We start from the raw sequence: 72,089 nt of genomic DNA, 5'->3' as shown, positions 1-72,089 counted from the left end.
CCTTTACAAAATACTAAAGATAAACATTAAAGCACTACCAGGTTTTACAAGGACCTGAAACCTAAAGTTTAAAAAACATCCAAACCAAGTTTTATAGGGACCTAAAACCAAAATTTTAAACCATACAAAATGACCAGGTTTTACAAGCACCTAGAACCTAGAGTTTTAAACAAACTAGAAAGAAAAAGAAAAAACTAGCAAAACCACCTAGACTAGAAACTAGCACACCCAATCCACAACCAGCACCTATAGCAGCTACTTGATAATGTTCACCACCTCTTTACCTACTTTTGCAATACTCTAGATGATGTCAGCTAGTAAAAGAATAGGAGCCTCAAGAGCCTCAACAATATTTTTCCTTGTGCTCTTCCTAGTTCTCTTACTAGGCCCACCAGAACTCCTGACACGACCATTACTAAGAGACATGATCTCTTCATTACTTTTTTTCTCAAACTAGCCTCCACTACACAAAGATTGGAAGTGACCTGTTTCATTTTTAGCATACTTTCCTTTATAAGGTGATGAATATCCTATTCATACTCTTTAAGCTTATCAAGTATGTTACCAATTTGTACTTCTAGCTAGATTCTCTTAGCATGTTTAGCATGCAAATCTCTCTACATTATCCCCATTGTCTTCCTGAGAACCATTAATTCATTATACATCCATGAATCACCATGAAGAGAAGTCTCTTCCTTAAGCTTAGTAGTGTGAAGAAAGAAGATCTTAGCATCATGGGATGTATCCCTCCTATCAACCACATTCCTAGGCTCAGAGGAAGTCACAGTATTGATTTAGGTATCAGTATTAGTATCCATATTCTCCATCCTTTCCTCATTCAAACCTTTACTCTAGCTATTATCCTTACCAATAGGGTCTTTGTCTTCATTCTTCTTTCCTATTTCCTCCTCCATTTTCTCCTCACTAGCATTATCTGAGGGTTGATCACTATGTTTATCATCCTCCTCCCTGAGGGCTTCTGACCCTACATTCATGTTTATATTTCTATCATGACTTCCCTCCACATTTTATTTACTAGTAGACACCCATTTACTCCCAGAGTACCCATCCAATTAGAACTAAAATCTCCCATTTTTGTTTTATCGTCATTGTCTATTTCCATCTTCTCATTATTGTCTAAGTTCTCAGACTCCATAATTTCCTCAGCATGTTTCTTAGTCCTTCCTATTTTAAAACCTTCTTGTTAATGCTAGCCCCTTCTTCCACCTTAATTCTCTTAGGGTGGGTCTCACTTCCAGTCCCTTTCCTTTGCACATGAATCGAGAAGGGCTTTATAGCCTTACTTTTACAATAATTTTCAATAAGTAAAATTAAACCTTCATGAAACACAAGATAAGACTCTTTCTTTCTATGTGCATAAAGGCTAAGAAGCAAAGAGTATTTCAAAAAAAATAGGAAGGAAATCCTATCTTTGTGCCTAAAATGATTTAGGAAAACAAAGTGAAATTTATGGACCCTTTTAGCCCTACCATCAAGAATAAAATTCACTTTAATTTGATTCATTTTTCTCCAAATTCTTCTCTTCGGCTTCTAGCTTTGGAAATTTATCGAAGGCTGCATTAGAGATGCTAATATCCTTACTAAATTTTATCCCTTTTTTTGGAAGCCAAGTAACCTTAGCAATAAAATCTTTAGTCAAATTCACCATGATCCCATGCAAAGTTACCCTATCTTCAAACCAATTTTTGAAGAACACTTTTGTAATGTGAGTTTTATACCCATGGAGATGCTCCAAATAGGTCATCATATTACCTTTTTGCAAGATTTTCCACATAGAGGCCTTAGCCTTCCATGCCCTGCAATTTCTCAACTCTTGCTTTCTAGGTTCCCTGCTCATCTCAAAAACCTGAAAATCTCTATAGAAAACCAGAGTAGCACAACTTAGAAAATGTAATAAAGTATTGAAGATTATCGAGGAGCTAATAACTATAGTTATGTGCCAAATGAAAATCATAATAGCACAAAGGTACTTCCTAGGGAATCTCAAACCATCCTCCATAAACCCACCACTCCTCTTCATAAATTTTCCAATCTTAGGAAATCTTTCCTTCTCTAGCAAGTGTCCTATCATTATTAACAATTGTAGTCATCTCCACATTCTTGCATAGGTCAGCATGTCACCTCAACTTGCTTTCCCGATAGATAGCTTGGTTGGCAATCCAATTAGCAACATAATTATCCTCTCAAAAAATATGGGAGAATATTAAATTATCAAATTTATAACAAGGTTTTTGATTTCCATTAAATTGGTTTCAATAGTCCATGTGACCAGGTTCTTGTTATTGAGCATATTAATAATGTTAAGCAAATATCCTTCCATCCAAAGATTCTAATAACCAGTTTCCACAGCCAGCCTCATAGTATATAGCACTGCCAAGGAGTATTATATGTTTTGATATGCATTTGTAAGTATTTGAAGGCATTTAGAGTGAGAATCAATAAAAGTTGCAAAATTGACAAAAAAAATTTGTTATGCAACAATTTTTGTTGCTAACCAACTTTTGTAATTTTTTGGGAAGGAAAAAGTTGCTCAGCAACAAAAATTGTGGCATGACAACTTTTTTTTTCAATTTTGGAACTTTTATTAATTCTCACTTTAAATTCCTTCAAATGGAAATATTGACCAATGCTCATCAAAAAATAAAAGTTGTAAAATTGACAAAAAAAAGTTGTATGCAACAATTTTTGTTGCTAAGGAACTTTTGTAATTTTTTGGGAAAACAAAAGTTGCTTAGCAACAAAAATTGTTGCATCACAACTTTTTTGGTCAATTTTGTAAATTTTATTGATTCTTACTCTAAATGCCTTCAAATCAAAATATCAACCAACACTCATTGAAAAATAAAAGCTACAAAATTGACAAAAAAAGTTGTCATGCAACATTTTTGTTGCTAAGTGACTTTTGCAATTTTTTTGGAAGGCAAAAGTTGCTCAACAAAAAAAAAATTTGTTGCATGACAACTATTTTTGTCAATTTTGTAACTGTTATTGACTCTCACTCTAAATGCCTTCAAATGCCTACAAATGCATGTCAAAACATAGAAGACTCCTAATAAACATCAAAATGTATGAATTTGGTCAAAAATACCTTTCTGTTTACTTTTTGAAAAAAAAATCAATGGCAAATTAGACTCAAGCACTTGATTAGACTCAATTACCAATCATATTTATTTGAATTAAATGCTACTTGAGAAGAATTGGGATGAATAAACATCTTGAAATAACTTCTTTTGGCAACTTCTTCCAACTTGGCCTTTGTTAATAAGCAAGTATCTATTCACCCTATGATTTTTTAAAAATCATGCACATATTGCAAGCTAATTTCTTTTCACCGAAAAAAACAAAGATTGCTATGAAAGAGTAAGTGAAATAAACATTCTAAGAAGCAACACATGACTCACCAATCATGCACATGTTGCAAGCTAATTTCTTTTCACCAAAGAAAACAAAGATTGCTATGAAAGAGTAAGTGAAATAAACATTCTAAGAAGAAACACATGACTCACCACACATTATTCAATATATCAATTAAAGATAGGATTATGTGTAATGATGGTGCTTTCAACATTTTTATGGGGAGAGTGATCGATCCCTATAATTTTACAAAAAGTGATCTAAGGAGACTTCAAAGTTTGAGCTTCCCCATCAAAAATAAAGACAATAATGCATGTGAGAGGCAATAATAACATGATACAAAAAAAGTTATAAGTAAAATACTTTTAACAGGAAATTAAAACCACTAATATTTTAACCAGGTCATAAATTGATAAAAGGGATTGTAAATTTAGTAACAAACCTCAAGTATCAATATTGTCAAACTCAAGCACTCTAGCTTAAGTTTATCAATTTTGTTGCTTAGTACCCAACAACCAAATACAACAAAATCATGATCAATTGGCATTATAACAACTTTAAGAAGACTAAGATCATTATGTTACCAATATGGTTGCAATTAGCATAGATCAATTTAGTGAATGAAGGCATGACACATTTCAACAAAGGAAACAAAACACTACTTTTAACAACATCAAAATGTAGAATGTATTAATAGTCAAAAAAAAAAACTCAGTGATAGAATGTAAATAGTGAAGAATCATTATAAGTAGCCACTTAAAAGCATCCATATGTCTTTGGTTTCTCTCCCTCCCTTGTAAAATAGGTAGAGCTAGAAAAATGCAACACATTTACATTAATGACGTATATCAAAAATACAAACATGTTGTGTTTTCTAGCTCCACCTGATGTCCTATGCCTATCAATTAAGATTGCACATTAAACTAGGGCCTCCTTCTATATTGCTTCAAACCAAGATATATGATAAAAATTAATCAAAAATATAGATTTAATCCAAAGTATAGATTTAGGGAACAAGTGATATGTTATAATGATCTAAATTGTAAACTATTTGCCTAAGTTGCATATATAATCCATCATGTTCAAATTGTTCAAGGGACTAAGGTTAGAATTTGGTTTTATTAGGTGTTGGGAACATTTTCAAGTCATATTGCACCTATTGTATCAGGTATGAAATGGTTGGGTTTAATTCTTTGCAAAATGCAAAAAAAATTTAATGTTTCTTAACAAAATTGTCAACATCTAAATGCAATCTCCTTAAAAATGCAATTGGGTTTGAGAAGCAACACATGACTCACCACACATTCTTTGATATATCAATTAAAGATATGATTACATTTAATAATGGTACTTTCAACATTTTTATGGGGAAAGTGATCGATCCCTATCATTTTACAAAAGTGATCCAAAGTAACCATAGCCGTTAGAGCCATTTGAATGAAATTTGAATAAAAAACATGTCAAAATGTTCAAGGTTACCAATATGGAAAAATAGGCCTAACAAGGGCTAATATATGGGTTCAAGGATAGCTTTAGATTTTAGCTTGTTCAAGTCTAAAGGGGTAATAAGAGGTCATTTGATGTAATGGAATAAGAAATACATGTTAAAGCTGCAAAAATATTGTAAGTTGTCAAAGTCACAACATAAGGGATTAAGAAACAAAATTAGTTGATTATGTTTATAGGGTAGTTACAAAGGTGGAGGTTGATTTTAGTAGATTGTGTTGGTCTATAAAAAAATGTCAAAGCTTGATGATAAGTGTAATATCAGTCAAAATGAGAAGATAAGTGTAATTTCAAATTATAAAATTACACTTATGTCTCTATTCATAAAATTCAAATCTAATTCCATAACTTATTTAGTGGACTTCATAAGGAAGCACAATCCAAATGATTTATCTTATAAAAATCATTTCCAAATCTTAGAAGAATACTTCCATTATTGTAAGCTAAAATATATGAATGGAACCATTCTTGGAAAAAACCTACAAATAAATAATTCCTCATGCAAGAGGACCCTCCATAAATCATATATTTCATTCCTAATTTTTTTTGTTTAAGTCACTAAGGAATCCTATTCTAGAGGAAATTACACTTATCATCAGCATTTAAAGAAAATTTATATGTTTTGATTGATATAACAATGCATTGAAGGGATCATTGAGTAATGTAAAGAAGAAAAGAGAGCAAGATGAGAAGAGGAAACAATTGAATGAGGAAAGGAGGTAGAGCTATACTACTTAGAAAGGGATAGATAATGAGGATTGATGCTATGAAGAGGAAGATGAGGTTGAAGTAGCAAAAGGATGAACAACTTGAAAATGAGTTGGTTCAAGATGTTTAAGTAGTAATGGAATGTGAAGAAGATAAAGAACCTACTACTGAAGAGGTTCAAGGTGTTGAAGTAGATGTGGAAAACAAATGTGCTAGTGAAGACAACAAGGAAGCAAGTCCTACAAGGCTTGAGTATGATGAGTTAGTGGTGTTTGGGATAATAATGAGTCCTTTGAGTGAGGAGATGGGTATGAAAGCCAATGATTTAACCTTGATGGTGAATGAAGACTTATAATGCCAAAAGGAATGACATAAGGTAAGTGAGAATTTAGTAGAAGAAATGATCTCAGTGAAAAGGATGCATTAATGGTGTTGGTGATGGGTCATGAGAAGATCATGGAGGTTGTTTATGCTCCAAGAATGGAGATTGGATAAGTTTTTGTTACCAAGATAGAAGAGTGTCTTTGGGTGGCATAATTGGTGAGTATATAGATGTATACACCTAGGATGATGAAAATGAAGATATCTAACCAAATGAAGAGAAGTGAGTAGGATGGAGTTTTCCCAATGCCAAGAGAGAATCATAAACACATCTATATTAGCATGGAAGAAATGACAATAAATTAAACACATCTAAATCAACTTGGATGAAATGGTAGTCTCCTAGTGTTGCATGAAGTTTAATGAGATGAACCCTCACATTGGATGGAAATGGACATTAAGTTATTTTGAGTCCTTATGTAGAAAAGATATTATCATATTGTCTTGACCATGATAGTGATAGCCATAGTAATATATTGATTCATTAAAGGTTAGATCTGTATGGTTGGGAACAAAACACTATGATTGACCTTGAAGTGCATTGAGGTTATTTATTTGGTTTGAAGTGTGTGTTGGGAAGGTTTGGATCCTTTCATGTGTCATTGTTATTCCATAGTCATAGTATGGCATTCAAATAAGATTTTGATGGAAATGGTGAAGCTTCCATTAGGAGTTTGTTCATAAAGCATTCGTAATTAGCAAATGAGTTTGATTCATCTAATCCTATTTAGAAGGTGTTATGATGATTTAGTGAAGGTTTATTTGAGTGTCAAGTTGGTAATTCATTTGGGAAGAATTGATGGGACCCTATATTTCTATTTAGTTTTGATAGGTTTAGTTTGAGCTTCACTTGCTTTTGAGAATCCTTTCATATTCTCTACTTAACAAGGCCAATCACGTAAAGGTGGAAGCTCATTTGGCCTCTCCCCCCTTCTCCCCACCATAATCATTCTAAATTTCTCATTAACAACTAAGTAAATATTTCACTTACTCATTTTATATTTATATCATTGAATCATTATAATCACATAACATGCATTAACATGACATGCAATTAATTAATATGTATAAACATTCATCAATAATTTGTGAGCACATCAATCATTATATCCACATAACATTCATTAAAACAACATATAATTCATTAATAAGTATAAATATTCATCAATAATTTTTGAATACACTAATCATTATAATCAAATAACAATATTCAATAAAATGACATAAAATTCATTCATAAGTAACATTCAAAAAAATTCATCAACACATTCATCATCAAACAAGGTTTTTAACATTCATTTCTTCTTTTGTTAAAGATAAAGTCTAATAGGCACATCATGACTATCTTTGGCATTCTCTTGTGGTTCTTGTGGTTCTAATCTTATGACATGAGGCTTCCCCTTCTTTTTTCTAGGACAATGTTGATGCACCCCTACAATAAGAAATAAATGGGTTTAGTTCTAAACATTTTTTAAATGTTATAAGTATTTAATTAATCTAAATAAAATAATAGGGATTTTTCTTTACCTAGTAGTGACACATCATCTACTATCTCATTTTTTAGCCCCAGTCTCAACATGCTCAACACTAACATCATGCTCTGCATACTCAAAAATTATCATGTAAAGGTTACACCAATTGCAATTTAAGATGTTAAATTTTATTAATAATCATATAATTAGTTTTCAATAGAAATTGAATATGTACACGTATCATTGTGATGCACAATAAGGCCTTTGTCATGTGTAGAATTTGTGCCTTTGTCATCATGAGTAAGATCTCTGCTGGGAGTAGAAGGCTATAGTGAAATATCATGTGTGCATTGTTACCATTGTTCAAAATTAACATTAAATAGATTATTTCTCAGGAATTTATCAATTTATGTTATTATTCATTAGGCCTATTTACCTATGTGTGAACTGGTGCACCAAAATCTTCTACATCTCTTTGGCCACTAGAATCTGTACAATGGCAGGCAACCACTACTTTATAGCCTTCCTTGAAGCCAATTTGTTTGTCCTCTTTTGTGGGAACTAGATTAAATTCAATTCCCTACATTTTTTTGCATAATATCATCAATATTGAATGTATTGCTTATTTGTAATTTTATATATATATATGATATGAAATTTTATTTACTGCTACTTACAAGGTGTGAGTGAATTTTCATATATCCACCAGAGCCAAGATGGTGTTGACCAACCTTCTATTTCTTAGCTTTTGTAGCCTTTGATGTGTATTGCAGCCTGTATATGTAAACTTTGAAATATGTTAGAAATATTTTAGATTATATAAATATAATGATCACTAATTTGTGCATAATTACATTAATGCTACCATATGCCTATTTTTTGTTAGGTGGTGGGTTAATTCCTTTATTTCTTAGTCTTATCTCTTTTGCATCTTCAATGGTTTCATTCCACTCCAGCTTTGGAACCATAAGAGGATCTCATACTTTACTTTGAGCTTTAGAGCCCTTATGTATTGGTCTCTCATATTCTTTAGATGTTTGTAAGCTTTTTTTAATAATTTGGTCTATGTTCAAAATATTTTGAACTAAGAGCTCCTCCATAGTTTTTATGAGATGATCTTTTAATTTAGGGTCTTTCTCATTCCACCTTTTAACAAAAAACAAAATTGTTAGATAAAATAATTAGTTCAAGCTATGTACCTTGAATATATTACCAAAAATGGATGAACAGAAAAATGTGGCAACCAATAATATCAAGCTACGTATCTTTTACGTAATATGGGCCCAAATATCTTCAATGTTAAATCAAAAAAAGGTTTCATTTAAAAAGATCATTTCGTACAAAATTATCATAGGATTATTAGTTAAAAATGAGTTATGAATAAGTAAACTAAAATTACACTCTAAATAATTACAATTTTAAAGTACCCAAAAGCTTGGGAAATTTTAAGGGACTCATATCTTTCTCAGCCATCAATAATGATGCATCCAATGATCTAGTAGAAGTAATGCAAGTTGCTCTAGGAAAAGCTAGTAAATTATCACCAATACTAGTATCTATTCTATCATTATGAGAAGGTGTACATGCCCCAGCACAAAGTTAGTCAATGTCACACTATACTCAAATGATGAAAAAAGTACAAATCAAATCATATTTAACACATAACAAGATGTAGAAAAACAAGGATTTACCAGCTCTAGTTGTAGTAGGTGTGGATGTTTGCATGCTCCTTGTTGTCGATCCTATAGTCAACAATCTTGGAGTATTGGTTAGCCTCATGGAAGGAGGTTTGTGCACATCATTAGCACCTAAAAAATAATCATATATATATATATATATAGACACACACACACAATGTATTGTCTTTTTAAAATATAGATTGCAAAAACATGACAACAGTAATATAAAACTATTAATAATAATCATGAAGAAAATAATGTCCCTTCTGATGATTGAAAATTGAAATCACATATGTGTAGGAGCTACACTAGTATCCTCATTGGGTGGAACAACTCATAAGGTGTCAAAGATTGTTGTAACAAAACATACATATTGTGGTTCATGATCCATAAATTAGTATAAAACATAAAGCTTTATTGAACTATTATCATAGAAAAAGATTTTCATTGTTTTTTACTTCCAAATAGTATGCTTTATGACACAATTCATTTCTTGTGAAATTTTTCTCTTCTATTTAATTTGGATCCATCACAAACCCAAGAATTTATAGATTGATGTTCTTGAGGCTCTTTTTACACATGCTTATAGGGTCACTAGTATATGTGATATCATCATCACATAGTATTATGGATGCCATATCAGCAAGTAGTTTTTGAATAAGAAAATAGGTTTTACAGGGATCCTGAAACCCAAAGTTTTATAGCATAAAACATCTTAAAGAAGAAAAGATAGAAAAAACAAAAGCTGCCTCAAAAGGCCAGAAACAAAAAGGCCCGAAGCCTGAGAAGCAAAGGCCAGGAACAAAGCCTAGCAGGCAGACTAGTGTCCCTTCTTTTCCATTGCCTGCAAGGTTTCTGCAGCATCACTTTCCTTCTAGTTGGCCTCTTCCTCCTGGATCATGGGGAGGAAATGCATGTGGTCCCCCTGACTTTCCTGGATTCCAGTCTCTTTCTGAGGATCTTCTCGGCTAGTTCTATGCTCTGTACTCTGCTCCATGTTCCCCATATCAACAAGTAGTTTCTCTTCTATAATATGTTCTTTTTCCTTTCCCTAAACATCAAATTGTGAGAAGAACATCAGTAAAACAATCAAAACAAGTCCAAAAGCTTAACAAAAATAACATAATAATATGACATTTTGTAAAATTACAATTGTACAATTTTTTATACAAAAGGTTTACATGCATTAAAAAAGGGGTGGGAGAAACATCCGTACATCTGTCATCTAATGGATTGGCCATGTCGCCCTGTGACAAAGAATATAATAAAAAAATCAACATACTAAAAGGAATAGTTGACTTAGAAGCAAAACTTATTAATAAAATTGTATATTGTATATTGGACTTCTAATTGGAAGTAATCAGTTTAAATATTACATATATAGTACTTACAAGTCCCATGATAGTAGCTTTCTTTGTATCTATGTGATTCAAATTGTAATCTATTAGTAGGTCTTCCTCTAAACTTATTGACTTTATCACACATACAAAAATATGATTTCCCTCACACGCCTCAAAAATGTATTTAGCTCACTTATTAGTTGACCCAAGACATGTACTATTTATAAAACCTACAATGTTCCCTATTGCTTTTGGCCTTCCATCAATGTACATAGCAAGTCTTTTAATTTGATCATTTTCTTTCCATTGTAGATAATTTTCTAATGGTGCATACCTACACATACTTTTTTTTATTGAACTAAATGCATCCAATTATTGTAATTTTAACAAGGTCCTATATACTCCATCAATTCAACAACTTTTTATAACTAACCTTTATGTCATCCATGGAAAATAGGCCCAAACCATGTAATTATGATGGAGCTATGTGATATATCCTCTCATTAACACAAAAATTAGTGTTGATTAGAGGTAATTCCTTGGGTACCCATTCTTTCTCAAGATGTGTGTACCTCAAGGGAACCTTGATGTCACCCTTTGTCTCATCATCATAATAACATGACCCCCCTTGAGCAAGGAAAAATTTCATGTGTTTATTGAATTTTCTTCTAATATTTTAACCTCTAGTTTGTCTCTCTTTCATAAAACTACTACATGTCTCACTATCCTCTTCTATTCCCATATTTCCCTCACTCAAGGAAGAAAATTCTGACATATACCTATTTGTTGGTACCTATAGCCCATTAAATGAGAGATATAGTTGAAGGAGCAAAATATTTTACTATAAAATGAGGCAAATATTAATGAAGTTTTCCTAAAGTTAATGTTGAAGGTCAAGAGAAAGAAAGAATGTAATAAACTTATACCTCCCGATCCATGTCATTGTGTATGATCCTCGTCAAAGGGGTATAGTTTGTTGCATATGTAAATCATTTTTCTTAAGTTAAAAATTACATGATACTTATGCTACAAATTACATAGAACATTATATGAACAATATGCATACATCATAATCATTGTACTTTTTAATTTGTTACCTCTACAAAAAACATATTATAGGTAATCAACACCAAGAATTGAGCATATTAACAAATATTTCAACCTAATTAGCATCAAATGCATTTCCATTGATCATCTTCTTCATCCATCTCATCATCATGAACATCATCATTATCACCATCATCATCCAAATCATCAAAATAACCATTGTCATCATCATGACCATAAATATGACCAACATCATCATCATTTTCATCATCATCACCATCACCCTCACCACGATCATCATCATCATTTCCACCACCACCATCATCATCATCAACATTATTAATTCCATCACCATCATCATGAAAATCTTCACCATCATCATCATCATCATCTCCTTCTTCAACTTCATAGTCATCATCTACTTCATTTTCCACTTCTTTGATATCTTCTTTTTCAAACACATTATACTTTACTAGTCTTCCTCTTGGATCGTGTCTAATGACAAGTGACCAACCCAATTTATGTGAAATGCAAAAGTAAAACACTTTCTCACATTTCCTTAGAAGAACATAGGGCTCATTTCCAACTGGCTCAAATGACCTTGTCTTAATCATTATAAATCCATTATCATGTTCAATAACAATTCTATTAGGATAATTTTGATTTAATTGTAGCCTATACCATTTGATAATGAATAGAACTAGTTTGAAGAAATTAAATTTGCACTCAATTATATCGTCCAAAATGACATAGTATATATTTTTAGATTGTTGAGGATGTATTTCATTTCTAGAAAAAATATTGGTGACCTCAAAGACTATAGTTATCCAAGAATCACAAATTTTCTTAGTGCCATCCACCTTTTTTATGCAAAATTTATGGTCATTGTAGTTCATAGCTTTATGGTGCTTGACCTATTATTTTTCAAACATGTCAAAATTATGCATCTATCCATGAGTTGATATTAAACAAATGGGTCATGATAGATTAACTTATATGTACCTATCCACCTCTTAAACCATTTGATAGATCAATTACCATTGTCATGACATTGGGATCTCCATTAAGATGAGCTTCTTTAACCAATGATGCAAGACCTTCACATGTTAATGAGTGACCATTTTCTTGAAATTTTTTAATTCATACCATTGTCCAATCAAAAAATTTTGTAATATAAAAATGAAGTGCATCTCTCTCACGAGGAATTGTATAAAAAAAATAGACCGGTTAGAAACAACTTATATTGATGATGGATAAAAATTAATTAACTACAATATCATCTTATAATTACCTCTCACTTTTCTCAACCTACCTTTCCCCATCAAGTACTCCCCTTTGAATATATTAATGGATTGGGATCCCAAATGCGATCTACAAGGATCTTTGATGCAAACTTGCGAAGATATTCACTAATAGACACCATGATTTGGTAGACCATATATCCCTCAACCATCGAACTGTCAAGACATGCTCTCTATCAAACCAAGCCCTTCAAAAATTGTAAGTGCCTCTCAACCATCCGTATTGACCTAGTTGGTATAGGTCCACACCATTCAATCTCCTCAACTAGATGTATGAGGTAGTGTTCTTGTGCATTGAAAAAATTTGAAGTTAGACACTTTTGCATCTCACATAAAAGTTGAGGAATTTTTCTCTTTTAATGCTTTATGTTTTTTTTATCAATTTCTTTAGATTACAACCACCTAGAAGATATTCATCATGAAAAAAAATATTAATGAGAAAAATAACACTTCTATACAAAAAATCTAACAAATAACACTTCTAACCTCATATATTTCCCAAGATCATATATAACATGTTTGACACTTATGTTTTCAAAGTTGTGTGGGAGAGATAGAGGTAGAATTTACTACAGTAATAATAAAATGATATTTTTAATATATTATAAAATAGCACAATCAAAAGTACGTGCTGTTTGCAATCATGCATTTTCAACCTTGATCCAAAATCACCATTCTTTGATATGAGACTGCTTATGTTTGCTACAAATTCTATTGGAAATTTAGCTTTTTTTATGGCTTCAAATATGGAATCAATTTGATGTTTCATTAATAACCAAGAAATGACACTCATATTAATCTAGTTTCCATTGCTATTTGATTCAAGGAAAAAACTCAATACATAATTGGATTCATCAATGTCATTAAAGATTTTGACCAATTTTTATTTGTCATGCCTTCCATCAAATAGTTTCCATAGTTTCTTTGTTACATTCTTTCCAATATGCATAGCATCAAAAAAATGCATGATTGAGACGTGCTCGTAGTATGGCAACCTACTAAATTGTCTAGGATAGCTTTTAAGTCTTTTTTGAGGTTTCTCATCAATGCCTTGATAAACTTTGCAAACACCAATTACATCATTACTAAATAAAAGATAGTATCCAAATTTTTGTTTCATACAAAAACTTGCATCATATGCAATGACATTACCTCAACGATTCCTTTTATCATATTCCAACTATTGACATTAAGGTCAAAACTTGTTTATTAGTGACTCGGACTTAGTCAATTGGTTAAGCTACTACTAATACTATTTGATAGTTCATAGTGTTAACTAAGTAATCTAGTTACTATCGAGTTCTAGAGTTGCTAATAAGTTCTAGAATAACTATATAGTTCATGTCGAGCAATATCTGTTGAGTTGTTCAGTGACAGTGCTAACTGAGCTTCATAGTATTAATTGAGTTACACAATGTCAACCATGGTCTCCAGTATCTACTAAGCTTGTAGTATCAGTGATGTAAATCTAGTGTTAACTAAGCCAGGAAGTGTTAACCAAGTGATTCAATTTATATCAAGCTCATAGTGTTAGTGTTGACTGAGCCATGAAGTTCAAACAAGTGATTTATTTTATATGCCAAGTTTTACAGTACTCACTAAGTCACAAAAATGTTGATTGAGTTCAAGCTACTTGGAAGTGATTAGTATGAATTGAGCTTCTATGTCTATTGAGTACATGATGATGTTGAGTGTTGACAATGGTTTCTAAGTAGCAGAACATCACCAAGTTTGTCTTCAGAACCCAAGTACTAGTAGTTGGGTCAACTTTGTGATCTTGATGGAAACCTATGTTGTAGCTGACTTTGATGAATTGTGATTTGGATTCATATATATGTAATGTATTGTATCACATCCAAATATGAAGAAATTATTAAGTGAATATAAGAGAAAAAGTGAAGGCTACAAGTAGTATAAGGGACAGAAAAGATTTATCTATCATAGCAAGGTGACCTTTACATTTCAAAGGAATCTCAACCAACAAATCAAAGTTGTGGATTAGATATTAACCACCGGTTCATCCTAACAAGTGCATTAGTTAAATCCTTTAATAGTTGAGTGCAGAGGAAATCTCTAGCATTGCCTAAGTGTGCTCCTTCCTTTTGTTCAAATCAGCTATAGAAAAGGGTCCAACTGGATCTACATGTTCTACTCCAATTGAGGTTTTTGCATAATCACCTATTGATCCAAGGTGCAGTTACATCAGACTTTTTCATGCAACGAAGTTATCATTGTTGAACTTGGGAACTTCTCTCTTTGACATCTTGATCTTCCTGGTTCTAGTACCTTGAAACTAAATCAATAGATGGCTCTGATACCAATTGTTAGAAATGCTTTAGAATAACTAAGATGGGGAGTGAATTAGTTATTCAAGGTCCAAATGCCTAATTAAAACTTTTTCATCAAGTAAAGTGAGCCTTTGAAACTGTTCATTCATCCAAGCTTATACTTTCCTACTTAGCAAGTTACTATAAATCAACATGCAAGCATAACACATGAAAAATCAACACATAACATAGTGATTTACATGGAAACTCAATCTGGGAAAAATTTCCAATAACATGCTACTCAATTCTCACTCTTCTAAAGTGATGCCTTGTGAAAGGCATGCCCTATTAAAGGCTTCAACACACTGTTAAATGTGACTTGGTTAAAGGATTTAACCACCCTATTAGAAGTGGGCCTGATTAGAGGACTTTAGAACATTCATTTGAATGGCACCCTATTAAAGGATTTACAAATGGCTTTTAAACCAACCTAAGTCCATAGGATTTTTACCCTAACTAATACAGTTTCTAGAGAGTAACAATAAGGGGTTTTGACCTGATTAGAGTTCACAATGAATTTTGTAGATTTTATTTCTCTATTCAACTCTTCACATTACCTAGCTTTTAGTCTCTACAACTCTTGATAGCTTTCCCTCCTTTCAAGTTTTTTCTCGTTGAGTCTTCATGCTTGATGTACCAGTGCAATCTTCTTTTTGACCACTTATCAAAGTAGAGTCTCTATGCTCTATTCTTCTTTCTCCTCTTGATGTCTTCTCCTTGACACCCTTTAACCATTTTGCAATTTGGCACTCCAACAACTCTTACTTTTTAGCTTGTGACTCCTTAAATAGAAGTCTAGAATTTATTTTCCCACTTAATTCTTCCCTCCTTTACTTTCAGTTCAAATGGATTATGTAGGATTCATTGAATCTAACCCATATTTTGTTCCTTCTAGAAACATCATGAAGAATCCTCTAGAATTCACTCAAAAAAGATTTACATAAAATTTTGTGCTTCTAGCTCATCATCCTTATCCTCTTACTAGTTCATAAAATTCAAGGTAACAAACTTGTTAGCTTAGATTTGGTGAATCTTTGACTTTTCCAATAATGTAGCAGCTTGGCACTATTGAAATTCTAGTGCTCAGCACATACTGTGTTACTTAGCATCAACTATGTTTTACTAATGCTTGGCACCTACTATGGATTCACTCAGCATCTACTAGGTTTTATTGATGCTTGGAACCTAAACATGCTTGGCTTCTTCTATATCACTTGACACGCACTAGATTTTACATTTGCTTGGCACTAACTAAAAATTTTCTTAGCTCTAACTAGCTTGGTTGGCACTCACTAATGAACTTAGTTAAGCTTTGCAATCAACCTTGTTACAACTTATTCCTCCAATGTTTCTAAGTGTGGCCAACCTTTGTATCTTCAAGTATATTATCAATACATCATTTAACCATTGTCTTAACTAATCCTTGCACTTCATTACAAAATCATAACTTAACCTTTCCCTTAGGTACTCATTACATCTTGTTGATTAAATCCTCTTCATCAATCAACTAAGTGATACTACTTAGATCTTATAAGAAATTGTCATTCCAACAAGTAGCAGGTTTGACATCAATGACAAAACAATGATTGAAAACATCCTCTTTGATAGTATTCATTTTCAATCAAATTTTTAACACATTAGAAGTGATCAATTGTAAACCTTAACAAGCTAACTTTATACTATAGTACAAAATCTTGTGTGTATCATCCCCACCCCATTTTTACTTTCTATTTGGGAGGTTTCTAGGTCATATCATGTGTCAAAGTGTTATGAATGTTTTATTGTTTCCATTCTTTCATGCATGCAATTAGATAATATTATTATATGAAGGAGTGATTGGTGAATAAAGTTAAAGTTTTATTGATTCCTAATTCACCCCTTCCCTATCAATAACCTTGCCTATCTAATACTTCCAACTATTTGTATCAGAGCTTTGTAGTTCTCACAAAAGAAGTTTAATAGCTTAAGAAAAGATTAAAGACAATGGAGGTATACAAGCTAGATAAGGCTATTGACAATGAAAAAGTTGGATCTTGAACTAGCCATTGGTCAACTAAAGAAAGAAAAGGAGAAACTCTCCTAATCATTGAAAAGAAGGAAAGATCTTGCAGAACAAATGAATGACAATCTTTATACTAAAGAAAGAATTCAAGATATCTGTCCAAAAAGAACCTTAGATGAGGTTAATGAAGCAATTGAAGGCCTATTAGAAAAGAATTCCAATCTTCAAGAAGAAGTTAGAAAGCTAAAAAGAGAACAAGAAATCCAGTCAATAAGAATATGTGAAGTCATGGAAGAAAAAGACAAATTCAAAGAAGAGATAGAAGAAAAGAATAATGAAATTCAGCATCTATCCCTTCAACAAGTAGACTTTATTAATTAGCTCACTAATGCAAATGAAGAACTCATGAATCAAAGATTAGAAAATGAAATATTATAGAATGATGTAAACACTGAAATCAAACCAATGAAAGAATGTTGAAATCTCAAAAAAGCATGAATTAGTTGAATGAGCAAATTTAGTATAGATACAAAGACAAAACAGGATTAGGATATAGAGAAGAAGGTGAATCATCCAAGAAAGGAGTTCAAAGGAATCAAAGGCCTACTTGCAATCATTGTGATAAGTTGGGTCATACATCAAACAAATATTGGAGTAATGGTTAAGGAAAATTCAATGGAAACTATTGCAGCTACAATAAGCATGGTCATAGAGCAAGTGAGTGCAAGAAGAAACCTAAGTTTGAAGGTAAATATCACAATTGCAAGAAACAAGGACACAAATCCTCTAAATGCAAAACCAAGATATTGAATCTAGCAAAACAAATTGTGAAAGTTATAATTGGATGGGACTATGACACATGGTGTAGATGCCACTTCTTGGTGTTTTGAAATGTTATAGGTTTCAAATTACCCCGATGAGAACAAGAAACATCTAGGGGCAACTAACTCCCATCTTCAACATGTCTTTTCAGACACTAAGCTAACTATGAGGCTAGACCCTTCTTCTACTTTAGGCTCTGCAAAACCTAGGTAGGTGGACCTATGATTCAATTATATAGTACTAGTGCAAAAAATATTCCTGAATCTAATATGCAGATTTAACCCTTATATCTCCCAATACTTATGCAATAAAATAGATCTACAGTAGCAAATTATAATTCTATGATATTCATAAGCTAAGTGAGGGCATCCTATTATAGCTCCTCAATATGAAAGGGGCGAAAGCATTTGATTAATAATGTTGAATTCAACACAAATCCAAATATGCAGTAGTAAGAACTATTGATCCTGTAACTAATCAGTGCCTTATCTATTGGGAAATTTCATGAATTCAATACATACATCTGTGATACCAGGACATATTTCATACACCCAAACATCATATCTATCCTATCACTTTGTGAATCAGACATCAGTGTTCATCAAGACCTCATTCTCATGAACTATCCTTCTCAAACAACAAACAACCGTGTCAAACACATCAAGCATTCACTTGGCCCTTTGTTCTAACAAAAAAACATATATGTTACACAACCTTAAAGGGATGCAAATTGATCTCAACTCTTTGTTCCTATACCACATAAGACTGTAGATTACTGAGATAGAAGATAAGAATTAGAATGAAACTAATGAAATTCTTGCTCATTTGTATTCACTTCTTTGAAACAATGCATTCATGCATGAAATCAAAACATGAAAACACCTAATAGATCTGAACTTTATCTATTCTCTTCACTACTATTGTTCATACAAGAGAAAAATGTTGAAGAATGGTGTCTGAGTAGTGAGAAGTTTTTCTTAGAAAACTAGAACCAACCCCTACAATGGATGAGAGAAAGAAAGATATAAACAAGAAGTGAATTCTCAAATCTAATCTAAAGATGACATGTGTCCACTTGAAATTCCCTCCTTTGCTATTGTAAAACCTCTTTTTTCTCTCTCCCCTTCGATCTAATTTAGTTTTCATCATTTTATTGTAACAAACTTGAAAAATCTCCTATTCCATGATGAAAACCATTATGTTTGCCAAAAATTTGAAAATCTCATGAAATGCTGGTAAAAATTTGGGTTTAAACTAAATAAAGGTGATCAAAATCAACCCCAACTACATTCTTACCATGTTTAATCAAGCCTATAACTACATTTTCAATTTTCACCCATTTCACTAAGAAGGCCCCAAATTTTACATTTTTTTCTATAACTCAAACTAGTGAACTCCTATGTGAAAACAAACTCCATAATCAAAAAGTTTGTGTTCTCCCTATTCCAACAATATATAATATGCCTATATTTGCCTCTTAGAAACCCCCTAAAATTCAATTTGAAAATCTACCCCCTCTACATGGCTCTAGTTTGAACTTTAAAATTTTCAAAAATTTAAAATTTTCTAAAGTATAAACTTTAGAAAAGAACCCTTTTACATTTAAAAATCTGTATGTCCACCTTTTTTGGAAAACCATTTTTAAAATGACATTTTAAAATTATTTTCTTTTTTGCTTCACCCTTCAATTTTGAGGTCAAACTTAGTTTGACTAGCAGCCATGTATCGCTTTGTAATTGGTTGACCTTTGCCAGACTACCATGTCAGCCCTTGGATGCACCTACCACATCATCATCCTCTAAACCCACTACCATGTGGTGACCCAGTGCTACCCTGCTTGGCTTATCCTTCGTGCAACTCCATATTGCAGGAATGCACTAGTCATCCATTTGCCACGTGGTGCGATCTAATGCCTCCATCTTGATTTTGTTGTTTTGGTGCCACATCATCTATGATTGGGCCCCACTACCATGTGGCAGCTTGGCACTTTATCACATTATTTAAACCTCATGCAACTCTATTTTGTAGGAATGCACCAACCACTTGATATGTCACATGTCATCATCTTAGCATTTTGATCTCTGACATCAGCATCTTTGTCTGTGTGCTCAGGTTCAAAAATTTTTTGAAGTTGGATCTAGCTATCTGAGGTCCACCACATGACTACCTCAAGCTTTAAAAGTCATGTCTTGTTAGACACTATGTTAAAGCTTGTTTTTGTATTTAAATGCATAAGAGTCTCCCCACACTGACAATGTGGGATAAAAGTTGTTTCATGGCTTTTGCCTTTACTCATCCTTACATCCAAATTTTCATTCCATTTTCTCTATGTGACTCCTATTTTATATCACTTGTCATGGCATTGTTCCATTGATTCAATCAAATCTCCAAGAATTGTTTAAATCAAATTGTTTAGAAAAAATTCCTTCTACCGCCTATGTTCTGTGGTGTCTCCCTTTTAATGTGCTTGCCCTTGTTTATAGCTAGTTGGGTCAAGTAATCTTCCATCTCATTGCTTGGTCTTCTTATTTCCCTACATGGGCTACCTATATTGGAAATATTCAAGATATGATAGGTTACTGAGAGGGGAGGGGTGAATCAGTAACCTCAAAACTTTAATACAATTCAGCACTTTAATCATATATATATATATATATATATATATATATATATATATATATATATATATATATATATATATATATATATATATATATATATATATATATATATATATATATATATATATATATTCACCATTCATTCATCTAATCTACTGTATATATGAGAGACCAAACATTCATAACACATGAACACAGTGATTTGGTGACCCAAAAACCTTCCAAATAGAAAGTAAAATTGGGGTGGGGATGATACCCACAAAACTTCAATACTGCAGTATAAAGTTGGCCTATTAAGGCTTACATTGACCACTTCTGGCGATTTGCTCTATTAGGAGCACAAAGTACTGCTAGGTCCACCTTGTTAGAGGATTTATAAACATACAATGAAGTATGCACTCGGTTAAGAGATTTATAAAATACTATTAAGTCTACCTTGTTAAAGGATTTAGAAACCGGTTTACCTATTAGGATGAAATTGTAGATTTGACTTTCAACTTGATTGTTGACTAGATCCTTGAAGTACATATCACATTTTGTGATTGATGAATCTTTACTATTCCTTGTTGACCTTGCTAAGTATTCTACTCTGCTATTGATGCACATTTACACATCTCAAAACATTACATTTCTATTTCTTGATACTCTCATGCATGCATTGTAAATGATATAATACATTACATATATATCATTCCAATAATTATAATTGCAAGGTCGGCTAAAACACAAGTGAACAAAATATTATTGAGTCGGCCCAATATTAAATAACTTGGGTTCATTGAACTAACTCGGTGACCTTCTAATACTTGGTGTCCAGTGCATTACTCGGCATCATCATGCACTTAGTAGAAGTGAAGGCTCAATCCATACTAATCACTCCACATAGTTCTAAACTCGGTGACCACTAGTGACTCGGTAGATGTAGTGTTACTCGATTGATACTCCACACTGAGTTTACCTTGCTTTACTCAGTAAACATTATAACTTTCATGCTCAGTTTACACTAAATTCTCATGACACAGTCTGACTACTTGATAGACATTGAGATGCTCGGTGGATACTAAGATGCTTAGTGTAAACTGTTGAACACTTCTAAGCTCGGTGAGTGTAGGAAATTGAGTGTTGAGCTTAGTAGCTATACTGCTATAGATAAGTGTTTTCACTAATGCCAATACTAACTTAATGCCAACAATCTCCCCCTTTGGCATTAGTGACAAAACACTTATAAGCCAAAACATATGTACATAACCTGACTCACTAAATTTTGGTTTTTCAAAATTGATCTTTGTAGAACTCTTTGTAGGACTATTGCATATACATTTCTACATATATCTTCTTGATGATGTATATACAAAGATACTTATGTACACATGCTAATTCTATTGAGTGCTAACTCCCCCTTTCATTTATACTAATAACTCTCCTCATTTATTATGTTGAATCTCTCCCCTTTTGTAACAATAATGCCAAAGGACTACATATATAGTTTATATGGCTACACCAAAGTGAGATAGAAAATATTGATGTACCTTAAGGATGGTGGAAAAAATATTATCCCAAGTTTGCTGCAAAATTTGATAGGTGGAGAGAGCAATTTGATCTTCTACTGATAATTGGATCATGTGATCAACCACTGAGAAGTTCTAATCTTGGACCAATGTTTTGCAATGACCAATATTTTTCTACATTGTATCCATGCTAGGAAGGATCATATTCTGGATGTCTATTAGTGCAGACCAGATCCTTGCTTCCTCTCTCAATAGTTTTGCTTGCACATCTGCAAGATATCTAATTTTGGTGTGAAGGGAGGTTGTGGAGGAAGAGTCCACCTTTAGCTTGGATGCACTTGATTACATATCAATGTCAATCTTATTTAGCTTATCCTTTATTTCTTTAGTAAAACTAGACACATCACAAAGTTTGGCAAAAAATGATGCTGCATTATTAAAAGAATTTTCAAAATTACCCAAAAATGTGGACAATTCAACTTGCTTGATTACTATCTATTGAGCAATATGCTCTAGCACCTTGTCATGAAATTTTCTTTCAACCTTTTCAATTATTTTCTCTTGTCCAGAAGGATCTTCATTAAATTTTTGTACTACCTCTTCTAGCTAAATCAAAATTTGTTGAGTGGAATCTACTTCAACACCTATAGCTTCTGTAATTATATCTTTGGCATTCTCAATTATTTTGTACTCCTTATCCATTTTAGACCTTAACTGCTTCTACGTAGCTTTCATCTCTATGAGTGGACTAGCTAACCTCATCCCTTTAATGGTAGTAGTGTCAAAGTCAATCTTTGGTATCACTATCTCTATGTCTAAGTCAATGTCTTCTTTGATTTCCTTTCCAGTGATTAGAAGTTTTAATGGATGTTTTTATTTGACTTCTGTGATTACTAGTTTGACCTTTGGAATAGACACAATAGTGGAGATAGAAGGGCTAGCAGTGAAAAATGGGATAGGACTCAAGGATTGAATGCCAATAAAAGTGCTAATTGGATCAAAAACTAAAACAGTTCTCAAAAATGGTGTCACACTTGGTAGAGTACCCATAGTAGTATCTAAACTGATTGGAGTTGAAGTGGATATAGATAATGCTGACAAAAAAAAAACTATAGAACTTATTAGAATAGATGGAGACAAAATTGTAGAACTTACTATTACACTAACTGATGGTGAAGGAGCTAAGGTAGCTAACTCGATAACTGAAGAAGTGATAGATAGCTTGGTAGATAAAGTGCTTGGCACTTCTGTTTCAGATACTTGGGATGTGGCTAGTGAAGATTGAACAATTGAAGTGACTATTTTCTGCTCACAATTTCACTTATAGAAGCTATCTCCATAGTAGATATACCAGTCTTTGGTGGAGAGGGAGGAAGGGATGCAATAACTACTATTGTAATTCTTTCTAGGTCATCTTCATCTTTTTCTTCCTCAATTGCTTCTTCTTCCTTGTCTTCATCCTCTTTTTCTTTCACAAGTGCATGTAGCTCTCCTAGTGTAACTATTATAGATGGAGTGTTATCAAAATCATCATTGTCACTACTATCATCATCCTTAATTTCAACAAGATCATCTGATGGCTTCCTAAGATGATAAACATCATTCCAAATATCTATAGCATTTTTGACAACTGATTCAATGTCTTTTAATAATATAAGACAAGTATTGAATCTCTTATTCATTCTTCCTTCATGATCTTTCAATGCCTTTTTTACTTCCACATCTATCAGACTGGGTACTAATTCCTTTAGTTTTTGTTCAAATATATCTTTGACAATTTGTACCATGTTCTCCCATCTGACTTTTATTTTGTCAAGAAGTACTACTAGAATTTGAGATGCAAATTGATCAGGAGAGAATTTACAAGTTCCTAACTTTTACATTACGAAGTCTTCAATCTCCTTGTGTTCTGTAAGAGTCCGAGTTTCATAATTGAGAGCTTTAAAATTACTGATACATGCTCCAATCCTTAACTATTTTAGTCTTTCCTCAAATGTAAGTGGAGGCTTGATAAGTATAGTTTCTTGCTTGCCTTCCCTAGTTCTCCTAGTGAATACTACAGTTGGCTTCTTATGAGGTTTGGTGATAGACACCTTTCCTTTCTTCTTTGGTAGTTCCTCTTCTTTTTAAGATTCATGTTTTTTGCCATCTTCTTCTTATTCTTCTTCATCCTCTCCTTTACCTTCAGTAAGCATTACAGGGCTAGTTGTAGTTTTCAATTTTGCTATCTTCCTCTTGCCTTGGCTTATAGCCTAGGGTAGCTTGATTTCAAGCTCACTTCTAGCCTTTGCTTCATCATAAGTGCCAAAGGAAGGAAGCTTAGGATCTATAGGCTCATTCACTAGTGCTTCAATAATATCTCTAGTTTCATCAATATTGACCTCATAAGGAAGAGATTTTACCCATGCAACTCAGGGTTTGACTGCCTAAAAGTATACTCTATCATAGTCAACCATGAAGCATACATCATCTTTGTAGTCTACAACCAATTTTGGTGGAATTTGGAACCTTTTTTTATTCTTTCCTTGAAGTCTTCAATGTAATTATCCATAACCTTTTCAAAGTTTTGACCCATCTCAGTAATAAACTCATTAATCTGATATAGAATTCGGGTGTCTTTTCTCCATACAACTGACCTCTTTGATGGAAAGAATTTTTGAACGTAGAAAAATAAACAAGTTAAAAAGGAGCCAAATTTACAAGAATTGTTCTTTGAGGTCCTTATGCTGTCCATATTCTTGTTCAATTGTTTCAACAATAATTCTGACAGATCAAATTCTAGATTTTTCTTCACAATCTTGAATGCCAAATCCACGGCCTCACAGGGCACACTGTTCAAACAAATAGAGATATAAATCTTGTCAGCAATGATGTGAATGCCAAACCTTAATTCAACATCAAAGATAGTGCTAACCTTCAAACCTCTACCATCCCATTCAGCTAGGGTTTTCTCCTGAAGTTCGTCTTGACCTAGGGTTTTGGTAGTTTTGGATTTGCTAAGTATGGGGAGACTAGTAATCTTATGAATCATCTTCTTGGTGATTAATATTGGCTACTCTACCCATAGTTGACCATTGTGAACATGGTTGAGTATGTACCTGATCCACTTAATCTAGAAACTTCTTGGCACATGTGAGATATGGGTTAATCCTTTGGTCTCTAGATGCTTATGCTCAGGTTTCAAAGAGCCATCAACACTCATTTCTCCTAGGGCATTGTCCATTTCTAGGTTTCCAATCTCTTGATAGAACATTTAAAATGTGTACAAACATTTCTTATGAGGAGTACCTTTAGTGGAATTTGGGATTGAGCTCCATTAGGGTCAAGTGACTCTGCAATGGCTAGAACAATTTTGAAGTTAGGCGCTTTCCATTCTACACCCTTTACCAGCATTTTTGAACCCTTCTTTGCCTTGCTACTACTGCTACTCCCAGATGCCATCACTGCTTGGTAGGTGTAAGAAAAAAAATTGAACAAATTCTTCGCTAGAAAATCGCTTGGAATTGCTTGGAATTGGCTTGAGTGCACCTGAAAAACTCTTAGCTCTAAAATCACAGTGAAGAATGAAATCAAATTCTGCCCTTTTGATGAAAAAAATTTCATAAATGCTTGGTACAAAGGTAGCTAAGATGACATAGTGCTTGACAAGTTGTCATTCATTACTCGATAGAAGCTTGCAGTTTGGTGATCAAACAAAACTTGTGTTACTCCCAACCTAGCTCAGCAAGGTCTTCAACTGACTTTCCTCGGTAGATGCAACTCAACGAAGGATACACTTTCCTTGATCCTTGTGTATCTGGAATACTGATTTAATCATTTTTCTTTCTTTCATTTGGAACTACTTGAGATATCACTTGAAGATGTTGTTCCATATCCTTGTTTATGGATCTAACTGGAAATGGTGGAGTCACCCACTTCTTGAGTGACATTGCCATCATTTGAACTATTTTACTCGGTAGATTTAGGAATCCACTGTTGCCTCATGTACTTTCGAATGCTATCAACTTTAGCTTTCTTCTCATTTTCAATTCTTCCTATATTCATGCAATTTTTAGATATATGACCAATTTTTGTGCATGTATAACACCTTATAGTAGTGTCTTTCTTCCTTAGGTGATGTCTTGCACAGTTTATACCAATATCTCCATATTCTCCATAATAATGACATCTGTACCAGGTATTGTAGTTCCATCCAAATATTGCTTTAACAAGTTGTTCAGCTAGATTGAATTATTTGGATCTACATTAGAATGCCTTGTGACCATGCTTCTTGCATTTGTGACAATTACCTTTAAATTTTGGTTTCTCCTTGCATTCATTAGCTTTATGACCATGCTGACTGCAATTGTAGCATTTACCATTGAATTTACCTTTTCCATTACTCCAACATTTGTTTGATGTGTGATCTAACTTACCACAATGATTGCAAATAGGTCTTTGATTCCCTTGGGTACCTTGTTTGGAGGTTTCACCTTCTTCTTTATAACCAAGACTAGCTTTACCTTTTTGTCTATGAAGATTCTTCTCACTTTGTTGAATTAATTGAGTCATGTCTGCTTGAGATTTCATTATCCTTTCATTGACTTTCTTTTTAGTGATTAAGTCATTTTCCAAACTTTCATTGATTTTTCTTTCAGATCTTAAGTCACTTTGTAAGCTTTCATTGATTTTTCTTTCAGTGATTAAATCATTCCTCGGGCTTTCATTTTTAGATATCAGATTCGTAATTTCTTCATTCGCATTAGATAGTTTATCTCTAAGATCTTCATGCTGATTGGATTGATTATTTCTTGCCTCCAAGTCTTCATTTTCCTTGTTTCTCTATTCCAAAACTTCACATAGCTTGATTGATTGGATTTCTTGTTCTCTTTTAAGTTTTCTTACTTCATCATGCAGAGAGCCATTCTTTTCTAGGAGTTCCTTGATTGCCGCATTAACTTCATCTGAACTGCTTAATGATAAAAGGTCTTCAATCTTTTCATCAACTTATTGATGGTCATTCATTTGTTTTGTAAGTTCCTTCCTTCTTTTCAAGGATTGGGAAAGTTGCTCCTTTACTTCTTTGAGTTGAGCCATAGCCATTTAAAGATCTAGCTTTTCATTTTCAATAGCTTTGTCAAGTTTGAATATCTCCATTTTCTTTGATCTTTGCTCAAGCTATCAAACTTTATCCTGAGAACCATAAAGCTTTGATACCAATTGTTGGAAATATTCAAGATATGATAGGTTACTGAGAGGGGAGGGGTAAATTAGTAACCTCAAAACTTTAATACAATTCAGCGCTTTAATCATATATACTATTCACCATTAATTCATCTAATATATTGTATGTGTGAGAGATCAAACATTCATGACACATGTACACAGTGATTTGGTGACCCAAAAACCTTCTAAATACAAAGTAAAACTGGGGTGCAGATGATACCCACAAAACTTCAATACTGCAGTATAAAGTTGGCCTATTAAGGCTTACATTGACCACTTTTCATGATCTGCCCTATTAGGAGCACAAAGGACTACTAGGTCCACCTTGTTAGAGGATTTATAAACATACAATGAAGTATGTACTTGGTTAAGAGATTTATAAAATACTGTTAAGTCTACCTAGTTAAAGGATTTAGAAATTGGTTCACCTATTAGGATGAAATAGTAGATTTGACTTACAACTTGATTACTGACTAGATCCTTGAAGTACAGATCACCTTTTGTGATTGATGAATCTTTACTATTCCTTGTTGACCTTGCTGAGTATTTTTCTCTACTGCTGATTCGCATTTACACTTCTCAAAAAATTACATGTCTATTTCTTGATACTCTCATGCATGTATTGTAAATGATATAATACATTACATATATATCATTCCAATAATTATAATTGCAAAGTCGGCTAAAACACAAGTGAACAAAACATTACTGAGTTGGCCCAATAGTAAATAACTATGGTTCATTGAACTGACTCGATGATCTTCTAATACTCAATGTCCACTACATTACTCAGCATCATCATGCACCTGGTAGAAGTGAAGGCTTAGTCCATACTAATCACTCGATGTAGTTCTGAACTTGGTAACCACTAGTTACTTGGTAGATGTAGTGTTACTCGGTAGATATAGTGTTACTTGGTAGATACTCTATGCTGAGTTTACCTTGCTTTACTCAGTAAAAATTATAACTTCCATGCTTAGTTTACATTGAATTCTCATGATACAGTCTAACTACTCAATAGACATTGAGATGCTCAGTGTAAACTGTTGAACACCTCTAAGCTCGATGAGTGTAGGAAACTGAGTGCTGAGCTCGGTAGCTATACTGATATAGATAAGTGTTGTCACTAGTATAATAGTAACTTAATGCCAACAACTTACCTTTGACTGGTGCCTTTCTCCAAGCTATAAAATTTGCTTCCCCCATTTTGATGCGGTTCTATCTTTGTGCCTCCCTTTCTTGCAATGCTTAATGTGATGGGCATCTCCCTACTAGAAAGTAGTCATTTTCTAGCTTGGAGTAATTTGAAACAAGGGAATGATACTTGTGCAATTAGTCAAATACTTAGCAATCTGTTATCCTTAAAACTCTTCAAATCCATTCTTAATGCATGGTAAGGAAGAAATGTAGTTCACTAAGTCTAAGAGCAACATGAACATATTAGTTTGTCTATTTAACAATTGTGACTACCCTTTGTTGGTTACATAATAGGTGTGCCTCATTCATTTTTGGATTTTATGGATGTTGTTCAGTCTTCTTCTAATGCAGAGCTCTCTTTTTTATACATGGAAACAAATTTCATAAGCTAAGATGTTCAAGGATCAAAGCTAAGATATAAAATGCAGCACATTCTTCCTCAGTGACCTCCTTCCTACAGCTAACACTTGTGAGTGTTGCATTCTCATGGATATGCATAAATATGGCTCTACCATGAGGTTTTAAATACAAACTTCACATTTATCTACTGGAAGCTCTAGTTCCACACCATCCAAACCCAATGGTAAAAAGTGCTAGTCCACAATTTCTTTAGAAACTTTCTCAAGACAATGTGGATTCCACTTATGAGAAGAGTCTTTATCTATCAAGCATGCTCTAATACCCTCATAAAATTTGTGAGGAATTTTATTTGAAATTTTGTGGCATGCAATTCTATATTCACAAGCTAAACATTGATCTAATGATTGAAATGCCTTCACGTATAGATTTTAATGCAATTTCTAAGCTCAGTGGAGAAGCTTCTTTCAGTATCCCAATAATATTTGCATACCACACATCACTTTTACTAGCTACTTCTATTTTACAACATTCTAATTAAATAAATTCATTATAACTCATTTTAGCCCCTTTGAAAATTCCATAATGCCCTATCATTCTGACAAGATTAGTCGGCACCAAAGTAGGTCCAACTAAAAAAAAATCATTTCCAAACAAGTAAAATGAAAAACTAATCTATTGAACCCATCACACTAATTGAAATCAAATTTGATCACTAAATTGCCAATTAAAACTCATTTTATCACTTTCTTGTAGATTGTCGACTTTGTGCCAGGAGGTCCTTTAATCAACTTTAAAAACTAACCCAAACACCTGACCAGGCTCTGAAATCTAACATACTAATTCTTTGTTCCCCATACTTGCATCCTATCAAATCGTATCTCATGAAAAATTCTCAATCAAAAGATATTGATTATCAAAGTTCCCCTCTCTTAGAACTACCTACAAACAAACATGTCAAAAAACCATAAAACACATTTGGAATTGGCTTTGAAACCTAGGTAAACTTACACTCAGGAAAACAAAAATTGGGGTGTTGGTTCACTATCATAAGGAGAGTATGAATATATGATTTGGCCTCATGAAAAATAATAGGATAAAAATGGCAAGAGGTCAAGGTGGGCTACTTAGAATTTGTGGACTGGAAACACTAACAAAAAAGCATTTTTTGCAAATGGAATTGACCTAGGAAAGTGTGCAGACGAATTCGTCAAGACTTAAAAATTGGCACACTTAAAGTATTTTCAAAGTACAAGATAGTGATATAATCCATTTGATCTCACCTATTATGGATCTTGAAATATGACATCATGAACAAGGGTTCCAACAAATCTACATTTCTTGACACCAATAAAAAGTTACAGGTTGCATTTGGAATCGCGTTCGAAAACTGATCAAATAGATTTTTCATAAGTTCAAAATTGAAACCTAGCAATTCTCTAACCTCTAAAATGAAATGCAAAAGGAATTTTCTCATTTCAATCAACTAGTTCAAAATTATAACAAGGCAAATGGGGCCTTCTAGAATTTAGAACAAATTGCATCAACATAACAATAATAAATGACCAACTTTGAGGGATTCAAAACCTAGTAAAATAGATTCAAAATGACTTGAAATTTGAAACATAGGCTCTCGGGTATGGACACTAAATATTCTCTAAGAATCAAGTCATTAAACATAACTAGGTATGACATATTCAATTGCAAACAGAGCCTACTGTAGCTGTTTGACACTTAAGCAAAAATGCAAATTTGGAAATTGCTCAAAATAGGATTTCACAGAATGACTTGAAATGACAATTTAACTTCATGAAACACATAGAGACACTAAATGAAAGGATTTAGAAACATTAAACACCTCTTAGGCCTCAAATGGATAGCTTTTCACTAGCACATAAAATCAAGGCTTTGATTTTGAGTTTCAAGAGTGGCTCTATCTAGGGATGCATGTCCCTTGTAGGCATGGCAAGGGTTTAGATCTCTAGTAGAAGTAGACTGCACACTTGATAGAAAAAACCTTCTCTTGAACAACTTTATTGAAAGCTATAAAAAATTACTCCTACTGTGAACAAACGATGGCCCCAGGCCACCAAACTTCAACAAAAACTTTTACCTCTATCAAAAACCTAATTCCCATTAACATTCTCTTGAGGTAAACTAAAAATTTTATTTTCCTTTGTTTCACCCAAGACATTAGCATTTTCAATCACTTCTTTAGGCAAAACAAAATTTTCATCATTCTCATAATGCCTATAAAACTCAAAGATTATTTCATCATCATGCTCACTATGAGGAAAAAACATCATCATTCTCATGATCACACAAACTGAAATGAGAATCAAAATCCAACAATGATTCATGCATGCTAATTGGAAACACAAAAACTTCATATTCTACACCATTCACCAAGTTGCATGTACCAAAAACTTGCAACTCACCTTGTGTCTCCGACTACAAAGAGTATGTGAAATCTGATTGTTGCCTACTTGCAATCATGTCATTCACTAAATTAGATTTATCTTGCATTGAAACCTCTTCACATTCTTCAAACCATTGATTAGTTACCAAGCATGAAAACTTATTGTGAAAGTGCTAATCTAAACTATGTTGATCACAATCATTTTCTTCATCTAACCAAAGTTTAGAATAAACCTTGAACTTATCTTTATAGGACCTATCAGCATATAAAGAAAATATATAATCTAATTGACAAGATTCATTGTTTTCCTCATCATCATATGAAACATCAAAAAAAATTTAAGCAAGATCATCATGAAAAAAATCTAAAGTAGTATCAAACTTCCCTTCACTAACATCCCCCACATCCAAAAAGGTGTCATGTGCAAAGACATTTGAGGTACTATCATCTATACCTCCAAAATTTGATAAAGATTGTTCAAATTCTGCATCTCTTTCTAAATCAAACTTTGGGGAAGTAACTTGACTAAATGAAGAAATATTATGATGGAAAATATGAGCATCCTTAGAAATACTTACATGAGTTTCAAAATCACAAGCCAACAAATCTGAAATTTCATCAGGGCTCAAGAAGACTGCCTCACAAATCTTCTCTCAGCTGTGATTATCATCTGGATAACATGATGAATTTACAATAGAAAGATCATCAGTATAACAATCTAGAAAATCAGCATCATTATAACATTCATTCTTATCATGGAAATCGCTACCTCTACCACTACTATAAAATTCCTCAACTTCATATTTACTGTAACCAAGTTTATTTTCACTTTCATATCCATCTTCCTTATGTTGATTGCAATTACCCAATTCATTAACATTTGAATCCTTCTTTCCACATTTAGAAGAAAATTTATCTTTCTCTACGAATTCATTATATTCATTACTACCTTGACTTTCAGCACACTCATTATTATCATTAGGAGATATATCATGAATTCTATAATTATCATTTTCCATCTCCTCAATGAATCTTTCAATTTTCAAAATTCTTCGTAACCTTATAGGTGCTAGCCAATTGACTGAATTGGGCACTTAAACATCAAGGAAAACACTAGGCATGGAAGATTTCTTAGGTCTACAATAAAAAAGGCATCTTTTTGATTACTGATTTAAGCCTTAAATAAAAATTTTTGGCATTTAAACCTTGAGTACTTCCTATTTTAATTCTTATGACATTGACAATCCTTTTGTAGATCAGTTTATTTAACATAGCAATGTTGTTAGCCATAGTCTCTAAACTCTCAAAATTTTGAAAACTAATCTTAGATCTGAGATCTAACTCCATCATAAATTTTAACTTCTACCTCTTCCTTCTAGTCCTAAAAATCACTAAATAGAGGCAACCACTGTTGTTAACATTTGACTTCCATGAAAAGAAAACATGAAAACCAAAATACCTCTAGTGTTGATGCTAAACTTTGATCTATTGTTTTGGCATAGGTGCAAGACTAAAACTCCTTTACACTACTATTCAAACTTTTTAGAGTCATGACCTCCTTGAGAGAGAATGAAGAAATCATTGATGTGATCTACTTTTTACAATTCACTTTCTTATAATAGCAGATTGCAAACAACATTTTAAAATTTTATCAAGAATTTAAACTTCCTTTTCAAGAAACTATCAAAAGCTCTAGATCTGCCCATACAACTAAAAATCCTTCAAATTATGCAATGAAATCAACTAGGAACAAATTGGTACAGAGATTTGAGATCACCACTCACACTTTGTGAGAAATAAAACATAATTTATCACTTGACAAATCTAAACTAGATCTTCTACTATAGGAGAAAAGAAAACCATCAAACAACTTTTGTAGATTTACAAACTTGGAAAAGGGAATACAAATTTATTTTAATCTTGACTTTAATTTTACAATAGCACTTTGAAAGATAAAATTAGGCTTAATTGACTATAGATGAACATTTCTAACAACACGATTTACATTGAACCTCAAAGCTACTGCTACAAATGGATAAAACCTCACTAAGGCACATGATTTGCAGTAAGAAAACTTAAAAGAACATCTAAAAACTTACTGATGCAACTTTTTTATGCACTTCTTCTATTTTATTGAATCTCTTCTTTTAAATTCTCAAGGTTTGTCTACCATTTAGATTCAATATAGTCTCACCATTTTGTTGGTGACTAGAATGGGCAAAACCATACTGAAAATAGGACTGAAGTATTCAGTTAACACCAAAGATTCTTGTCCTTGTAACAAGATGTATTTCCAGCTTATTTCCCTAGTAGAGTCACCATGTTGTTGGTGTTTTGAAAGGCTATAGGTTTCAAATTACCCCTATTAGTATTTGAAAATGTTGGAGGGTTTTCAATTATCCCAATGAGAATATGGCATATCTAGGGGTAACTAACTCCCATTTTCAACACATCATTTTAGACATCGGGCCAACTATAAGGCTTCACCCTTCTTCTACTTCATGCTCTGCAAGACCTAGGTGGGTAGACCTCAGATTCAATCTATATCATACCAATGCAAAACATATCTCTGAATCTATTTACAGCAGATTTTGCCCTTATTTCTCCTAATGACGCATGTAATAATCATAGATCTATGGTAGCTAGGTGAAAATCTATGAAATTCATAAGTTGAATGAGGGCATCGCATTTAGGTTCTTCAACATGAAAGGGAAAGAACACTTGATAAATAATGTTGAATTCAACAAAACCCCTAATATGCAGTAGCAAGAACTAAGTGACCCTATAGCTGATCAGTGCCTTAACCATTGGGAAAATCTATGAATCAAATGCATACATATGGAAATATGATACTTATTTATATATTCAGATATACGATCTATCTATTTACCTTGTAAATAAACATATGTGCTCAATCTTAACCTCATTCTTACATGATATCCCCCTCAGTAAACTTGCAACCCTATTGAATTCTCTAAAGAATTTACATAACCTCTTGGGTTATAAGCAATAATGAAACAACATATAGCCTTAAGGGACTAAAACTATGACTTAGGCTCTTTGTTCAAAGACCATAAAATATTGGAAATTCACTAAGACATGAGACGAGAATCAGAATGAAACTAATGAAATTCTTGTTCATTTGTATTCATTTCCTTGAAACAATACAACCAAATGCACAAAATGAAAACATGAAAACACCTAATAGATCTGAACTATCTGTATTATCCTTCCTACTATTGTTCATACAAAAGAAAATATGCTGAAGAAAATGGTTTCACAATAAAACAATGGAACCCTGCAGGTATTACCCAGAGCAAACTGCCAACCCTTACAATGAAAGAAAAATAGAAAGATATAGAAGAAGATGAATTCTCGGATCTGATCTATGCCTGACATGTGTCCACTTGGAATTCAATCTCTTACAACTGAGTAACCTCTCTCTACCTTCTCCCATTTTGATCTGATTTGGTTTCATCATTTTTTTGTTACTGATTTGCAAATATCTTTGTTGAAATGATGAAAACTTGTTGAGTCATCAAAATATCTGAAACTTCATGAAATGCTTGGTAAAATTTAAGTTTTTACTAACTTAAAAGTGATTAAAATCAACCCAAACTACATTTTTACTGCCTTTTAACCACATTCAGGTCATTTCCTTGTTAAAAAATCAATTCTGAACTTCCTCACCTGAATATAGTTACAAATTGGAAACTTGGAAGAAATCCTCCTATAACTCAAACAAACTACATCTTGTGCAAAAACTGATTGCATAATCAAAAAATTTAGATTCTCCCAATTTTGGCGATATATAACATTGCTATGTTTGCCTTCTAGAAACCATTAAATCTTCATTTGAAAAATAGTCCCCCTCTTCTAAAAAAACTAAGGTCTGCAACTATGAAAGATTAAAGTTCAAAAATTTAAATTAATCTAAAGTCTGACTTTATTTTAAAAACCTATTTGATTTAAAACATAGTCATGTGCATTTCTTATGAGAAATTAATAAAATATTATTATTTTTCACTTCCAAACTTCTCCCTCTTCCTCACAGGGCCCACTAGGTGCCACTCAGGCTGCCACGTGGTAGTGCTTGATTTGCCTGCCTATGCCATGTTAGGAATAAGGTGTCTCAACCTTGTATAATTCCTATTCTTATTTATTTTTTTGTAAAATATATTTCTTGCAAATAATGTTGATGTGTCGACATCTTTAATTGTGTGTAAGGAGATCATGACTAAAATGGTTATGACGGATTCCTATGACACGTAAGAGCTATGTTAGGAAGATTCAATGACAGGTGAAGACATGTGGCAACTAAGATATTTGAGTACTGTACACTCTACCCCAATAGTGGGGTTCGGGGCCTAAATATGGTTTACCTTTGGGAGTAGCCCTAAAGTGAAGCGCATGTTATAAGCATTTTTAGGGTTGCGAAGAGATGCAATGCGAAAAAGGTGTATTGTTGGTACTGCAAGTAGCTACTGGAGTCTTCTATTGTAGATGTTGAACTTGCATTGCAAGTGTGTTGTAACCTTGTGTTGAAGATAATACATTGTGTAGGTTTTGAAGGGGTGGGGTTGTTTTACCAAAAGGTTTTTCCCCACCGACAAATCTTTGTGTTATGTGTTTCTTTCTTTGTCTATTTTCTGTATGCATGGTTGGCTGCAATATTATTGTTTACATGATATTAAATCTTTCAGTATAGAAGATTTTAATAGGATTTGCATCATAATTTCCTTATGAGATTAGTGTAGGAAGTTGTTTCCACACCTAAGTTTCCTTACAAGTGGTATCAGAGCTTGATCAACTTTTGATCCTAGTTGTTGGGTAGGATTTTTTGAGCTAATCTCAAGTTGAGTGGGAGTCTTGTGCAGAGCATCTTGAATCTTATTTGCAGATTGAGATGGCGAGTTCATCATATGGAAGAATGGAGGTGGAAAAATTTAATGGCACTAATTTCAAGTTGTGGAAACTCAAGATGGAACACATGTTGGAAGATCATGACCTATGGGAAGCAACTACAAGTGATACAAGACCAGAAACTATAGCTCAAGTAGATAGGGATATCAAAGATTGTAAAGCTAAGGGTCTCATAAGAATCTGTTTAATGGATGCAGTCCTTCTAAATGTTCTAGATGAGAAAACCACATATAGTTTGTGGGAGAGACTTGGTGCCATGTATCAGGCCAAATATTTGGTGAACAAGTTGTTCCTGAGGAAAAAGTTGTATTCTCTACGAATGGAGGAAGGTGGATCCTTAATGGATCATTTAAATGCATTTAATCTATTGGCTGCACAATTGACATCAGCTGGTGTCAAGTTAGAGGAGGAGGATTGTTGCTACACACTTTTGTGTTCTTTACCGGATTCATGGAACCATCTTGTGATGGCTCTCAAAAGCACATTAGTCACCTTCAAAATGGATGATGTGGTGTCTTCGTTGCTATCAGAGGAGATGCGGAGAAAGGCTTCTATTTCAAAAAAAGAAGCCCTTGCTGTTCGTGGGAGATCCACGGAAAGAGGGAAGAAAAATGACAATAAGGGTAGATCCAAATCCCATGGGAAGTCAAAGACTTCCAATAAGTCCAAGGTAAAATGTTGGAACTGTGATAAGATTGGGCACTTCCATAAAGACTGTAAAGAGCCTAAGAAGAAGAAGAAAGCCTCAAATTCTGGTTCTGAAAAATCTCAAGAAGATGGCGATGCATTCATCATAGCTTTGGCAGCCCATGCATCAGATGATATGTGGTTGGTTGACTTGGGTGCATCTCTTCACATGACCTCTCATCAAAATTGGTTCTCAAGACATGAAGAGTTCGATGGTGGAAAGGTGTACTTGGGTGATGATTCTCACCTAAAGACAGTTGGATGTGGAAGGGTCACTATCAAATTTCCTGATGGACGAGTAAAGGGAATCAATGGAGTTATGCACATTCCAGGTTTGGCATGAAACCTATTATCTGTAAGTATGTTGAATGATGTAGCTGTGCAAGTTGTTTTTTCTAAAGATGGATGTAAGATGATGAGAGGAGCTATGGTGCTTGCTAAGGGTACTAGGAGAGGTACTTTGTTTCAGCTTGATGCATACATTTCTCAGTGTAATAGTTCTTCTGTTTCAAAGAAGACAGCAGCTATCACTTCATCCCCACCATTTGAATGAGTAGTAAAGAAGACTGTGGTTAGTGGTTTTGATGGTAGTGCAACAAGTGTACCTAAGGGTGTAAACACTTTGGAAGGAAAGCTTCCTACAGAAAAGACAATGTTGTGGCATTTGAGATTTGTTCACATTGGTGAGAAGGGTCTTAGAACCCTGAAAAATAAAAATCTCATCAAGGGGTTAAATGATTGCAATCTTGAGTTTTACTTTTGTGAACACTGTGTATATGGTAAACAAAATTGTGTTTAGTTTTACTCTAGTTCTCACAAATCTTCTAATGTTTTGGATCTTATTCATTCTGATGTATTTGGTCCTGTAAAAGTTCCTTCAATCTCCAAGTCTGTATTTTTTGTATCTTTCATAGATGATTATAGTAGAAGGACATGGATTTATTTCCCTAAAAGTAAGACACAATTCTTTAGTAGATTCAAGGAATTTAAAGCCCTTGTAGAGAATTAGACTAGTAAGAAGATTAAGTGTGTGAGAACTGACAATGGTGGTGAGTTTTGCTCAGTAGAGTTTGAACAATTCTGTAAAGAACAAGGTATCGAGAGGCATAAGACAACTCCTTATACCCCAGAGAAAAATGGATTTGTAGAGAGAATGAATAGGACACTAATGGAGAAGGCTAGGAGTATGCTTAGTGGAGCTAGTTTAGAAAAAAGGTTTTGGGCCAAAGCTATGGCCACTGCTTGCTATCTGGTTAACAAATCTCCTACATCAGCCCTTGTTGGTAAGACACCCGTGGAGGTGTGGTCTGGTAAGAAGCCTTCAATTAGACATCTTCATGTTTTTGGTTGTGAAGCTTATGCACATGTTCCAAAGGAGAAAAGCTCTAAGTTGGAAAACAAAGTTGTTAAATGTATTTTCATCGGGTACAGTGCTGGTGTGAAATGATACAAGCTTTGGGATCCTATGACTAGTAAGGTGTTGTATATTAGAAATGTTATTTTTAGAGAGCTAACATCTTCTCCTATTGTGCTACAACTAGATGAAAAAGAAAAGGAAAAAGATGTTGTTCAATTGCCTCCTACCCCTGAGAAGACTGAACAGAGAGACCATGTTGGGTCTAATGATGAGAAGAGCTCTAGCAGCTCTGATAGTTCAAAAGAAGAGGAAGAACAACCTCAACCTCAGCCCTTGAGGAGATCCACAAGAGAAAGAAAGCAACCAGAAAGGTTTGGTTATTCTATGTTAGATTCCAATTGTGCTTTTTCTTTGATTAGTAACACTGATGAGCCTAGATCTGTGAAAGAGGCTTTGGGCATGGAAGATGCAAGTTCTTGGATTGAGGCTATGGATGATGAGACGGCTTCATTAGAGAAAAACAAAACATGGGACCTTGTACCTCTACCTAAAGGGAGAAAATCTATTGGCTGTAAATGGGTGTTCAAGAAGAAATTCTGTGCAAATGGCAGTGTTGAAAGGTACAAAGCTAGATTGGTTGCAAAGGGGTATTCACAGGTAGAGGGAATAGATTATGGTGAAATATTCTCCCTGTTGCAAAGTTGACATCCATTAGATTTATGTTATCTCTTGCTGCATCATATGATTTAGAGACAAAATAGATGGATGTGAAGTCAGCTTTCCTTCATGGTGATTTTGAGGAAGAGATTTATATGTCACAGCCTGAGCACTACATTGTTAAAGGTAAAGAATCCTTAGTTTTCATATTAAATAAGTCTCTATATGGTTTGAAGCGATCTCCTAGGATGTGGCACCTTAATTTTGATGCCTTTGTGTTGTCAATTGGATTTGTAAGATCAAAATTAGATCATTGTGTTTATTTTAGAGTTGAAAATGATTGCCTTCTTATTGTTTCATTATATGTTGATGATATTTTTATTTGTTTGGGAAGGGTAAGGGTATTATTTCTGATTTTAAATCTTAGTTGTCAGCACAGTTTGAGATGAAAGATCTTGGGGTAGCTAGGTACATCTTGGGTATGGAAATTAGTACAGATAGGTCTAACAGAAAACTTTGGTTGAGTTAGAGTAAGTATGTGAAGTCTGTGTTGGACAAGTTTAGCATGGCAGATTGTAGACCACTATGTGTTCCTATTCCTATGGGAACAAAGTTATCTGTATATGATTTTCCAAAATCTCCTAGTGAGGTGGAGGACATGAGTAGAGTACCTTATGCTAGTGTAGTTGGCAGTCTTAAGTATGCTATGGTTTGTACTAGACCAAACATTGCCCAAGCAGTGGGAGTCCTGAGTCGATTTATGGCTAATCCTGGATGGATAGATTGGGATACAGTTAAGCAAGTATTTAGATATTTGAGGGGTATATCATATTACTCCATATGTTATCATGGTAACTCTTCTGGATCTCCGCATTCAGTTTGTATTCATGGATTTGTGGATTCAGATTGGGTAGGTGATATTGACTGCAGGAGATCCACCAGTGCTTATGTGTTCACTATGTTTGGTGGTACCATCAGTTGGATGAGTAAGCGACAACCTGTGGTTGCTTTGTCCACTACAGAAGCTAAGTACATGGCTGCTACTCATGCTTGTAAGGAAGCCATTTGGCTTAAGAGATTATGTTCTGATGTTGGTGTTGATGGAGAACAGATTACTATTTGGTGTGATAGTTAGAGTGCTATTTGCCTTGCGAAGAATCCAACTTTCCATGCCAGAACGAAGCATATTGATGTGCAGTATCACTTTGTGAGAGATATGGTGGAAGATGGAAAGGTAAATTTTGAAAAGGTAGATACTGTGAAGAATGTTGCAGATGCATTAACAAAACCAGTGGGCATTGAGAAGTTCAGATGGTGTTCGGAGTCTATGGGCCTTTCGGCCCATAGCGGTTAGTTCCTATTATGTTCCTGTTGCTCTTACAAGGTGTTCACAAGTGGGAGAATGTTAGGAATAAGGTGTCTCAACCTTGTATAATTCCTATTCTTATTTTTTTTTTTGTAAAATGTATTTCTTGCAAATAATGTTGATGTGTCAACATCTTGAATTGTGTGTAAGGAGATCATGACTAAAATGGTTATGACAAATTCCTATGACACATAAGAGTTATGTTAGGAAGATTCAATGACAGGTGAAGACATGTGGCAACTAAGATATTTGAGTACTGTACACTCTACCCCAATAGTGGGGTTCAGGGCTTAAATATGGTTTACCTTTGGGAGTAGCCCTAAAGTGAAGTGCATGTTATAAGCGCTTTTAGGGTTGCAAAGAGATGCGATGCGAAAAAGGTGTATTGTTGGTACTGCAAGTAGCTACTGGAGTCTTCTGTTGTAAATGTTGAACTTGCATTGCAAGTGTATTGTAACCTTGTGTTGAAGATAATACATTATGCAGGTTCTGAAGGGGTGGGGTTGTTTTACCGAAAGGTTTTTCCCCATCAGCAAATCTTTGTGTTATGTGTTTCTTTCTCTGTCTATTTTCTATATTCATGATTGGCTGCAATATTGTTGTTTACATGATATTGAATCAGTAAGTGTAGAAGATTTTAATAGGATTTGCATCATACTTTCCTTATGAGATTAGTGTAGGAAGTTGTTTCCACACCTAAGTTTCCTTACATGCCACATATTCTACCACATCACCCCTCAGACAACACTGACCATTCACTAGCATGTCACCACATGCCAAGACTCGATGCCACTTGGCACTTGACCGCATGCCCGCAATAATTATCTAGTGAGCACTTTGGAAATGTGGGCATGCATTGTTCATTAGATCATGACATGTGTCACAATTTGATTGATTCCCACCTAAGACTATTTTCAAGTGCCACCTCGCCACTAGGACCCACTTGACACATGGTGCGCACCTATAATCCCACAATATTTAAACTTCTTGCAACTCTAGGAAGTAGGCATGCACCAACCCTTGGATGTGGACACATGGTGTGATCTCATGCCACCTCTTCCACATCAGTGTCTTTGAACTTTCATTTAAAATTTCTCAATGGTTAGATCCAGCTGTCAACAATTTGGTCGGTTGTGGGGTCCTCACATGCTAGCTTTGTGGCTTCCAAAACAGCTCATCTTAAAGACAGTCTATAGTGGGTGTGGAATTGTATTTAAGGTATTAAAATAACCTCTACCCACTCAATGTGGGACAAAATTTTTTACACTATGTTCCCTCTACAACTTTGATCTTTCTTATCTCCTTCCAAACATGTGTGGGAGGGTTCTTTATTTCAATGGGTGGACTGTCAAGGCTTCTCTTCACATCAATTCTCCAAATGTCTACATTTTAGCTTGATGTTGCAGGTTGCTCCTATGGATTCTTCATTTGACTAGTGCATGGAATGAAAAGTAAAAAGGGAAATGAAGCTCCTCATCTTCTCTTTCCCTGCTTCTTTTCACACTTGGAAAGATGTGGGTGTTATGGTGCTTCAATCTAGACTACAATATTAATCCCCAACTCCCCTTCACAAGTTGCTTCCTTTACCATGGACATTCCCTATTGTGCTATCCTCTATTTTCATGCCTATTTTTTTTATGCATGTGTTCTCCCTCTAATATTGTGAATGTTTCTTCCTTTGATTATCGGTTGTCTTCTATACTCTATGCAAGCATGGGGCCTTTTATGCATTGCAGGTATCAAATTTGATGGAAACCCACAGTGGAGTTTTAAATCACTTTACACTCTTCATTAGATTTCACTCCAAAAAAACTTATGCATTTGAATACATAACATTCAGGGTGCAAAGTGAATTAGTACAAAAATTGTGACAGCACTTGAGAGGCAAGATGAGCATCTTAAAACTTGAAAAAGTGCACAGGCTCCTCATATAACCAGTCCACTTCAATTTCTTCCTAGAATCGGTCAACACTTTTTTTTGTATGGTTGTTCTATGCATCCATATCTTACTCACCCCAACATATGCCATCATTTTATGGAATGCTCTATTGTGGTATGCTCAGTGAAGGCAACCTATAAAGTAGAGACCCTAAAGATAATATAGAACCAGTTAATGGAAAACCTTTGCAATAGTTCCTTGGAGTAGGTCCTTGCAATTTTCCAACAATAGCTCTTGACCTCTGACATTTTGTCTAGGAATATCGCTTAAAATACTCATCCTATCACTCAATATTGATCAAAAGAAACCTGAGGAAGCTCATATAGAGGAATATCAATTCTTGTGTCAAATGAAAAGGTGATAGTCTTCTATTCTTGCATAACCATTCAAGACCTTGATCTTGCATAAGGTGCTCTCCAGTGTATGGCCAGATTGCCCCTAGTATTGTTTTTCTTTTTTATCCCTCATATCCATTTTCAAAATGAATAGATAACATATACCTTGAAACAAGCATCTTCATAGCTAGGTTGAGACAAGTTTACTCTAATATCCCATTCATACCAATCATCACTTACATCATTATTAGACCATGACATTTTAATAAAATAAATTCATTCCAATTCATTTTTAAATCATCTTGAAAATCCCATAATGCCCTATCATTCTGACAAGACTAGTCGAACCTTGAAGTGGGTCTAGCTAAAAAAAATTCTTTTTGAACACCTAAACTATCAAATTGATCTACCGAATGCTTGGGTATAATTGGAATCAATCTGTATCATTGATTCAACTTTTAAAATTCATTTTCACCTCTTTTTGCAACTTGTCAACTTTGTGCCAATAGGGCCTATCAGCTGGCTTTAAAAATTGACCCGAACACCTGATCGGGCTCTAAAAACTGGTACACTAACTCTTTACTCTGCATTCTTGCACCTATCAAATCTTGTCTCATGACAAATTTGGCGTCAAAAGATATTCACTGTCAAATTTGACCTCTTAGAACTACTTGCAAGAAAACATGTTAGAAAACAATAAATTGGGTTTAGATTTGGCTTTAAAAACTAGGCAAACTAACACTTGGGAAGATGAAAACTGGGATGTTGATTCTCTGACACAAGAAGAGTATGGATCTGTGATTTGGGCTCATGACAAATAACTGGGTGCAAATGGCAAGTGGTCAAAATAGGCTACTTGGAATTGCTGACTGAAAACAATGGCAGAAAGGTGATTTTTGCAAAGGGAAATGACCTAGAAAAGTGTGCAAATGGATTCATCGTGACTTAAAAAATAGTACACTTAAAGTATTTTTAGAGGACAACATATTGGTACAATCCATTCAATTTCACCTATTATGGATTTTGATTTATGATTTCATGAACAAGGGTACCAAACAATCTGCATTTTAGGACACCAGTAAAAAGATAGAAATTGCATTTGGAATCACATTTGAAAACTAATCAAACGGATTTGTCATGAGTTGAAACTTGAAACATAACAAGTCTCTAACATCTATAATGCACTAAAAAAGGAATTTTCTCATTTGGCTCAACTGGTCAAAAGTTATAATATGTCAAACAGGGCTTTTTCAGAATTATGTGCAAAGTGCATCAACATGACAACATTAAATGACCAACTTTGAGGGATTCAAAACCTAGTCAAACGGACTCAAAATGACTCAAAATATAAAACATAGGTTCTCAAGTATGGACACCAAACACTCTCAAAGCAGCCTATCATGAAACATTTCTAGGTGCAAGATATTCAATTGCAAACACGGCCTCTTGTCGTTGTTTGACACTTAGGTGAAAATGCAGATTTAGAAACTGCTCAAAACAGGACTTCATGAAATGGCTCGGAATGTCAATTAAACTTCATGGAAAAAGTGGATATGTTGAATGGTGGTTGTTAGAAACATTAAACACCTCATTGGGTTCTCAAGTACAACAGGTTACATATGCATTTAAAAAGCATTTGTGGGGCTTAATTTCTCAATGGTGCTCAAAATCGGGAAGGCAATTTTGAGCTCCAACAACCCCAATGAGAACAAGACACATCTAGGGGCATTTTTTACTTCCATCTTCAACATTTCCTTACAGACACCAAGCCAACTATAAGGCTATACCCTTATTCTACTTCAGGCTCTACAAAACCTAGGTAGGTGGAACTTAGATTCAATTTTATGGTATCAATGCAAAACATATTCCTGAATCTAATACATAGATTTAACCCTTATATCTCCTAATACGTATGCAATAAAAAATATCTACAATAGCCAATTACAATTCTATGATATTCATAAGCTAAGTGAGGGCATCCTATTATAGCTCTTCAACATGAAAGGGGGAAAAGTGTTTGATTAATAATGTTGAATTCAGCACAAATCCAAATATGTAGCAGTTTGAACTATTGATCCTGTAACTGATTAGTGCCTTATCTATTGAAAAATTTCATGAATTCAATACATAAATATATGATACTAGGACATATTTCGTACACCTAGTCATCAAATCTATCTTATAACTTTGTGAATTAGACATCGGTGTTCATCGAGGCCTCATCCTCATGAAATATCCTTCTCAAATAACAAGAAAACCTATCAAACACATCAAGCATTTACTTGGCCCTATGTTCCAATAGCAAAATATATTTGACATACAATTTTAAAGGGATGCAAATGGATCTCAACTCTTTGTTCCTAGACCACATAAGACTACAAATTATTGAGATAAGAGACAACAATCAGAATGAAACTAATGAAATTCTTGCTCATTTTTATTCATTTATTTGAAACAATACATCCAATGCATGAAATAAAAAGATGAAAAAACCTAATAGATCTAAACTTTATCTATTCTCTTCACTACTAATTTTCATACAAGAGAAAAATGTTGAAGAATGGTGTCTCATTAGTGAGAAGTTTTTCTCAGAAAATTGGGACCAACCCCTACAATGGATGAGAAAAAGAACGATATAGACAAGAAGTGAATTCCCAAATTTGATCTGAAGATGACATGTGTCCACTTGAAATTCTCTCCTTTGCTGTTGCAAAACCTCTTTTTTCTCTCTCCCCTTTGATCTGATTTAGTTTTCATCATTTTCTTGTAACAAACTTGAAAAATCTCATGTTCCATGATGAAAACCATTTTGTTTCCCAGAAATCCAAAAATCTCATGAAATGCTAGTAAAAATTTGGGTTTAAACTGAAAAATGTGATCAAAATCGACCCCAACTACATTCTTACCATGTTTTATCAAGTCTATAACTACATTTTCAATTTTCACCCATTTCATGAAGAAGAAACCAAATTTTACATTTTTTCCTATAACTTGAACCAATGAATTCTTGTGCAAAAATAAACTCCACAGTCAAAAAGTTCATCTTCTCCCACTTCCAATGATATATATATATGCCTATATTCACCTCTTAGAAACCCCTTGAAAGTCATTTTGAAAATCTACCCCCTTTGCATGGTTCTGGTCTAGACTTTAAAATTTTCAAAAATTTAAAATTTTCTACAGTATAAATTTTAGAAAAGAACCCTTATAGATTTAAAAACATGTACGTCCACCTTTTTTGGAAAACTATTTTTAAAATGACATTTAAAATTTATTTTCTTGTTTGCCTCACCCTTCAATTTTGAGGTCAAACTTAGTTTGACCAATTGCCATGTGTCGCTTAGTGATTGTTTGACCTCTAACAAACTGCCACATCACCCCTTGGATGTACTCACAACATCATCATCCTTTGGGACCTGCTACCATGTGGCGACCCAGTGCTTCCCCACTTGGCTTATCCTCTGTGTAACTCCATATTGCAGGAATGTGCCAACTATCCATTTCACGACATGGTGCAATCTGATGCCTCTGTCTTGATTTCACTATTCTAGTGCCACATCATCTATGATTAGGCCCCACTACCACACGGTGGCTTGGCACTTTTCCACATTATTTAAAGCTCATGCAACTCTATTTTGTGGTAATGTACCAACCACTCAATCTACCACATGTCATCATCTTAGTGTTTTGATATCTAATGTCAACATCGTTGTCAGCCTGCTTAGGTTCAAAATTTATTTGAAGTCAGACCCAACTGTCCAAGGTCCACCATGTGGCTACCTCAAGCTTTAAAAGTCGCGTCTTGTTGGACATTATGTTATTGTTTTTTTTTGTATTTAAATGCATAAGAGTCTCCTCACACTAACAATCTGGAATAAAAGTTGTTTCATGGCTTTTTCCTTTACTCATCCTTGCATCCAATTTTTCATTCCATTTTCTTTATGCGACTCCTATTTTATATCACTTGTCATGGCTTTGTTCCATCGATTCAATCAAATCTCCAAGAATTGTTTAGATCAAATTTGTTTAGAAAAAATGCCTATGTGGGAATCTCTCTGATGCATGGATTCTTCTTCAAATGCAGGTGTGCTCTAGAAAGGTGTTGAAATGTGATTTTAGAAGTTGGTTGGGTTAGATGAATTGCTTTGTAGAGCTGATTTCAAGGCTTTCATTCTTATTTTTCAAGCCATGGGCTTTCGTTGGCTCTATTCTATGGTGTCTCCCTTTTAATGTGCTTGCCCTTGTTTGTACCTAGCTAGGTCAAGTCGTCTACCATCTCATGACTTGATCTTTTTATTTCCCTATGTGGGTTGCTTGCCTTTGACTGGCAGCTTTCTCTAGGCTATAAAACATGCTTCCCCCATTTTGATGTGGTTCTATCTTGGTGCCTCCCTTTCTTGCAATGCTTAACATGATGGGCATCTCCCTGCTAGAAAGTAGCCATTTTCTATCTTGGAGTAATTTGAAACAAGAGAAAATACTTGGCAATCCGCTATCCTTAAAACTCTTTGAATCTATTCTTCACGTGTGGTAAGGTGGAAATGGAGTTCACTAAGGCTAAGAGCAACATGAACATATTAGTCTCTTTGTTTAACAATTGTGACTATAGTTTGTTGGTTACATGATCAGTGTGCCTCATGCATTTTTTGATTTTATGGATGGTGTTCTAACTAATGATGGAAGGGGAAAATCCTTGAAGTCTTTTTCTAACATAGAGCTCTCTTTTTTATGTGTGGAAATAAATTTCATAAGCTAAGATGTTCAAGGATCAAAGCTAAGATATAAAATGCAGCACATTCTTCCTTGGTGACCTCCTTCCTATAGCTAACACTTGTGAGTGTTGCATTATCATGGATATGCATAAATATGCCTCTACCATTGAGCAAGTGGTCATGCCAAAGCATTTATAGCAACTAAAAAGTGAAAATTTGTCAAAAGGAATGAAATTGAATTCATTTTTCACCATGAATTTTTGAAAGTTATTTACAAAGAGTGAGTTATATGCTTCCAAGTGATTTGCGTATTTTTTGTTGGAAGAATTCTCAAAGTTTTTCAAGACCATACTGAGCATGGATTCTTCCAATAGAAAAGTGAAGAAAGGATCAGAAATGTTGATTCACGGAGTAGAATGTGAGCTTCCAGCATTCAAAATCAGTCCATCAATTGCTAAATCACTAGACCCAACAGGTGCACAATCACAAATTCCTTCCTAGGTATTACTCGTACACAATATACATTTGTATTTTCATTTTTCTAATCAAGATCTAGGCACTAAATGAGTTAAGTATGGATGGCACTCTAATACCTGAGCATCAACATTTGGAAGAAAAGAGCTTAACACATATTTTGCATATGCTAAGGGATTTTTAGGCTAAATGGATAAGATTAATACTACGATATGTTCACAATGGGAAGTTATGGTTGGATCAGCCCATTTTGATCATAAGGAAGATGATCCAGTGAATCACTAGCCTTCCAATGCTAAACAAAGCCAAGGCAACTAAAACCCTAGGTTGGGTTGAACTAGCAAAGAAAACTCTTGCCAAGTGGGATGGTAAAGGAATGAAGATAAGTGGAATCACAAACATGGAATTAAATTTTGAAATTTTTGTGATTTCCCACAAAATCTATAGCTCTAGTCATCTAAACAATGTGTCATGTGATGTAGTAGATTTAGCTTTCAAAGTTGTGAAGAATATCATGTCATTTGACCTTGCTAAGTTATTATTGAATTAGTTCACTAAGAAAATGGAAAGCATTAGAGGTTCCAAGAATAATCTATGTAAGTTTTTTTCACTCATAACTTATTTATTTTTCTTTGTACAAAATTTTTCCCTTCTAAAGGCACAATTGTATGGAGAAAAGATGTAACTATTCTATATCAGATTAATGAATACATAGTAGAGATGGGTGAAAATTTTGACAGTATAATGGATCACTACTTTGATACTTTCAAAGAGAAGATGAATAATAGATATAGGATACCAAAAAAACTTGTAGAAGACTAAAAAGATGATATATGTTTCATGGTAGACTTTGATAGAGTATACATTCAGGCAGACAAAGCAAGGGTGGCAAGTGTTAAACCTCTTGAATATGAGGTTAACATTGATCATACAAAAGTTATCAATGAGGCTATGTTAAATGAGCCTATGGATCCTAAGGCACCATAGTTTGGAACTTATGAAGAAGCCATGGAAAGAATAAAACTTGAAATTAAGCTTCCTCAAGCAGTTAAAAATGGAAGAAAGAGGATAGAAAAATTGAGGCAAGAAAGTTCTACTCTCCTATTGATAGAGGGAAAAGGAGATGATATAGAAGAAGATGAAGTAGAGGATGAAGTAAAAGAATCCAAGTCTGAGGAAAAAGAACCTATAAGAAAGAAAGGTAAGGTTATCATAACTAGACCTACTAAGTCATCCATTATAGTATTCACAAAAAGGACATCAAAATCTAGGAAGAATTTGAAATTAGGTGAGGAGGATGCCAAACAAATTATTTTCAAAAAGCCTCCACCTACATTTCAAGAAAAATTAAAGGAAATAGAAGGACAAGCTAAAATGGAAAATTTCAAATCTCTTAGATATGAAACTAGGAATGCAGATGAGAAAATGCAGATTGAGGACATGGTGATGTCAAAATTGGGAAAATAGATGTACTCACCTAATTAGCTTTCTCTGCAAATTCTGAAGGAGCTTATGCAAGAAATCAACCCTAGATGGGAGTGCAAGGAAGAGTACAAAAGATATATTTGACTAGACTCTGAGGCAACTCATTCCAAGTCTCACTGAAAAATACATGAAAGAATATTTGAAGACAAATGAAGAAAAGTTCACTCTCAAGTTCAATACATGTCTTGTGCTAATGAAAGATATAGAATCTATGGTAAAAGTTGCTACTACCACATATAGAAATATTTACAACCTGCATCAACTAAAAGACTTCTTTTTTCATGTTGATGAAAAAGATGATGATAATGATGATTAAGAATATGCAAAAATAGAATATGTAAATCTAGATGACAAGGAGGAAGAATAGGAAGCCATAGAGGAAAATCTCTTAAGATTCAGAGTATTGAGGAAACTAACCCAGAAAAGATTGCAGCAGTTCCTCACTCTTAGAGAAAATATTTAATACCATCAAGCTCTAAGAAAGATTCTGCCAAGTTGGTTGTGGAAAACACTACAACAACAAGCACCCAACCAATCTTTTCACATGTTTAGCTAAGTACTACATTGACTAAAGTGATCAGTACTTCATCTACCATGCAACAAGTGCCTCCATTATCATTAGATTTGATAATGCAGTGATAAGGTGTTTCTACTATCAATGCCATATCTACTTTTGTTGCTAGTCCCTCTATTTCTACTATTGTTTCTATTCCACTTATAGAAAGTACAAGGATAGTTGAGAACAAGTCTCAATCAAGTACTAAAGTTTCTAATAAGGATAAGGGTAAAGAAGAAGATATTGTTCTAGATGAGGATATAGTTATACCAAATTGGGATATCTCTACTCTAAATCCTAATCAAATGAACATCATGGGTGAATTATTGCAAAAGAGAGCTAAGAAAGAGATTCTTAGAGAAGAGAAGAGCAGGGAAAACCAAGTGCTTGAAGATGTAAAGAACATATTTGTAGATGCACTAAGTATTGAGGTTGATAATACACAACCTATTTTTGATTAGTTAGCAAAACTTATCCAAAAATTCAATGAAGATCGGAATGGACATGATAAGTTTCTAAATAGAGCCAAAAGAAAATTTAAGGACAAGGTATTGGAACAAGTGGCATAGAAAATTTCAATAAACCAAGTAGAATTGGCTACTATTATCAATTCATTGGAGGCATGTGCAAATAATGTAACTTCATTATTTAGTAAGTTGTGTGATACATCTATCTTCACCCAAGGAATCAAAGAAAAATTATCTCTAAGATAGATGAAGACTTGAAGGAAAGTGCACAATAGTTGTCACTTGACCCAAGCTATAGTTCTACTCACTATTCTAAGATCAGATATCTGACAAATTTGCAAGTAGAAATATTAAGGGAAGAAGCTAGTATCAAGGCCACACTTGTAGACATCCAAGGAATGATTCTTTCAAACATGGATGCATTGTAGAAACACATTACACATGCCAAGATACTCATCCATGACAATAACTTCTCCATAGTTGATCACATGATGGAGTTATTAGTAAAGGTGCAGATTGCATTGCATGCAAGCAAGGTGTTACAGGAAAATTGGGACAAGACAATGGCATTGATTTTGAAGGTACATTCTAACTTCTTGTCACATTTTGGCATTAACATGTAATATACACCTTTGGCATTTATGTCAAAAAAGGGGAGAAGTATAATATAAGTATTGGGGAGAAGTATAATATGAGATACATGTATGGGGGAGTAGCATAGTATTATACAAATACTTGTTTAGATATTCAAAAAACATCTTTTACAAAAGAAATTTTGAAAAATCTCAAAAATAGAGTATGCTATTGAGTTGTGGATATAGAAAGGAGATAAAAGAATGTTTTGACTTGAAATTATGAGCATTCAATGTTGGATTGATAAGTCTTTTTGTCACTAATTCCAAAAGGGGAGATTGTTGACATTAAGGTCAAAGTTTGTTTATTAGTGACTCACACTTAGTCAAATAGTTAAGATGCTACCAAGCCTATCTAGTAGTTTGTAGTGTTAATAGAGTAATCCAGTTACTACCAAGTTCTATAGTTGTTACCAAGTTCTACAATCTTTATGCAGTCATGTTGAGTAGTATCTACCAAGTTGTTCAGTGACAATGCTAACTAAGCTTTACAATATTAACTAAGTTGCATAGTGTCAACCATGGTCTCCAATATCTACCAAGCTTGTAGCATTAGTGATGTGAATCTAGTGTTGACTAAGACAAGAAGTTTTAATCAAGTGATTCAATTTATATCAAGCTCGCAATGTTAATGTTGACCAAACCATGAAGTGTCAACTAATTGATTCAATTTATATGTCAAGTTTCATAGTGCTCACCAAGTCACAGAAGTGCTAACTAAGCTCAAGCTACTTGGAAGTGATTAGTATGAACTAAGCTTCTATGTATACTAAGTGCATGACAATGTTGAGTGTTGATAATGGTTGTGGAGTATCAGAACATCACCAAGTTTGTCTTCAGAACCTGAGTGCTAGTAGTTGGGCTGACTTTGTGATCTTGATAGAAACCTATGTTGTAGCTAACTTCAATGAATTGTGATTTGGATTGGTATATATGTAATGTATTGTATCAAATCCAAATATAAAGAAAGTGTGAAATGAATATAAGAGTAGAAGTGTAAATTGAAGAAGGCTACAAGCATTATAAGGGACAACAAAGATTTATCTATCATAGCAAGGTGATCATTACATTTCAAAGGAATCTCAACCAGAAAATTAGAGTTGTAGATTAGAGATCAGCCACTAGCTCATCCTAACAGGTGCATCAGTTAAATCCTTTAACTGGGTAGACTTAATAGTCTTTGAAAAATCTCTTTATCAAGTGGATACTTCATTGTATATTTTGTAAATCCTTTCACAAGGTGGACCTAGTAGTCCTCATTGCTCATTACAGGGAAGATCATCAAAAGTAATCAATTGTAATCCTTAATAGGCCAACTTTATACTATAGTACTAAATCTTGTGGGTATTACCCCCACCCCAATTTTACTTTCTATTTGGAAGGTTTCTAGGTCACCATATCTTGTGTCAGAATGTTATGAATGTTTTACTACTTTCATTATTTCATGCATGCAATTAAATCAGAATATTATATGAAGGATCAATTGGTCAATTAAGTTAAAGTTTTATTGGTTCCTCATTCACCCCTCCCCTCTCAGTAACCTTGCCTATCTAATATTTCTAACACCAACTTGCACATGTGAAGTGTCATCTTTGTAGTGTTGATGTTGTCTCTTCTTTCCCATTGAAAAGATGTCTTTTGGTAATTTGATACATATGATTTCTGTGGAGAAAGTGACTATGCTCATTAAACACCTTCATTCTTCAACTTTTAGAATGAGGATATTTCATCTTTGGACCACAAATTAGACATGAATATTTTCCCTTTGTATGAAGACCTACAAGATCATGTATAACTAGATGACATGTGTACTATTAAATTCATATTTATAATTGTCACATGCAACTTCAACATACAACAAAAATACATTGGCACTATTACATACCAAAATTATGTGTTAATAGTTTTACATACCATAAAAATGTGTTAGTCCAAGGGCATTATGTATTGTCCATACAAGCATTGCACGGAATTGAAATTGTCTTTCACCAATTGGTCTAGAGATGTCATACATAGTGACCCCGTTCCATAAGTCCAACAACTCATCAATCAAGGGCTCAATATATACATTCATAACTTTCACTAGGTACTTACCTAGTTGAATGCACATAAACAAAACATAATTATTATGGTCATTTTGATACTATGTTTATAAATTAATTTAGATGACTATTAAATGGAAAAATACCTGGTACAATCATTGCCAACATTATGTGCTTCCTCTTTACAAACATCCAAGGAGGAATGTTATTTTAATAACAAAAATAGGCTAGACTGAGTAAATAGATATCATCCCTCCAAATGGGTTGACATCATTTTTTGCCAATGAAAGCTTTAGATTGTGAGGTTCTTCTTTAAATACTAGCCACCTATCTTGCATATCCTTAAATGTAGAACAATCTGCAAGAATTTTCATAATATCATCTTGACTTCTATTGCATGCATGGTAATCCATAAATTGTGCCAAGTTAGTACACCTGAATAATCATTGTAGACATGGAATAATGGGAATGTACCAAAGAACCTTGTGAGGCACCTTTTTGGTTATTTGATCTTATCAATATATACTAATGTGATAATCAGGGCATTGTGTTGTAAATTCAAGTTGTTTATGATATATAATATGAGCATTGGGACATGCATGTATTGTTTGATACTCCATTCCAATATCTTTCATAATGGTCGATAATTCTCGATAAGAGTAAGGTAGAATGTTTGATGGTGGTAACAAACACTCACCTATCAACCTATGGAAAAAAATTGTTAATATAAAGAACATTAATGGTATGCTAACACAAAAGATGACAAAAATGACACTATACCTTAGCATATGTGAGATTGCTACATTGGATATACCATTCATAACCTTCAAGTTTACCAGCAACAATATAGCAAAGAGAAGTGTTGTTTGGGATCCTTGGTACAGGGGCTCATATTCCTTTTCAATTATAGGTATATCAAGGTTCTCTTCACCATCATCATTAGATGCACGACTATCATCATCTTCATCATCTTCATCAATTGCACTAATAACATCTTCTTCAATCTTGTTCTCTAGCACATTATCAGCTACACCAATACCAACATCTTCAATTGTGTTCTCTCCCTCAAGATCATCTTCTTCCATGGTAGCATTACCTTCTACTTTGATATTCACACCTCCATGCTCCACCAGTTCAAAATCCACATCACCAAAGGATAAAAATTCTTTCCTACTTCAATGTGATCATGTTGCCTACAATATCTTTGAGCAATTATGATCAGAATTCTTTGATTCTTTAAGCCCTTCCATTTTTTGCAAGGAAAATAAAATTTTCCATCACCTTTTCTTTTGAATTGAGATCATAGTCTAGCAATTGTCACCTTATTTTGTTCTAGGTTCTTATTGTTAAGTGTGGACTTTCTTCACAAGAAAATATTTGAGCTAAAATTATATCAAATATAAACATACAAGAATTTGTAGTATCTTGTATATAATTGATAATAACTAAATAATTAAATATTACTATCTCTTCACTAAGGGTGGCATCTAGACAAATCAAATGAATTATACTATATATATATATATATATATATATATATATATATATATATATATATATATATATATATATATATATATATATATAAAAGAGAAGTTGGTAGCTGAAAAGCTACGATACTTCATACATTCCCATTATATATCAATAAAATTACATGATCACTTTTGAACACTGGGTAGAACTAACAAGAATCTATGTTTATGGTGATTCATACATTCCCCATGCAGTTGAGCTACCCAAAAGAGTTACAGAAATCATAGAAAGTTTTCATGAATGCAGTGAAATATCCATTTGAATTAGTTTGAAGTGAGATAGAGAAGAAAAGGAAAGGAGAAAGGGAGGATTAATGTCTCCCCATATACCTATCCTTGTATCCCAAAGCTTAAATTGCAAGCCCACAATTTTTCTTTATCTTCCCCTTTTGTTGTTTTAATTCTGGCAAGCACTATTCTTCAACATAATCTTCAATGGTTTTATTATCTTTGATTCATTGATTAAACCCACCCTAAATTTTACCTAGATTCTCTTTACCTTGGATTTTCTCTATTTTTAAATCACGCCCATCTTGTTCCTTTTCAAATTTTCAATGCATATTATATACAAGTCATGAAATGTATAGGTGAAAGGAAATAGAATTAGAATTCATGGCTGCCAATGTGGATATTCATTTTGATCATATGAGCATTACTAATTCTTATTTCTCTTCAATGACACTAAATTCTTCTCATACATAAATTAGTGATGTGAGTTCTATTAGTTTTAGTTGCCCTCTTAGGTGGTCTTTTAATGGGGCAGGATATAGAAGTGCTAGAAACAACATATATAAGCTATGAAATCAATTCTATATCTGATTACAATCCCTAATAACATCTTAATGGTCTTAGGAATCCACAAGAAGAGAAAATTTTGAGCAATGAGGAGATACAAATGAATACACATGATCAAATATTTTGGCCCTTAGAACTTGGTTGAAGGATTACAATGTCTCACAAATAACAACAATGTTTATTGTTTAGAGATCAATGTGGTTATTGTTATATTTGTAAGTGCTAAAACCACTTATATGCTTCCCTTTAATTTTATTTATTTGCTCATTTAACTTTTTGTTATTTGAATGATAAATCAAAGTTTGATTTAGAATATTAACACAGAAATTCCAATACAATTGAAACATTGATGCAAAAGTTTTCTCCTTCTCTAGCCCTTCACCATCCTAAGTATAAAGTTTGATTTTAGATATTGGTAAAAATAAATTATTTTGGCCTCTAGCTCCCTATTATTGGATGGAGTTTGATTTAAAAAACCAACATAAAATATTTCTTCTTCTCCAACTCTCTATTATTCTAATAATAGGATGTGATTTGAAATGTCATTACAAAAACTTTCTTCTCCCTAAACTCTATGTTATTATGATGATAGAATGTGATAAAAAATGCCATGATAATATCAATAGAAAAGAAACAATTGACCATAATGTCCATCACAACTAATGCCTTCCCAGTCATCAGAGTGAAACCTATCTAAAATTGTGAAATCCATGCAAAGCAAATGCCTAGTACAATCAAAAATAAATATAACCTTGTTGCTTTAAAGCTCTCATTTTAGCATAGGAAGAGAAGAAAGGTGATGATTGATGTGACTTGGTAACTATAAAAGGAGAATCTATCATAAACTATTAGGGACATCACTCTGGTTTGGAGTGATATATCTAGAATTTGATGTATGCCATTTTTCTCACATGCATCCTAAGATGACACTGGGCCATTAATATAAATACCTGACAAACTAGCAAAGGGACTACAAATTTATCTACTTGCATATCAAGAATTGAAAATGTTGGATTCTTTATTAATAAATATATGGGTAGTGCTCCTAGCATTAATACTTGATGTACTGATTTGGGAATATTGTACTCTTCCTTATGTTATTAGACATTCTATCCATAAAATTAAATACCCTAGCAATAATATGGGTAATGTCTGTTGGTGTTTGAAAATGCTAGAGGGTTTTCAATTATCCCACTGAGAAAATGACATGTCTAGGGGCAGCTAACTCCCATTTTCAACATGCCATTTCTAACTATAGGCCAACTATAAGGCATGACCCTTCTTCTACTTCAGGCTCTGCTAAACCTAAGTGGGTAGACCTTAGATTCAATTGATATCATACTAGTGCAAAAACATATCCCTGAATCTATTAAGCAAATGAAACCCTTATATCTCCTTGTAACTCATGAAATGACACAAATTTGCAGTAGCTAAATGCAAATCTAGAATATTCAAAAGCTGAGTGTGGGCATTCTATTTAGGTCCTTCAACATAAAATAGAAAGAACATTTGATTAATAATGTTGATTTCAACAAACCCTGAGATATGCAGCAGTAAGACTTTAATGATCCTATAACTGATTAGTGCCTCAACCATTGGGAAAATCCATGAATCACAAACATACATATGGATATCTAGTACTTGTTTGTATACTCAGACATTTGATCTATCTATTTAACTTGTAAATTGACATCTATGCTCAATCTAAACCTCATTCTTACCTAATATCCCCCTTAATAAACTTACAACCCTGTTGATTTACTGAAGCATTTACACAATCCCTTGAGTTATAAGCAACAATAAAACATCATACAGCCTTAAGGGACTGTAACTAAAACCTAGGTTCTTTGTTCAAAGATCATAAAACATTAAAGCTTACTAAGAAAGGAGACAAGATTCAAGATGAAACTGATGAAATCCTACTGTTCTTTGTATTAATTTCTTTGAAACAATACAACCATATCCCTGAAATGAAAACACAGAGAAACCTAACATATCAGAACTTTCTATATTAACCTTCCTATTGCTATTCATATAAGAGAATATTGCTAAAGAATGTGGTATCATAGTAAAACACTGGAACCCTGCTGGTATTACCCAGAGAAAACTGCCAACCTATTGGTTTCTCAGTAACAAAAATTGGAACCCTTCAAATGACAAAAAGAAAGAAAGATATAGACAAAGGTGAATTCTCAGATTGAATCTACAACTGACATCTATCCACTTGGAATTCAATCTTTTTGCAACTGAAAGCCTCTTTCATTTCTTTACCCATCTAATCTAAATTTGATTTCATCATTATTCTATAACTGACTCAGAAATATCCTTTTCTGAATGATGAAAACTTTTTTGCCAAAATATCTAATTTGCTCACTGAAATGCTGGTGAAATCTCAGTTTTTACGAAATGAATCTGAACAAATTTTGACCCAAACTGAGTTTTTACTGCCTTTTACTGATATTTAGGTCATTACTATGTTAAAAATTAGTTCTGAACTTTGATTACCTAAATATAGTTGCAATTTAGGTACCTAAGACAAATCTCCCTATAACTCAAACACACTACTACCTATGTAAAAACTAACTCCAAAATCAAAAAATTCAAATTCTCATGATTCCAGCGATATATAACAAGCCATACTTTGCTTTCTAGAAACCCATTGAAAGCCAATTTGAAAATTATTCCTCTAGTAGAAAGTTCAGGCTTGCAACTTTGAAATTTTAAAAATTTCAAAAATTTATAAAGTTCCAAAGTATAAACTTTAGATTATAACTCCTTTAAAATTAAAAAGGTTGCACGTCATCCCTTTTTGATAAAACATTTTTAAAAAACATTTTAAAATTATTTTATCTTACCCTCACCCTCCAATTTTTGCGTCAACTGAGTTTGACTGAGTGACACATGTCAATTCATGATTCATCCACCTCTTCTTCATCTGCAACATCACCATCTACTCTAGGCCTAGTGACACATGGTGAAATCTCACTTTCTCACATTTTTTAACTAATATGCATCTTATTTTTCTGAGGAAGCACCATCCATTAGATTGTGACATGTGTCACGATCTAGGCACCTCCTATCTCAACTTGCTCTTGATCACCAACTGGGACCCATCACCATGCAAGCTACCATGTAGCACTATTCTACTAGTCACCTGATTGCTTATCCACCCATCACATCAGTGCCACTTCACCACCATTTTGGGCCCCACTACCACTTGTCAACTGCCTGCTTCCCCACATTATTTATCTTCCTCACAACTTGATATTGTGGGGAAGTGAGCACCACAGGATGTGCCACATGGCACAATCTTGTGGTCCCTCATTTGATTATTCCACATCAACTTGTATGTAACTTTGATTAAAATTTCTTTGAGCTCATGCTGATGTCACTTTCTTTGCTACTGTCTGTCGACGGAGCACCACACACCCTGCAGCTTTACAAAAGCCTTTGTCTCAATGACACTTTACTTTGTGAGTGCAATGGTATTTAAATAGAAGAAAAATATGTCATCCCCCTAATGTGGGATAAAAGCTTTCATTCTTACTTCTAGCTCTACACTTCTCTTTCATTTTTTTCTTGAAATTTCGCAGGTGGATTTGGAGAAAGGATGAGCAAGAGATGACCATTTTCATGCTCCTATACATATTGGTGTCTTGCTCCTCAAACATGGATCTCCTTTCATGTTTGTTGCATGGAGTCTACTCTATTATTGATGCTTCCCCTCCCATGATAGCGTGAGCTTCTTCAACGTGCTTGTTGCTTGATCATAGCTCCCTATTTGCCCTCGCTAATCTTTGTTGCCCCTTCAAGTGGCCTTTGCCATAGTGAGAATGGTGCTTTCTAGTTTATGGAGACATAGAAGACCCTTTTCAAAAGGCCATGGCTTTGACTACCTAAAAAATGTGGGGACACCTTTTAAATGCATTGATTGCCATCCTTCACATTACATGAATGCTATTTTATGATTGTTGTTGTTTTCAAGCTATTTGTATGTGTTAATTTTTATCTAACATGGACCCCCTACCCAAAATGTGGATACTTTTTTGATAGCTTCTCTTTGTATTGTTCGTGTGGAGTGCCCCTGTTGCAGGCTACAAATTTCATTTCTATACGTATTGCCACTTTCCCTTGGCATTAAAAGTTGCCTTTTCTTTAACTAGCGATGATTGTTTTAATTCCATAGTCACCCTTTCTTTGTGCACAAGGTATCCTTTATGCTAGCGCAAGGTTCTTGAATGGATACTCCCCTACAAACTTCCTTTTGGCATTGATTGTTGTATGGTGTGGACATTGTTCCTATTTATACTGGCAGCTTAGAGCTTATACGCCTTTTTTCCTATATGTGGGGTCTTTTATAGGCAGCTTCTTTTTTATGTCATAGCCATGGGTTTCATCCTTGAATTGCCTGCCTATTCTTTCTTTCTTTTTTTGTGGACGTGAGTTGCTTGCTTTTTCTTGACATGAGAATTCTCCCTTCAACATCTTCAGATTTGAACCTAGGGCTTCTCCTCCATGAAATGATTTTTAAGCTCCCTTACATTTCCAGCTTGTTGCCACCATGTTCCTCTGTCTCTACTCTGAGCATGAACATTACATAGATGGAGATACGAATGTTGTTATCGTATCCTCTCACCTATCATTCTGCCCTTTCAATTCGAAAAGAAAAGCATTTCCCCATATCTAACTTTAGCCATTAATGTAGGAAGCTTAACTAATCCTTTTTATAAAACTGAGGAATTATGAAGTTGTCCATTGGCTTCCCCCTTCAAAAGAAAGTATGGTTTCAAATGGTGTAATAAGAGGTGCCAAAAACTCTTTTGCTATCTAATAATGTTGTTCATGCACAAGCCATATAAACAAAACATTGTACTCAAGAAAACTTGCGAGCTTGGCTAGATTTGGTCATCCCATTACAAAAGCGAAAGAATTTTTTTCTTTTCTAGCCAATTCACTTGGTTCACAAAAATTTTCATCTTCTTCCATTGAAATTTCCTTTCCAAGAATTCTTTTAACTTCATGTACACAAAGAGGATGCAATACTGGTGTCAAGAACTTTAAATGACCAAAATGGGCATCACAATCATGACGCTTGTCACTTCCAATCTTGTTCCAATCAATTTTATCACTGATCTACAAACTGTCTAATTGGTGCCAGGAGGTCCTTTGACTAGCCTTAAAAACTAACCTAGACACCTAACAAAGCTCTAAAAACTAGCTTACTGATTATTTGCTTTGCATACTCACACCCTCTCAAATCTCATCTCATGACGAACTCCCAGTCAAAAGATATTGACTGTCAAAGTTGCCTTCTTAGAATTACCTGCAAGTAAACATGTTAGAAAACAACAAACTGGATTTGGATTTGGCTTTGAAAACTAGGGAAATGAGCACACGAGGAAATAAAAATTGGGGCATTAGTTCTCTGTCATGAGAAGAGTATGAATCTATGATTTGGGCTCATGAGGAATAACAGGACATAAATGGCAAGCAGTCAAAGTAGGTTATTTGGACTTGCTGACTAAAAACATTGACAAGAAGGTAATTTTTGCAAATCGAATTGACCTTGAAAAGTGTGCAGATGGATTCCTCATGACCTACAAACTGACACATCTAAAGTATTTTTAGAGTACATCATAGTGGTACAATCCATTTGATCTCACCAATCATGGATTTGGAGTTATAACATCATGAATAGGGGTCCCAACAAATTTGCTAATGCTAACACTAGTAAAAGATAGAAATTGTGTTTGGAATTGTGTTTGAAAACTAATCAAATGGATTCATCAAGACTTAAAAATTGAAACATAACAATTTTCTAACATTTACAATACAACACAAAAGTAATTTTAGCATTTTGTTCAACTAGGTCAAATTTAGAGCACGTCAAACAGGGCTTCCCAGAAAAATGTACAAAATGCAAATGCATTAAAACAGTAATTGACCAACTTTAAGGGATTCAAAACCTAGTCAAATGGATTCAAAATGACTCAAAATTTGAAACATAGCTTCTTAGGTATGTATATTAGACACTCCCAAAGAGGAAAGTTATGATACATTTCTGGGTGCAAGATATTCAGGTTCAAACACAACCTCCTGTCATTGTTTGACACTTGGGTGAAAATGCAAATTAGACATTGGCTCAAAATAGGACTTCACTAAACAGTTCAGAATATCAATTTATCATTACAGAATATGTGAACAGGCTAAATGAAGGGTGTTAGAAACATTAAACACCATTTATGCATTAACTTAACAGTGGGGGTACATAGGCTTCACAAAGCATTTATAGGCCTGATTTTCTCAAAAAATTTGAAATGTGACTAAAAATGAAGCATGCAATTTTTAGTCCCAACAATGGCTCTCTCTTGGGATGCATGCCCCTTGCAGGAATGGAAAGATTTTAGATCTCTGAGAGAAGCAGACCACACTCCTGAACTTCAAAAACTCCCCTGAACAGCTTTATTGAAAATAGGGAAACAACTACAACTACCAAGATTATGTACACATGATGGCCCTAAGCCACTGAACTTCAACAAAACTATTTACCTCTATCATAAACATAATTCTCACCTGAACTTTCATCAGGTAAACTGAAATTTCTTCTCCTATCAATTTCACCAATCATATTATCCTCATATAACAAATCACTTGGCAAAACAAAATCATCACTCTTACTTTCATAATGCATATAAAAACTTGCTTCATTCTCAACTGTTAGCTCATTATGAAAATATTGATTAGCATGCTCATGAATATCAGACTAAAACTAAAAACCTTCTCTAACAAATGACTCATGCATGCTATCAATTTAGAATATGAATGCACCATATTCAACATGGGAAAAAGACCACTCATACCTTCAAATTGTGTATCCTTTTGCATAACCAGATAGGAATCAAATGAACAATCTGACTGATACTCACATATGTCATCCTCATTAGAATTTGAAACTAATCCATAACCTTCAAATGGTTCTTCAAAACTAGCAAATAGATTAGTCTTCACATTAGAGAGTTCATCATAAATCTCATTGCAAGGTGCATACTGATTTTCAGAAATCGTCTCCTCAAAAACCTTGTTATCATAATCAAATGCAACATCATGATCATATTCACTGTCATATTCAGAAAAAGAATAGTCTAATCTCTTATAGTAGTAGGACAAAGTATCATCATTAAGATTATTCTCAATCAAATCTAAAAATTCCATGTGCTCTTCAAATAAAGGATTAATAACTCATGCAATGACCCTCTTTGAATGTTTTGACAAAAAATGGGTTGATCATCATCAAGATTCCCATTATACAATGGATTAGTGAAAACTGTAAAACCATCACCCATTTCATCTTCATGGAGACTTTCAACATGTGAAGAAAATTTGGAATCATCACAAGAATACACACCATCAACTCCATCAATGAAGCATGTAGACTATAAATCAAAGTTACTTTCATTGTCTTCAAGTAGGTAATTCAAATGTCTTGTAAACAAATTAGTATCTATCTTACCAATAGGTGTTGATGCATTGATCTGAGAATCACTTATATACTGATCATCACTGCATTCATTTGCAAGACATTTATCTACACAATTATGTAATCCATCCTTATAAACAATTTATTTATCCTCGTATTGTGTAGACAACTCTTCACAACTTTCAAAATCTAGCTGACTTGTATAATTCTGAACTGGAATTTCACTTTCAGATTTAAAAATAGAACTCATACCTTTACTGACATAAGAATGACTACTTTTGTCAGTGCTTTCTTCTTTCCAATCTGCATCTGATTCACATGAAGGTGAATATGTACTAGCATTGTCCTCTTCTTGACTCAAGTAACAACTCTCATCATTGTCTTCACATGACGCTTCATCACAATACATTGAATCAACAATTTCATTATCACTTGAAAGACAACTTTCAACTTCATCATACTCACATTGATATGACTATCTTTCAAATTTAGATTTAATAATGTTTTCAACATGATGTAATATCTCAATAAGATAATTCATTTCTTGCCTATCCTACTAATCAAGAAAATCCATCTCTACTGCTGAAACATTATCAACATATGAGCTTAGTTATTCTAATTGTGACTGAGATACATATGATTTATATTCTTCATCTTATGTCATCTCTCCATGGCATGTTCGATCAGCAATTTCACCTTTATCACTTGATAGATCACTTCAGGTTTCTTCCTCCTCATACTGAGATGAATATCCTTCAACTTCAAAGTTTACGACATTCTCAACCAAAGGCATATTATCAATAGGAGGAGTAACAACTAAATTTATTTCTTGCATGTACAATTCATCAAATGAACTATCTTTATGTTCTACTATTGTAATACCATAAACATGTGCATTTAATTCAGCAATAATGGAATTATTTCTTCTTTGCAACAAAGAGACCTCATCTACACATGTTTTTAATTCTGAAAATTCAACAAGATTTTTTGCAATAGCAAGGGTACTCTTTTGCTGATCTAAATTTGAACATTCTATATGACATTGGTTTATGTTTTGCACTTCATCTTGCCAGCAAACATTTCCAGAGAAGTGACTCTAGGTTAAGCCATATTTTATGTTATTCTTAATCTCTATTGCTGTCATGAATGCTTGATGCAAATTCTTAGGTTCTTCATCTCTCAACAGATAGCTCATCTTCTTATCAAATGCACTGAGATAAACCACTAAACACATTTGATCATCTAGCTTGTAACTTTCAAGAATTTTATTTAAAACATTTGCAAATCTGATATTAAATTCACGAACTAACTCACCATTCCTAACTTGGATATTCAAAAACTTAGCAAAATAATCAAAGATGCTTACTCTTTCCTCGAACTGAATCATGAAAGATGATAGTAATTCATCCCAGGATAAAATTGAACATGCTGGTAAAAACAAAAACTAGTCCCTCGCATCATCTTCTAAAGTCTGAACAAACAACTTCATCTGAATGTCTTCATGAGCAATTTCAAAATCACCAACCAAGTCATTGAATAACTGAACATGATGGTTGATTGACCTTTCATGGTTCCCACCAAACTAAGGCAAATACTTTCTGAGGTTATAAGGCATAGTATTTAGGAAACCATGAATACCATTAAAATTTAATGGCATATACTGCTTGGTAGAAATAGATCTAGAACTTTCACTAACCAGCAGCATACTAGGTGAAATAAAACTTGACATTCTTTCCAAAATATGAAACTCATTCACCCATTAATAAATTCTAATTTATAACTTGGAAGAGATCTTCACTACCCTCTACCAAATGAACACTTCAAATACACTTCACAACTTTAAAACAACAAGCTAAAACTTAATCAATGAAGTGTATGAAACCCTTTTAAACTATTCTCCTCCTATTAGTGCTGAAATTCACTTGACTTTTCACAATCAATTTTCATGAAATGAAAAGAAATGAAAATGAAAATACCTCAAGATTCTAATGGTTGTAAGTTCTCTATCCACCTTTTACAATAGCAGACCCAAAGTTTTATCAAATCCTTACTGAACCTTTTGAATCAACACACCATAAATCTTGCAACCATTTCAGATGTTTCAAGCTCTTCGAATTTGCTCTTCTCCTACAGCAACTAACCACAATTCATGTATAGAACTGCACTGGTATAGAGATTAACTTTGAGTCATGACTCACACTAACTGAGACATGAATTGAATTATATTTTTAAAGAACTACAAACTAATTTGAAACAACAACAGGTAGAAGAAACCCTCTTTAGATTTATCTTGAAATTGAAACCTCTATTCAGAGTTGAAAGACAACTCTCTCAACATCATTAGATCAGGACTACACTTCTCTTTTCAAACAAAAATTTCAACAACAAATCTAGATCTTCCCAACAATGTGCTAAAAGCCCTCACCAAAATACACAAACAATTAAATGCCACTGGTTGTAGAGATAGAGTCACCACTCACTTAGTGAGAAAAGATTTTGAAACATAGATTACTATTGATCTAATTCTAAACCAGACTTTCAGAATAGGATAAACTTGTTGGTCCTCAAATATTTTGAAAAAAGAACAAGATACTGATCAATCCTCCAACTCTAAAACTTTATAACAACACTTGTAGAGATCGAACTGATTGAATACAAACTTATGGCATTCATAAAACACAATTTAAATCCAAGTCTCACAACATGCTACCATAAAAGGATAAAACTTTCAGGGGTGCATGAATTTCAACAAGGATATGGAAAACACTTCACAACCCTACTATTGTAGCAACACTTTTCTAATGTATTGAATCTTTTTCAAATTCTCAAGGTTTATCCTTCGCATAGATTCAATACATTCCCCAGCAGAGTCACCATTTTGTTTGTGTTTGAAAATGCTAGAGGGTTTTCAATTATCCCACTGAGAAAGTGACATGTCTAGGGGCAACTAACTCCCATTTTCAACATGTCATTTCTAACTATGGGCCAACTATAAGGCATGACCCTTCTTCTACTTCAAGCTCTACTAACCTAGGTGGGTAGACCTTAGATTCAATTGATACCGTACAAGTGCAAAAACATATCCCTAAATCTATTAAGCATATGAAACCCTTATATCTCCTTGTAACTCATGAAATGGCATAGATTTGTAGTAGCTAAATGTAAATCTAGAATATTCACAAGCTGAGTGTGGGCATTCTATTTAGGTCCTTCAACATAAAATAGAAAGAACATTTGATTAATAATGTTGATTTCAACAAACCCTTAGATATGCAGTAGTAAGACTTTAATGATCCTATAATTGATCAGTGCCTTAACCATTGGGAAACTTCATGAATCACAAACATACATATGGATATCTGGTACTTGTTTGTCTACTCAGACATTTGATCTATCTATTTAACTTGTAAATAGACATCTATGCTCAATCCAAACCTCATTCTTACCTGATATCCCCCTTAATAAACTTACAACCTTGTTGATTTACTGAAGCATTTACACAACCCCTTGAGTTATAAGCAACAATAAAACATCATACAGCCTTAAGGGACTATAACTACAACCTAGGCTCTTTATTCAAAGATCATAAAACATTGAAGCTTGCTAAGAAAGGAGACAAGATTCAAGATGAAACTAATGAAATCCTGCTATTCTTTGTATTAATTTCTTTGAAACAATACAACCATATGCATGAAATGAAAACACAGAGAAACCTAACATATCAGAACTTGCTGTATTAACCTTCCTACTATTGTTCATATAAGAGAATATTGCTGAAGAATGTGGTATCACAGTAAAACACTGGAACCCTGCTGGTATTACCCGAGAAAACTACCAACCTATTAGTTTCTCAGTAACAAAAATTGGAACCCTTCAAATGACAGAAAGAAAGAAAGATATAGATAAAGGTGAATTCCTGGATTGAATCTACAATCGACATCTGTCCACTTGGAATTCAATCTTTTTGCAACTGAAAGCCTCTTTCATTTCTTTACCCATCTGATCTGAATTTGATTTCATCATTATTCTATAATTGACTTACAAATATCCTTTTCTGAATGATGAAAACTTGTTTGCCAAAATATCTAATTTGCTCACTAAAATGCTGGTAAAATCATAGTTTTTACTGAATGAATCTAAACAAATTTCAACACAAACTGATTTTTTACTACTTTTTACTGATATTCAAGTCATTACTATGTTAAAAATTAGTTTTGAACTTTGATTACCTAAATACAGTTGCAATTTAGGTACCTAAGACAAATCTCCCTGTAACTTGAACACACTACTACCTATGTAAAAACTAACTCCAGAATCAAAAAATTCAGATTCTCACGATTCTGGTGATATATAACAAGCCATACTTTTCTTTCCAAAAACCCACTGAAATCTAATTTGAAAACTACTCCTCTAGTAGAAAGTTCAGGCTTGCAACTTTGAAATTTTAAAAATTTCAAAAATTTAAAAAGTTCCAAAGTATAAACTTTAGACTATAACTCCTTTGAAATTAAAAAGGTTGCACATCATCCCTTTTTGATAAAACATTTTTAAAAAACATTTTAAAATTATTTTATCTTACCCTCACCCTCCAATTTTGAGGTCAACTTAGTTTGACCGAGTGACACATGTCAGTTCATGATTCATCCACCTCTGCTTCATCTACCACATCACCATCTACTCTAGGCCCATTGACACATGGTAAAATCTTGCTTTCCCACATTTTTTAAATAACGTGCATCTTATTTTTGCGGGGAAGTGCCATCCGTTAAATCATGACACATGTCATGATCTAGACAACTCCTGTCTCAATTTGCTTCTGATCGCCAACTGGGACCCATCGCTACACGATCTGCCACATCACACTATTCTACTGGCCACCTAATTTCTTATCCACCTATCACATCAACACCACTTCACCACCGGTTCGAGCCCTACTGCCACTTATCAACTGCCCACTTTCTTGCATTATTTATCTTCCTCACAACCTGATATTGTAGGGAAGCAGGCACCACAGGATGTGCCACATGGTGCAATCCTGTGGTCCATCATTTGATTCTACCACATCAGCTTGTATGAAACTTTGATTAAAATTTCTTTAAGCTCACGTTGATGTCACTTTCTTCGCTATTGTCTGTCAACAGGGCCCCACACACCCTGCGGCTTTTCAAAAGCCTTTGTCTCAATGACACTTTACTTTGCGAGTGCAATGGTATTTAAATAGAAGAAAATTATGTCATCCCCCCAATGTGGGATAAAATCTTTCAGTCTTACTTCTAGCTCTACACTTCTCTTTCATTTTTTGCTTGAAATTTTACAGGTGGATTTGGAGAAAGGAGGAGCAAGAGATGGCCATTTTTGTGCTCCTATACATATTGGTGTCTTGCTCCTCGAACGAGGATCTCCTTTTATGTTTACTGCATGGAGTCTGCTCTGTTATTGATGTTGCCCATCCCACAACACTGTGAGCTTCTTCAACGTGCCTGCTACTTGATCACAACTCTCTATTTGCCTTCGTTGTTCTTTGTTGCCCTTCAAGTGGCCTTTGCCATAGTGAGAATGGTGCTCTCTATTTTATGGAGACATAGAAGACCCTTTTCAAAAGGCTACAGCTTTGACTGCCTTAAAAATGTGGGGACACCTTTTTAATGCATTGACTGCCATCCTTCACATTGTGTGAATGTTATTTATGTTTGTTGTTGTTTTCAAGCTATTTATCTAATAATGTTGTTCGTGCACAAGCCATATAAACAAAACATTGTACTCAAGAAAACTTGCAAGCTTGGCTAGATTTGGTCGTCCCATTACAAAAGCAAAAGAATTTTTTTCTTTTCTAGCCGATCACTTGGTTCACAAAAATTTTCATCTTCTTCCATTGAAATTTCCTTTCCAAGAATTCTTTTAACTTCATGTACATAAAGAGGATGCAATAGTGGTGTCGGGAACTTTAAATGACCAAAATGGCCATCACAATCATGATGCTTGTCACTTCCAATCTTGTTCCAATCAATTTTATCACTGATCTGCAAACTATCTAATTGGTTTCAGGAGGTCCTTTGACTGGCCTTAAAAACTGACCCAAACACCTAACAAAGATCTAAAAACTAGTGTACTGATTATTTTATTTGCATACTAGCACCTCGTCAAATCTCATCTCATGAAAAATTTTCAGTCAAAAGATATCGACCATCAAAGTTGCCTTCTTAGGATTACCTGCAAGTAAAACATGTTAGAAAACAAGAAGCTAGGTTCAGATCTAGCTTTGAAAACTAGGCAAATGAGCACACGGGGAAATGAAAACTAGGGCATTGGTTCTCTACCACAAGGAGAGTATTAATATGTGATTTGGGCTCATGACAAATAAGAGGATGTAAATGGTGAGCAGTCAAAATAGGTTATTTGGACTTGCTGACTAAAAACATTGACAAGAAGGTGATTTTTTCAAATGGAATTGACCTGGAAAAGTGTGCAAACGGATTCTTCATGACCTGCAAACTGACACACTTAAAGTATTTTTAGAGTACATCATAGTGGTACAATCCATTCAATCTCACCAATCACAAATTTGGATTTATAACATCATGAACAGGGGTCCCAACAAATCTGCTAATGTTGACACTAGTAAAAGATAGAAATTGTGTTTGTAATCGTGTTTGAAAACTAATCAAACAGATTCATCAAGACTTAAAAATTGAAACATGACAAGTCTCTGACATTCACAATACAACACAAATGGAATTTTGGCATTTTGTTCAATTGGGTCAAATTTAGAGCACGTCAAACAAGGCTTCCTAGAAAAATGTACAAAGTGCAAATGCATTAAAACAGCAACTGACCAACTTTTAGAGATTCAAAACCTAGCCAAATGGATTTGAAACGACTCAAAATCTGAAACATAGGTTCTCAGGTATGGATATTAGATACTCTCAAAACAATAAGTTATGACACATTTTTGGGTGCAAGATATTCAGGTTCAAACATAGCCTCCTATCGTTGTTTGACACTTAGGTGAAAATGCAAATTAGACATTGGCTCAAAATAGGACTTCGCCAAACAGCTCAGAATATCAATTTATCATTACAAAATATGTGAATGGGCTAAATGAATGGTGTTAGAAACATTAAACACCATTTATGCATTAACTCAACAGCGAGGTACATAGGCTTCACAAAGCATTTATAAGCCTAATTTTCTCAAAAATTTTGAAATGTGACTAAAAATGAAGCATACAATTTTTAGTCCCAACAGTGTCTTAGGAATAGTAAATACTGGGTTCTTTTATCAGTAGACATATGGATAGTATTCCTAACAATCATACCCTATGTACTAATTTGAAAATAATGTACTCTTTGATACCTAATGGCAATTTTCTTGGGTTTTTCTTACCATAAATAGGAAATTATACCCAAGTACACAAGGAGAAATGCCATGGTAATATCAATAGGAAAGAATCTATTGACCATAATGCCCATCACAACTAATGCCTTCCAAGTCATTAGAATGAAAGCTAGCTTGAATGGTGAAATCCTTGCAAATAAAATGACTAGCAATATCAGAAATGAATACCACCATATTTTTCTAAAGCTCTCAGTTTAACATAGGTTGAGAGGAAAGGTGTTGATTGATGTGATCTAGAAACTGTGAAAGGGGAATCTATACTAAACTATAAGGGACACCACTATGGTTTGAAGCAATTCATCTGGAATTTTATGGCATACTATTTCTCTCACAATCAATCTAAGATGATACCAAGCCATTAATAGAAATACCTAATAGACCAGAAAAGGGGCCACACATTTACCTGGGAATATCTTAAGAATTAAAAATACTGGATTATTTATCAGTAGAGATATGGGTAGTATTCCTAGTAATAATACCCTATGTACTAATTTGAAAATAATGTACTCTTCATCATCTTCATCCCTATTTATTGATTTTAACCATGCATTTTTAATATACATGATTGTCTTTTTTTAGTGCACATGTAGGTAGGATCCTAATGGTTTTGCATTGTAAATACAACTAAAAATATCTTCATTTATATGGTGCTAGGTTTTCTGAGTTTATAAGCAGTCTAGCAATGACTGTAAAATTCTAGTTGGACTTGTCAAATCATTCGACAGTGCAAAATTGCACAATGGCTATGATTTCCCATTTTTAAGACGAACTTATGTGGATTCTATGCATTTTTACAAAACTGCCCAAACTCGTGCAGTTTTCAAATTCTTGCATATGTATACTTATTTTACTTTCCTACTTGTATTGCAACTTTGTAAAAATTGCAAATTAATGCAATAAATTCATATTTTCCTCAGCTTCACCTATGAAAATTTGACTACATATGCAATGTAAAACATTATTTTATAAATAAAGTGACATTCTTGTGCTACATGTTTTGGGCCCTCAACTTGTTGGCAATAAAGATCTAGGAGGAGAGTCCTCAACTGGTGTGGAACTTAGGCTAGAAGCCATGGCTTTGATAGTCTTTCAAATCTGCAACTTCATGCAATTCTTTTCTTAGAACATCCCCAAGTCCATGGAAATATTCTTGAAATATAATTGAAAATTATTTAATCAGGTTACCTTCATATACAAATGAAAATTTGTTCCTAGTATTTCCTAATTATGATGTTGTAACTTAATAGTTGTAGTTGCACAAATTAGAAAATCGGTCATAGTTGTTATATTATAATACTTTCTTTTATGTCTTGTCAATCTTTACCAACTCTTTTCATTGAGACCATTGCTCTATTGTTAAAAAGTAGAGCTTATACTTCAATTAATTCTAAACTTTCTTCATATAAATTCATATAAAAGGAAATGTAAGACAATAATTTTCTAGTCATATTGAAGAGCTACACAAAGAAATTTGACATGGCAAGTTGCAGTATTGGATGAAATAGCCCATTTTTTGTGGGGAGGGTATTAATAATCATCACACAACTAATCTTTGAATTTCTTCTATCATCAATTTCACTCCATTCATATATTTAAATTACCAAAGACCAAAAAGCTCTAGCTTAAGTTATTACAACTTTTTTAATCAATGTAAACATTGCTTCAAGCCTTCAAGTCATGAAATGCATGCATATCTCTAAGGACAAAAAGTTTGATAGTTCTAATTTTAATGTTGTCTTTTAATAGAAGAATTTATGTCATTCATGAGTTTTTTTAATACTTCTTCAATTTATTTTATAAAAAGCTTATGATTTTGCTCTATTTTTTATATCTCTTGAATTTAGACCCTTGATGAATGGAATAATTAAGGAATATCCATCATTCTCACCAACTATTTCAACTACAACTCTATTTTCTAGACATTTGGATTAATTTTGCTAAGGACACATGTAAGCTCAAATTCTTACATTAAAATATTTTGTCTAATAGTT

The sequence above is a fragment of the Cupressus sempervirens genome, chromosome 7 (genome assembly GCF_028749045.1).
Source record: "Cupressus sempervirens isolate cs-2001-9-10 chromosome 7, ASM2874904v1, whole genome shotgun sequence".
Lineage (NCBI taxonomy): Eukaryota > Viridiplantae > Streptophyta > Pinopsida > Cupressales > Cupressaceae > Cupressus > Cupressus sempervirens.
This window is presented reverse-complemented; position numbering follows the sequence as displayed.